The sequence below is a fragment of the Melanerpes formicivorus genome, unplaced genomic scaffold, assembly GCF_026170545.1.
Source record: "Melanerpes formicivorus ecotype bairdi unplaced genomic scaffold, bMelFor1.0.p_v2 SCAF_24, whole genome shotgun sequence".
Lineage (NCBI taxonomy): Eukaryota > Metazoa > Chordata > Aves > Piciformes > Picidae > Melanerpes > Melanerpes formicivorus.
In genome coordinates this window covers 12,762,971-12,834,074 of record NW_027142376.1, presented here as the reverse complement: position 1 = coordinate 12,834,074, position 71,104 = coordinate 12,762,971, and the positions used below count along the sequence as shown (strand labels likewise).

Sequence of the window (71,104 nt, the reverse complement as noted above, 5' to 3'; positions counted from 1 at the left end):
TACCCAGAGGTGTGAGTGATAGCTAGCTGTCTTGAGGCACAGATGTAGTTACATTGAAAGAATAACTCTACAATCAGTTGGGAAAAAATAGACTCTATTCCTCAACAAAAGATTTTTACTTAATTTCAGAGACTGTCCTGTTAAATCCTTGAACTTGTATGGATAGCATTTGTTGTGATAGTGGAGTTTCTGCTACTTCAGATGCACCAAGCTTGCCAGTCACAGGAGCAATTTCTTCCATTGCTGAGCTTCAGATTTTCCTGCCTTTGGACAAGCTCTGCACACCATGAACACTCCCTGCCCAACACAGAGGCAGATCCTGCAGCCATGATAGATAGCAGCTGTGGGACAGCTGAACTAGAACCTCAGCTGCAACAAAGAGACTCCCAGCATCCAGGAAAGACAAGGGCTGTCTCCATGAGCAGTAGAGTCACTTGGTATTTCCTCCTGCTTAGCCATTCTGTTGCTGTGGACAGCAGCATTTCAATAGAATCATAGAATCAATGAGGTTGGAAGAGACCTCAAAGATCATCAAGTCCAACCTGTCACCCAACACCTCATGACTACTAGACCATGGCACCAAATGCCACATCCAGTCCCCTTTTGGACACCTCCAGGGATGGTGATTCCACCACCTCCCTGGGCAGCACATTCCAATGGCGAATGACTCTCTCTGTGAAGAACTTTGTCCTCACCTCCAGCCTAAACTTGCCCTGGCGCAGCTTGAGACTGTGTCCTCTTGTTCTGGTGCTGATTGCCTGGGAGAAGAGATCAACCCCTTCCTGGCTACAACTACCCTTCAGGTAGTTCACAGTATCACAGTATAACCTAGGTTGGAAAGGACCTCGAGGATCACCGAGTCCAACCTATCAACACAGACCCCGTGACTAGACCATGGCACCAAGTGCCCCGGCCAATCTCCTCTTGAACGCCTCCAGGGACTATTGTAGACAGCAATAAGGTCTCCCCTGAGCCTCCTCTTCTCCAGGCTAAACAACCCCAGCTCCCTCAGCCTCTCCTCATAGGGCTTGTGCTCGAGGCCTCTCCCCAGCCTCGTGGCCCTTCTCTGGACACATTCAAGAGTCTCAATGTCCTTCTTAAATTGAGGAGCCCAGAACAGGACACAGTACTCAAGGTGTGACCTAACCAGTGCTGAGTCCTGTGGGAAATACCAGTGAGAGAAAAAGCCCTTTTCTGTCAGAAATGATGGTATCTTTTCATCCAGAAGAAAATACAAGAGATAAAACTGCAGCATACATGCTGCCGTATCTCGCAGCACTGTGAAATCATCACATAAAGACATATTTAACTTGTAATACAAATTCATTCTGTAGAGTTGCTGTCACTAGGAGCAGCCACTGACTTTGCTCTGTGGTCACTGCTGAAAATAGCAGGCAGAACAGAATTATACAATCATGATAAAATTGCACAGTAAAAAATACTGTCTGAAATCCAGACAAGCATGGTAAGGCTGGGGTAGGAAGGAAGATATGTGGAATAAAGGGTAGCATTGTGGTTTGAATGCAAATGCAAAGGTTAAGTGTAATTGGGAAGGACAGTTTGTAGCTCTGTGTCACCAGCACCCAGCAAATGAACAGAAAAACTAAGCCACAGAGAGCAAGAGAAGCAACAGTGGTATGTGGCCAAGAGAAAATCAAAAGAACTGTTAAGCAGACAATCTGCCTTGTGTTGTTTGATCCTCCCTCTTTTGAGGGAAACAGGGCTTTGGGTACATTTCATGTAAATGGCCTGCATTAGGAATAGTGTGGCCAGCAGGAGCAGGGAAGTCATTGTGCCCCTCCTGTACTCTGCTTTGGTTAGGCCACACCTTGAGTACTGTGTCCAGTTCTGGGCCCCTCAGTTTCAGAAGGACATCGAGACACTTGAACGTGTCCAGAGAAGGGCAACAAGGCTGGGGAGAGGCCTTGAGCACAGCCCTGTGAGGAGAGGCTGAGGGAGCTGGGATTGTTTAGCCTGGAGAAGAGGAGGCTCAGGGGTGACCTTATTGCTGTCTACAACTACCTGAGGGGTGGTTGTGGCCGGGAAGGGGTTGGTCTCTTCTCCCAGGCAACCAGCACCAGAACAAGAGGACACAGTCTCAAGCTGTGCCAGGGGAGGTTTAGACTCGAGGTGAGGAGGAAGTTCTTCACCGAGGGAGTCATTTGTCACTGGAACGGGTTGCCCAGGGAGGTGGTGGAGTCCCCATCCCTGGAGGCGTTCAAGAGGAGGTTGGACGTGGCACTTGGTGCCATGGTCTAGGCATGGGGTCTGTGTTGATAGGTTGGACTCGATGACCCTCGAGGTCCTTTCCAACCTAAGTTATACTGGGATACTGTGAAATACAAAGCAGCACACCACAGACATAACTGCATTCTCTGTCACTGCATTCACTAATTTATTATAGTTTCATAGTTTCATAGTTTCATTCAGGGCTGGAAGGGACCACAAGGATCATCTAGTTCCAACCCCCCTGCCATGGGCAGGGACACCCTACACTAGATCAGGCTGGACAGAGCCTCGTCCAGCCTGGTCTTAAACACCCCCAGGGACAGGGCCTCGACCACCTCCCTGGACAACCCATTCCAGGGTCTCACCACTCTCATGGTGAAGAACCTCCTCCTCACATCTAGCCTGAATCTCCCCACCTCCAGCTTCATTCCATTCCCCCTAGTCCTATCACTCCCTGAGATCCTGAGAAGTCCTTCCCCAGCCTTCCTGTAGGCCCCCTTCAGATACTGGAAGGCCACAATGAGGTCACCTGGGAGCCTTCTCTTCTGCAGACTGAACAGCCCCAACTCCTTCAGTCTGTCCTCATAGGAGAGGTGCTCCAGCCCTCTGATCATCCTTGTGGCCCTTCTCTGGACACGCTCCAGCACCTCCACATCCCTCTTGTAATAGGGGCTCCAGAACTGGACACAGTACTCCAGGTGGGGTCTCACCAGGGCTGAGTAGAGGGGGAGGATCACAAGGCTGAATCTGGCCAGTGACAGAGGCTACAAAAGTGGGGGAAAAGAAAAACAAACAACCAAAACACAAACAAACAAGCCCCCCCCTAAAAAGTATCTTTAAACTGAGTTTAATGAACTGTTCATCTTAACATTGCCTTACAAAGGTGATCCTTGTGCTAAAAAGGTCAGACTCTAAGAAGTATCTTTCCACTCTAATCTTTACTACTACTATTTTCTACCAGCTAGAATCAGCACAAACCCCAAATATTTCCTTTTTTTTCTCCAATTGAGCCCTAATGATTTATTATTAAAAGAGGACAAAACAGCAACTTCTCTCAAAAGGGGAAACAACAGCTAAAACAACCAATGTTTGCTGACTTGAAATATTGCTTTCACTGTTTTCTTCACACACACAAAGCAAAAGATTTTACTAGTAAAAGAAACCCTTCTTTATTGATGTTGATACATAAATAACTGGGACTCAACATGGCTGGAAAATGATCAGGTATTTTTGTTAATATGGTTGAAAACATCAAGGTTTTATGATTTCAAGGATTAAAAAAGCATTAAAAAGCTTGGGTTTTTTAAAAACAAGCAAACAAAAACCCACACACACACAAAAAAAAGCCTTTCTCAAGAGTAATGACTGGAAATGTTTAGGTTTGGAGCTTACTAGATACCAAGTACAACACCCACAAGACACTGTATTTCCCCATGGCAGATGTTTGTTGACCAGCAGTGCGTTACGACATAAATTGTATAGTTACAAAAAAAAAAAGAGATGTAGTTTTGTGTAAAAAGAAAACTCCAAAACATTGCACAAGCTTTTACTTACCACTAACAGGATTAGGATGAGATCAGGATTATAGCAGAGAAGTTGCACTGTGTTTCACAGGTAAACGAATGTAACTAGGAGAAGGATTATGAGAAGGATTTGGGGGGGTTGAAACCTTCAACTCCTATCAGGTAGAGTGGCATGAGCTTCAGGACATGAGATGGGACAATGAGTGTGCTGGTGGGTAGGATCCACTTTTTCACTGAGGGATAGGACAAGAGGCAACCACTGAAAAGGGGTAGATTTGACTTGCTGGAGCGTGTCCAGAGAAGGGCAACAAAGTTGGTGAGGGGCTTGGAACACAGCCCTGTGAGGAGAGGCTGAGGGAGCTGGGGTTGCTTAGCCTGGAGAAGAGGAGACTCAGGGGTGACCTTCTTGCTCTCTACAACTACCTGAAGGGAGGTTGTAGACAGGCAGAGGTTGGTCTCTTCTCCCAGGCAGCCAGCACCAGAACAAGAGGACACAGTCTCAGGCTGTGCCAGGGGATGTTTGGGCTGGAGGTTAGGAGAAAGTTTTACACAGAGAGAGTGATTGCCCATTGGAATGGGCTGCCCCAGGAGGTGGTGGAGTCACCATCACTGGAGGTGTTCAGGAGGAGACGTGATAGGGTGCTTGGTTGCATGGTTTAGTTGATTAGGTGGTGTTGGATGATAGGTTGGACATGATCATCTTGAAGGCCTCTTCCAACCTGGTCTGGTCTATTCTATTCTATTCTATTCTATTCTATTCTATTCTATTCTATTCTATTCTATTCTATTCTGATTTAACATAAGGAAGAATATTTTTATGATGAGGGTGGTGAAACACTGAAACAGGTCGCCCAGAGGAGGTTGGAAGGGGCCTTGAGCTGCCTGATCTAGTGAAAGAGGTATCTGCTAATTGCAGGGACTTTGGACTAGATGACCTTTAAAGGTCCCTTCCAACCCAAACCACTCTATGATTCTCTGACATTAGCCACAATAGAAACATATGGCTGGAGTCCACAGAAAATCACATTGACAGTGTCTCTGCCACCAGGCAGCTTTACTACACTTACTAAATTTCTACTTATGAAGGATACATATGTACCCTGTTCTTAAAGACCTTAGTAACAGACTCTGACCATACTGGCAGTCTTCCCCCTCCTCCAAGTACCTCTATCCTTCACAAAAACAATTGTCCTAACATCTACATGTCCTAATATTTACAGGCGGGGACTGGTCTCTTCTCCCAGGCAACCAGCACCAGAACAAGAGGACACAGTCTCAAGCTGCACCATGGGAGGTTTAGACTGGATGTTAGGAAGAAATTCTTCATAGAGAGAGTGATTGCCCGTTGGAATGGGCTGTCTGGGGAGGTGGTGGAGTCACTATCACTGGAGGTGTTTAGGAGGAGACTTGATGGGCTGCTTGGTGCCACGGTTTAGTGGATTAAATGGTGTTGGATGATAGGTTGGACACAATGCTCTTGAAGGTCTCTTTCAACCTAGTTTATTCTATCTAACCTAAAATATCCTGGTTGCAGCTTCTGCCCTGAATGGACACAGGAAATGAGTTATTCCCATCTTGCCAGTAGCTTCTCACATATTTGCAGACTGTTGTCATTCTCCTACTCATCTTATTCTTCCTTAATTAACCAATCTGAAATAACTATTTCCTCTAGGTCCCTTGACATTCTGGTTGCTCTCCAGGTGGTCCACATCCTTACTCACATGCGACATCCAAAACTAGCTTTGCAACTGCTAAGCAAAGCAGAATTCCTTGCCAAGTCTTGCAAACTCTAATCATAATAATCACAGCAGGACGCTTAGCTTTTTCTTTTTTCAGTAACAAGCCATGGCTGAGTCACACCAAACCTGTGACTACCCAAAGCCTGAGTTACTATTGTACAGAGCTCCTGCCTAACAGAGAAGAGATGGCTCAGAGGAGACCTTACTGCTCTCTACAGCTACCTGAAGGCAGGTTGTAGCCAGGTGGAGGTTGGTCTCTTCTTCCAGGCAACCACCAGCAGACCAAGAGGACACAGTCTCAAGCTGCACCAGGGGAGGTTTAGGCTGGATGCTAGACAGACGTTCGTCACAGCAAGAGTGATTGGCCATTGGAATGGGCTGCCCAGGGAGGTGGTGGAGTCACCATCACTGGAGGTGTTTAGGAAGAGACTGGATGGGGCACTTGGTGCCATGGTTTAGTTGATTAGATAGTGTTGGGTGATAGGTTGGACTTGATGATCTCAAAGGTCTTTTCCAATCTGGTTAATTCTATTCCATTCTATTCTAACAAGTTTTCCTTACCAGCTGATTATTGCTGCCTAGGTCTGCAGCTGTTGTGGTTGACTAGGTTCTCATTTTTTTTCACATTTCTAACTGAAGATAATCTTTTATTCTGTTCACATCCTCCAGCATGCTTACTCCTTTCCAGCCTGACACATATGTGAATTCAATAAGCATTTTCTCTTTTACAATCATTCATCCAGGTCACCAGATTCTGGTACAGTCCAATTTGATACACATTTCAGTATTCAGTATTCAGTATCACTAAGGTTGGAAGAGACCTCAAAGATCTTCAAGTCCATTTCCATTTAGTGATCTTTTGTAGTGAAGTCTAGAAGGCACTACCTTCCTGATATAGATTTGTTGTCTTGTTTTGCAGGTAGGGAAGCCTTTCTCCCTCATACAATTAGTGGGCTTCTAGAGTGATGTGGTTTATTTTGTTTGCTAGCTGCATTTCATTTCATGCTTGTGTCTTTCTGATTTTCTTCCTGCCTTCTTCCACTATATTTCTACTCTCAGCCCTAACAGCCTAACCTGTTTTCTCCTTCCCCATAGGTTTGTTTCTTCAGTTTGAGTTCATCTGTTTTCCCAAGTACAGCTGCCAAATTTACTTCACAATGTAAACATGCACTTGTACTCTTAATAATAACAAGAACTCGTGTTAATTCACACTTTTCCATTTACCTGTTGCACAAGCCTCCTCAGGGACCCCTGCCTTCCTCTTCTCCAAGTTAATTGAACACTGCATTCCTGACTTTCATGGGATTCATGTTGATCCTACTCTTCATCCCACTATTCAACAAAGCTGGTGAGAGGTTTGGAGCACAAGCCCTATAAGGAGAGGCTGAGGGAGCTGGGCTTGCTTAGCCTGCAGAAGAGGAGGCTCAGGGGAGACCTTATTGCTCTCTACAACAACCTGAAGGGAGGTTGTAGCCAGGTGGGGGTTGGTGTCTTCTCCCAGGCAACCACCACACAGTCTCAACCTGCACCAGGGGAGGTTTAGGCTGGATGTTAGGAAGAAGTTCTTCACAGAAAGAGTGATTGGCCATTGGAATGTGCTGCCCATGGAGGTGGTGGAGTCCCCATCACTGAAGGTGTTTAAGAAGAGAGTGGATGGGGCACTTGGTGCCATGGTTTAGTTGATTAGATAGTGTTGGGTGATAGGTTGGACTCTACAATCTCAAAGGTCTTTTCCAACCTGGTTAATTCTATTCTATTCTCATCCTGCTCCTGCAGATCACTATCTCACTCTGCTATTTCACGGACAGTCTCATCTAATCAGACTTTTTCAGCTAATTTCTTCTTCTGGGTTGTAACCAAAACTAGAAAAGCCTCATTGTTCTGTGTGGACTTCTCCAGAAAGCCTGGAAGGCTCACCTGTCTCCAGCTTGTGTATTCATGTATGCATATACAGCTGAGGAAAACAGAGGGTTGTGGCACAGGGACACTGCATAGCCAGTACAGCTGAATGTGTTATCAGCATGGATTCTTACAGTTAGCACATATGACCTAGGCAGGCACGGTCACAGCACCCTTGATGGAAGCAACCTCCCACCCACCTGAAAATGAGACCTAGTCTCTCCTCAGCCACTCCTCTATCCAGGAGGGAATTTCAGGTTAATCACATGAGTCATGTACTCTGGGATAGCCAAGTACGACACGATGGAAGATCTGGCTAGCAACACTGCCTGTCACAGCCTCATCTGTTGCAGATACTCATACCTCAATAAAGATGTATCTAGGCAGCCTTCTTTGCAGTTCACTTGCTTCTTAGAGCACTTAAACTTTTCTTGGCCTTGCCATAGCTGACTCTTGCTCTCAGTTACTCAACTTTCTATCGCAACCACAGTGGGTGTGGTTTGAAAATGGTGCTATAGGGGCTCTGAATGCAAACCCACTCTGAGATGTTGTAAACAGCAACTCAGGACTGCTGTTTACTTTGCTTGCATGACCTTGGTGAAGAAACCAGCAAAACTGTTCTTGCAATTCTCCTCCAATGCACCTCTTTTGTTCAAGTGCCAGGCTGTCCCCTCACAGTCATGGCCACAATGTCATAAGTTTCCCAGTCCATACACAGCCTGCTCCCAGAGCAGTATCAGACCTGGCTCATGGAAGGGGTGTGAGAAAGTTTGCCCTCCTGCACAGCAAAGCTATGAAGGGACAAAAAGCTGAGGCAGATTGTTTCTGTATTCAGGGCTGGCCTCAGGTGCAAGGACCATAACAAAACACTAGCCTTGCTTCAAGGAGAGTCTCCCATGCCACCAATATCCCTCACAGATTCAAGGACTTTGGGTATCTGTAGAAACAGCCTCCTTATGCTCATCAGAGGCAGAGACATGTTAGTTGGAAGATGCTGGGAAAATGAATGCGAAGGACCTCCAAGTAGTTGAACACTTCCTGGTCAGCTGACAGAGATTTTGAACTCTTCTCCCACATCCAGATATGCCTAGGAAAAGGTCACACTAGGAACATAACAAGCATGCTACCATTGGTCTCAGACTGCCACTCCAATTTGCAGAGGAGTACTGTGACAGCATCTACAATTAGACATAAGCTGAACAAGCTGTCTGTGGGCTGCAGTGGTCCTGTAGATCACTGCAGTACAAGTGCCCAGTAATCTGTCTCCAGACTCTACCAAAGCCTGACACGGTTATGATTTTTGCTTTCTTTACTGATATTCCTTTCTTCACTGACTTAACCAAGGCTGAAACATCCAGCTGCCAGACAGCCATGATATTGAAGTCTGGAGTCAAGCAGGAGAGGCTCAGATAATGTCAGAATTGCTCCCCCCACCCCAGCAACACCAAGAGCTCTTCTCAGAGAAACACTGAAAACAGAACTCGGGGCAGACAGGAAGTCTTACACATGCTGAGAGCTGTCTAAATCTTCTGACCTCCAACTGTATTTAGGTTTCTGCTCAGACTTAGCCATAGCTTGCTCCAATACCTGCAGCTCCAGTCCCCGAGACAGCTGACAAATATTAGGCTTCTCCCCTAAAGAAGCATGGCAGATAAACTAAGTCCTCCAGTGACAGCATGGCATAGACAGAAGCTGCCCAGGGGCATCCTATGGCAGCCTCAAAGTTCTCTTGCCATCATGAACACATTCATTTGCAGAAACTAAGTGGCTTTGTTCTGCTTCTTCCTTGTTGTCCTGAGTCTCTGGAAAACACCAAAACAAGGTGGCTCCCCTTTTCAATTCGGGCTACCTGGTATGCAAGGCTCAGATTTTCATCTGGAAGTTATGCCTAAACTAAAAGATGAAGAACACGTGGAGCAGGATGTTCTGCAGGAAGGAGAAACAAAGGGCTTCCAGAGGCTGTTTTATAATCAACTGCATGCTTGCTGAAACACAAGGATGCAACTGGCATGAGCACCTTTGCTCATGAGCTGGTTGTTGCTACCAAATCAAAATAGGCATAGTATATGATGTTACTTTCACCAAGCTGCCATTTTTATCACTTTCACATAAACAACAAGCATAAACAATCTTTTCCCCTCAGACAGTACATACTTGGCCAGGTCCATTTTGGCTATAGGTTTTGTGCAGACTGATTTTACCAAGCTGTTTATGATGCAATTTGGAGAAGCAGCTCATTAAGTGAGTCATTATAAGAAACATGGGTGCTAAACACTATTGCTCTCTTTTTGTGCTTTCTAAAGTCACATGCTGTAGCTGACAAGCAGCTACTTCTGTTTGAAAGTGGGATCACAAGCACAGTACCTCTAATAAAGAAATTCTATCTTTTGGAAGAATATTGTTATAGACAACCCCAAATGTTAAACAGTGAAGAACAATGACAGTTACTGTGAACTGGCCTCTAACCTAGATAGTCACAAAGTTATGTGAAATCTAGAGTAAACAAGATAGCTTTGACACTCAAAATTCTGTAACGGCCTCTGGAGTATTTCTCTAGCAAGGAGATTGGATTTCTTTATCACATTCCAGGACAAGGGGAATTTGTGAGATCAGCTGGATTACTTTTCTTCTCCCAGCAAAGGGAGATTGCTTTATTCTTCTGATACTAGCAGGAAAAGATACCTGCCCTGGAAAAAAAAGCATAACAAATGATGCTGTAAGGGTGACAACGAAGCAAACAGACATCTGTTGTGTCTTGCTATTTTTTTACTTGGTCACTGTGAGAGAGGGAAGTCTTGCTATTTTAACCTTATATAGGTTAGACAATGGGATGTGAAAAGAAAATTCTCTTAGAGTAGCAACACTGGGTAACCTACTTCTTATTAAGGAGAATGGCATTACACTAATTCAATAAAGAAGGCCAGATACAAGTCCCACTAAAAAGCAACAGAGAGAACTGAGACATTAAACAGTAGCATGGACCACTCCCTTAGAATCAGAGACATTTTCAGTGCTCAGAAATCCCTCTAAAATAGAAAAAAAAATGGAAACACTACTCTGAAATATTTGCTTCTCATAATGATGGTTGGAGGTGGCTCAGTTGGTAGCACATCAGACCCTTAATGGGAGGGTCATGAATTCGAGCCTGCAGTGGGCAGTAGTGTCCTCCCTACTCTAGTCATGAGGCCTGTGGTGACAGTTGGACTCAATGATCTTTGAGGTCTCTTCCAACCTTAGGAATACTGAATACTGCTGCCCGTTCATTTACACTGCAACATCAGCCAACTGATGCATGACCCTCTTCTGACAATCAGCATCACTGCAGTCATTTCTTCATGCGCAGAAATGCAGCTAGTTTAGCCACATAATCAAATCAGCTCTAAAGAATTTGACTCCTTTCTCTCTCACTAAGGGCTGCTAAGTCAAAGTGGGCTACTTCTACATCTACATTTAAATCACTCAACAAGTGTAACCAAATAGTGCTTGTGTGAGCACCGCTGCATTAAAATCACAGATATAATTGTCTGTGAGCACCTGTATGTTCCATGAGCAGGGTGTAAATCCTGCTTATGAGCTTTTAAACTTAATATTGCATTGAAATCAAGAACAAAGCAAACCAAAAAAACCAGCATCCAGAGCTATTGTTTCATGCTGACTGCAAATCCTAGAGACCATCAAGTGTTTGCCAGTGATCGTACATTTCGGCACTCATCAATATTCTCACCTTCAGTAGATAATTTTCTGAGCAATAAAAGATAAATACACTCTTCAGAGAAAAATATCAGATTGCCAAACCATTGTGACACAGCCAAACAAGTCTTAGCTGCGATTGCGTAATCTCAGCAACCGCCGTTGTTAGAATTGCAGAATGGGTTTACCCAAACAGCTAACCCATGGCACCAAGCACCCCATCAAGTCTCCTCCTGAACACCTCCAGTGATGGTGACTCCACCACCTCCTTGGGCAGCCCATTCCAATGGGCAATCACTCTTTCTGTGTAGAATTTCTTCCTAACATCCAACCTGAACCTCCCCTGGCGCAGCCTGAGACTGTGTCCTCTTGTTCTGGGACTGGCTGCCTGGGAGAAGAGACCAACCTCTGCCTGTCTACAACCTCCCTTCAGGTAGTTGTAGAGAGTGATAAGGTCACCCCTGAGTCTCCTCTTCTCCAGGCTGAGCAACCCCAGCTCCCTCAGTCTCTCCTCACAGGGCTGTGCTCCAAACCCCTCACCAACTTTGTTGCCCCTCTCTGGACACCTTCCAGCAAGTCAACCTCGGACGCGATGATCTTGAAGGTCTCTTCCAACCTGGTCTGGTTTATTCTATTCTAAATAAAGACTGTTTATTCTAAAGAAGAGAACATTGAAAGCTAAGAATAATTTCAGCTATTACCGAATTAACCTTATGATAAATCAAAGGATTTCAGAAACCCAAAGAAACAGTAATCAATCTTCTAATCACTTCTTCAACTCACTGCACCTTTCTGCTTTACTTCAATTATCGTTTGTCGCTTCTTCGATATAAATGTAGCTCTTACGCAGCTGAACAGTAACACAACCTATAGCATGAGTCGAAATGTTGCCTAAAACAAGCACATCCCCTCCCGTAGCGTTCTCCTCCCCAAAGGCGTGGCTGCACTTAAGTCTCTCGAAACACTTGGAAATGGAAATCACAAAAGGTGTTGTCCTCGTAAATCGTCTTAGGGACAAATAATTTGTAAGTTACATCCAAAGTTCCCTATTTTTCTTCCATGTCAAGCGCATACACAAAGCACGAACCTGAAAACCTAGGGCTACCACTGCTGCCGTCTCTGCTGACCCTGCTCAGCAAGCTGGCCAGTGATCTGCTTGTGGAGCCGCCGAGCCTTGTGTTGGGGTTCTGCTCCCGCTTCTGCTGTACTTGTCAGCTGTGTGCTGGCACGCAGGCTCTGCTACCCCTGCGGTGTAAGGGCCCAGCGATCAGCCTCGCGGCTGTGAAGCCGCGCTGCGGAGCGGGAGGCTGAGGAATGTCCTCGCTCAGGAGCCACGTACATGAACCGTGCTTCAGTGGCACCCATGGCCAGAGCAGTGCACTAACCCCGACAGGGCTTCACCCACGGCCTGGCCCGCAGGTAGCGGCCCTTCTGCACAGGTGAGGGGGGTCGGGGGCCCACAGAGGCGATCCCGGGAGTCTGGCTCCAACGGGGCCAACGGAGGCTGGGAGGCGGCCGGACCCCCAACGCCGCTCAGGAACTCAGATCGGCGCCCACACGCCACCGCGGCACACGCACCCCACCCAGTGCCTGCCCCTTCGGCCGCTTGGGGGCGCATGCACACCCTGCACACCCTGCACACCGCCCCCCTCCCCACCGCAGGCAGAGACGGCATCCAGGCCTTGCCCGGCCGCACGCGGCGGCGCTGTGATCGCTGGTGGCCGCCCTGCTTTATGATGTGGGGATGACGCAAAGGACGGCAGGGCGGGCGAGCAGGCGGGCGGGAGGGAGGAGCCCGTGATGGCTGGTGCCGCTGCCGTCGCACTGTCCCTCACTGCGCTGCCGGCCGCTGCCGCCCCTCCTCCGCTGCCAGCCCCTGGCCGCCGCGTCGCTGTCATGGCCGAGGAGGAGACCTCCAGCGAAGGGTGAGTAGAGCGGACCCGGGCTGACCCTCGTCTTCCCCATAGTTGTCTTCGGGAGAGGGGAGGAAGCCTGCGGGGGCGCCCCGGCCGGCTATATGCCGCCGCTGCAGGCTGTGCTTGCCCGCCTCCTCCTGCCGCTGGCGCGTCTCGCCGCGGCTCGTACCGGCGGCTTTACAGCTGGAAGACGGGCGCTGGCTGGTTCCGTGCCGCCGGGCTACAGATCGGGTTAAGTTCTTTCGTCCCCGAGCGTCCGCCGGCGTCCCCGCCCTGCAGCGCCGCCGGTCCCGGCCGACCCGCCTGCCCCCGAGCGTTCCGGAGTGGCTTCGCCTGTCCTCTCCTTGTACGGACACGCTGGCTGCCATCTTTCCCCGGCGCACGGGCCGCCTTCCCGCTATGGCTTCCCCGTGCGGTTAGAGATGCGTCCTCGCCGGAGCTGGCTCACGGGAGGTTTTGTCACCATCTCCGTGCAAGCTGTGTGCCTCTGCTCTGCTGCTTCACCTTCGGCCTACGAGCTTCGCGGTTCCTGCCCCAGCAGCTGCAATGGCGCACCTGCCTGCGTGCGTACCTACACTTTTTGCTGTCTTCATTATTTGGGCGTAAGTGTGCGCTGAGGCTGTCATCTGCCCGTCCCGTGCAGCCGCACCTGCCTGTACCTACACTTTTTTTTTGCTGTCTTCATTATTTGGGCGTAAGTGTGCGCTGAGGCTGTCATCTGCCCGTCCCCTGCCGCCAGCCTTCACGCATCTGGATGTGCTGCTGCCTCGTGCCTTTGCGACTTCACCTGCGCCTTCAGATAGCTTCTCATTCCATCCATTCCTAGATGTAGAGCAGACAGTAAGGTTTGCCAGCCTCTCTGCCATTCTATCCTTCTGTGTAATGCTCCATACAAGTAGGAGGTGAGAGAAAGTCCTTTAGCTCCTTTGGCATAAATTATCCTGCTTGTGTTCTTAACATACATCCCTAGTACTTGTTTGTAACTTCTTTCTCACACCTCGGTATCTTCATTATAGCTATTAATCACTCTTCTGCCTGACATGACATAGTTCTACACTGCATCTTTTTGTCTGTGTACATTCAAATGGTTCCATAATAACAGAGATTTTAACCAGTGGTCTACTCTTCTTGTATCCATATACTCTTTACTCCTATGTCTTTCAGTGTATGTTTTAGTTCCTGTTTTACACTTAAGCTTGAGGTTCAGACCTGCTCTTATACCCTCTCATTGCTCCCAGATATATTGTCTGTCCTCCTTTATCCCACTACAGAATTATACAGTAATCCTATCTCTGAGTCTGTTCACCAAACATATGTAGTAAGTGTTCTGATTACTTACTTCCCATTTTGTTCCATCATATTTTATGGGTCCAGTCCAAAAAAATATTCTATCAGAATATACCTAGTTGTGTGCTACTCATACATGTGCTTCTTTTCCCCCTCTGTCAGGTGTGTAAGTATACTTTGTGTGCACTGTTTCCATGCATTTTCCCCAGTTCTCCATCTTTTGAATATCAGATGTTGCCTCACATTGCTGATTTGCCCTCTAAAACTAATTTCTTGCCTTTTCTTCTCCACCTCCCTTCTCTCATAATCAAATCTTGTATTATTTTGAGAAATTACTCTTGAAATTCTTTTGTTACTTGCATGAAAATCATGCTGTACATTCATGACTTGGTCTCAATGATGATGCTTTTTGCTTGTTGTTGTGTTGTGTGTCTGTTCTGTTTCAAAACTGCATTCTCAGCCATGTTCTCTTTTTAACCCTTTTTCCAACTTTGTGCTTTGGTATTTTGAGTTATGTAGTTTGCTGCTCTGTCAGCTCAACCTGACCAGAACTGGGCTATTCATCTTTTCCAAATTGCCTGTTAAGCCTGTATCGCTGTATATACAGAGCATTCTCTTTTCAGGTTTAAACTTCTAAGGCTTCCCTTTCAAAGCACTTTGCAGTTTTGTCTGCTCTGTAACTGTGCACTCCTCCTTTCCTCAAGCTTAAAATAGCTTTTCGAAATAACCTCCCCCCATCCCTCTTCTTCAATATTATCCATTTGAAACTAGAGTCTCCTTGGTACTGTGTTCTTTCTGACCCATTCACGAAGTACATGTCATTTGTAAAGCCTCTTGTTGGTGGTTTACGTGTTTTCTAAGTAAGACTCTTAAAATAGCTTTCCCTCAGCATGTTTTGTTTGTATATTCATTTGGCGCATTAGCCTGAACTGTATTAGCTGTCTGGTTTGATCACACAGAGTGCTGAGTGCTGCTGAGATGGTGCCAAGCACTCTCAACTTCAGTTGCCTGTGAGGATTGCAGGATCAGAACACAGGGCTAGGAATCTCTGGCTAAATTTCCAGAAGTATTACATCAAGTTCCTCATCATGGTTTACTCAGCTAGCTAGCTTTAAAAGGGAGTTGGTTTTCAGGATGCTGTCAAGTGTCCACCTTCTGAACAATCAGGCCATTTGATTTGAAATCTTCCAAAGTGATGGTTTTCCTGTCCTTGTATGAGTTTGGGAAGAGGAGGTCTGTGTTCGTCAGGAAAATCTCTCGCCTCCCTCAGACTCACTGGGGAGAATGAAAGATGGCAAAATATAATAGGGAATATCTGCTTATTCCAGTGAAAGAAAAGAAAAAGATGGCCATGGCCCTGTTCCTGTATGAAGGAGAATCTCATCTAAATGCACCTGTGAGAAGCTTGGTTAAACATGATAGGGTCTTGAACAGTCATGTTCAGCTTTTTCTGACTGGCAACCATAGGCAAACATTATGTAAGAAAGGTAAAAGTAATTAATTGCAATGAGTGTATTGAAGCTGATGATCTGTTCAGCTCTTCTTACTCAGTCTGATCTCCTCTTTGAATTCCCTTGTTTATTAGATATTCTTTGACTCATGTTTAGTGCAAAGATTTAGAGAAGAGTTTTCTGTTTTGGTTTGTGTTTGTTTCTTTTTCTTTCTTTTTTTTTCCCCTCCTCAATTTTTTCATTTGCTTTACCCATTTTACATTCTTCTCCGTGTTTATGCCTGACATACTTACTATCATGGAGGGACTTTTAGGTTTCAGTTAGGCCCATTTATACATTTAGTATCACAGTATCATTCAGGGTTGGAAGGGACCACAAGGATCATCTAGTTCCAACCCCCCTGCCATGGGCAGGGACACCCCACACTAGATCAGGCTGGCCAGAGCCTCATCCAGCCTGGGCTTAAACACCTCCAGGGATGGGGCCCCGACCACCTCCCTGGACAATCCATTCCAGGGTTTCACCACTCTCATGGTGAAGAACCTCCTCCTCACATCCAGCCTGAATCTCCCCGCCTCCAGCTTCATTCCATTCCCCCTAGTCCTATCACTACCTGAGATCCTGAGAAGTCCTTCCCCAACCTTCCTGTAGGCCCCCTTCAGATACTGGAAGGCCACAATTAGGTCACCTGGGAGCCTTCTCTTCTGCAGACTGAACAACCCCAACTCCTTCAGTCTGTCCTCATAGGAGAGGTGCTCCAGCCCTCTGATCATCCTTGTGGCCCTTCTCTGGACACATTCCAGCACCTCCAGATCCCTTTTGTAATAGGGGCTCCAGAACTGGACACAGTACTCCAGGTGGGGTCTCACCAGGGCTGAGTAGAGGGGGAGGATCACCTCCCTCGACCTGCTGGCCACACTTCTCCTGATGCAGCCCAGGATCTGATGGGCTTTGCGAGCTGCAAGTGCACATTGAGAGCTCCTGTTGAGCTTTTTGTCCACCAGCACCCCCAAGTCCCTCTCCTCAGGGCTACTTTCCAGCCAGTCACTGCCCAGCCTGTATTTGTGCCTGGGATTGCCTCGACCCAGATGCAGGACCCTGCACTTGCTCTTATTGAACATCATGAGGTTGGCTTGTGCCCACCTCTCCAGCCTGTCCAGGTCCCTCTGGATGGCCTCCCTTCCCTCCAGCGTGTCTGCTGCACCACACAGCTTGGTATCATCAGCAAACTTGCTGAGGGTTTACTTAGCACTTTTTTTCCTCAGCCTAGCAGGAAGTTAGATGATGGGGATGATGGCAGGGAACTGCCAAAGGACAGTCAAGGTTTGTTCATGAGGCAACAGAGAGGCCCCCTGGGCATTGCTTCATGGCTTGAAAACAAAACAAGTAAAATTTGGGCATCCCATACATTTAATTTATAATTCAGTAAATATGTTTGTGATTGGGTTTTTTTTGAGAATTCTTTAGTTCTTCATAGATCTTTATGATTTCTAAGGAAGACTGCCTTAGGAAATATCATCTTGAGGTTTGAATGCCACAGGCTGAACATGTCTAAGCTGAGAAGCTTTTTCCTCCACTCTTTTTGTGGAGGAGGGGCCACACCAAGATGCTCTAATGAGCTGTCAAGATCATAGAATGACAGAAAGCACTGGGTTGGAAGGGACTTCTAGAGGTCGTCAAGTCCAACACCCCCACAGTAAGCAGGGATGTCCCCAGGTAGATGAGGTTGCTCAGAGCCCTACCAAGCCTGACCCTGAATATCTCCAGGGAAGGGGGCTCCACCGCCTCCCTGGGCAACTCATTCCAGTGTTCTGCTACCCTTATAGTAAAGAACTTCTTCCTGTTGTCCAAACTAAATGTAGCCTTTCTCTAGTTTAAAACCATTGCCCCTTGTCCTAGTTCCATGTGCTTTGTAAATAGTCCCTTCCAAGGTTTCTTGTGGACTGCCTTCAGGTACTGGATCTCATTCTCTGAGTGCCAGGACATCCTCCATTGCTCCTTCCCAGTGGCCTGTAGAAACACTGGTTACCACCTTTGGTGAAGCAGCTTCCAAGTGCATGGCTTCCACTGCCACCACTGGGCATGCAGGTGATCCCATGCTGTGTGTGCTTCATGCTTTGTGCAAGCAGTAGCTAAACATAATTTTTTGAAAACAGATAGTTTTAGTGTCTGGCCTGAAGGTTTCTGCTGCCTCCTGTAGGTGTTCCTCCTCAGTAATTACCTGGCCAAGACAACTGTGATGGAAATACCCCATTAAAACAAAAAAGTCTGGTTAGATGAATCAGCCATTTGGCTCAGGTCCTTGAAGAAGAAATAGAAGCAGAGAAAGGAAGAGAGCCATTATGTATTAGTTTTAAGTTTACATTTAGGATGCTACTGGTGCAGTCACAGGTTGAAGAGGCTGTTAATTGTCTGGGTCAAGTGGAAACTTGCCACATACCAAGCAAGGACTTTAGTACAAAAGCTGTCAAAGTAAGGTAAGGGTACCAGTGAGTGAGAGGGGGGTCATAGACCCAGTGGAAATTGAAGTGGAGCCATCAATCACAGGGGCAACTAGTTGTGGGGTTGCCATAGTGTTGGTGACTCTGGCTCATTGGGGAGCAAAAACTTCAGCCAGTGTTGCATGCGTTTGGATATATTCAGAGTTTTTAAAAGACTGCTGGGGGTCTGGTAGGCCCAGCTGGAGACCTATCCCTCCAAAAGGGACAGTGTCTATGCCAAGAGAATCTCTTGACTTTTCTGAACTTCCATGGAAGAATCTGAACAACTTTCCCAACTGATAAATTATGAAAGCATGTTGTTCTTCCTTGCTAATCCATGGGTTGTTAAGATTGCATGTTGAGGGAAGTTTTATTTTCACGTTTCATAACTTTTGAGTATTCACTTGCAACTCTGACATTCTTTCATGATAGGTTTTTTTGTGCATGATTTGTATTGACAGCCAGAGAGAAGAGGGCATGGGAGGAAAGGTGAGTGTCTGCGCTTGCATGGACTCTGACAGATCCATATGAGAAGTTGAATAGGAGAGGGGTCAGTGAAGCTGTGTAAGGGAATGAGGTCAGTCTGGAATAGGGTTAAGAGGGTAAAAGAAGAGGATTTTAAGTGACACCAAGAAAACATGGTAAGGAATGGCAGAAGAGGGAAGATGCTCTGAATGAGTTGTAACAAAAAACTCAGGATTGTAGGAGACAGCAGGAAGGAGGGGAAGACAGAAGTGCGAATCACAGAATCACCAAGGTTGGAAGAGACCTCAAAGATCATCAAGTCCAACCTGTCACCACAGACCTCATGACTAAACCATGGCACCAAGTGCCACATCCAATCCCCTCTTGAACACCTCCAGGGCTGGTGACTCCACCACCTCCTTGGGCAGCCCATTCCAATGGCTAACAACTCTCTCAGTGAAGAACTTTCTCCTCACCTCGAGCCTAAACTTCCCCTGGTGCAGCTTGAGACTGTGTCCTCTTGTTCTGGTGCTGGTTGCCTGGGAGAAGAGACCAACCCTTTCCTGGCTACAACCTCCCTTCAAGTAGTTGTGCATTCTGTGACAATAAAGGCAGGAGTGCTTCTTGCCATTGAGAATGTCCACTGATACTGAAGTGAGAAAGAGTATTGCAAAGAGGGGAAAAAAGAAAATTAGGTAGGTTAGTGCTAACTGTTGTAGACTTTACTTTTCACGATTATGTTTACTGAGTGTCACACTGACACTGAAGGCTTATTATTTGCATTGTACTTTTGCATAAGGTGACAGTTGATGCAATGGCTTTGTAGACCCATTTAACTTCTCACCCATTTTTAAGACTGCTTACACTTCCTTGACATCTAAAGCATTTCTTGTGTAGGCATGTACACACAGCAGTCTGTTATGAAAATGGTTGTGCACTTCCTAAGGTTTTTTTAGAGGTGGAAATGATGCTAGGTAGCCCCAAACATTGAGTACCAGTTCTTGAAGTTTGACGTAGGGAACTCTTAAGTGTTGTTATAGATGGCTGTAATAAAGGGACACAAGGTGGAAGCAGTAAATGATCTGTAGTGAAACAACCTGTTTTCTGTGTATTCACACTGGACTGCAAGTGGGGGTTTGTGTATAGCATGATTTGAGCTAAGGGAAATAATCACAGTATCACAGTATCGCTTAGGTTGGAAAGGACCTCGAGGATCATCGAGTCCAACCTGTCAACACAGACCCCATGCCTAGACCATGGCACCAAGTGCCACGTCCAATCTCCCCTTGAACGCCTCCAGGGTCGATGACTCAACCACCTCCCTGGGCAACCCGTTCCAATGCCGAATGACTCGCTTGGTGAAGAACTTCCTCCTCACCTCGAGTCTAAACCTCCCCTGGCGCAGCTTGAGACTGTGTCCCCTTGTTCTGGTGCTGGTTGCCTGGGAGAAGAGACCAACCCCTTCCTGGCTACAACCACCTTTCAGGTAGTTGTAGAGGGCAATGAGGTCACCCCTGAGCCTCCTCTTCTCCAGGCTAAACAATCCCAGCTCCCTCAGCCTCTCCTCATAGGGCTTGTGTTCAAGGCCTCAATCATGTGCTTTGGATAGGTAGAAGAAAGCTGACAAGGTTTAAGCAAGGCTGAGCTTACGCAGTATCTGAAGGGCAGCAGAAGTACATCAGTAGGTGGGTGAACAAAATGCAAGCAGTAGGAAGTTAACATCAGAAGAGCACCAAGAGGGTGCTTTTAATTTTCTTTAATTATTTATTTTCTTCAGAAATTCTTAGTGCGATGTGCTGTTTGTAAAAACACTTAGCAGCCGTTAGCAATGCCAAGTTCTATCAGACATGAGTTTACTGTGGAGGAGGCAGGGGGATGTAGCTCCTCAGTGGTACCTAACCTGTGTGTTAGACATGATCTCCATCACAGAGTTGAGTCGTTTCAGTAGGACTCTGCAGCTCTCCCATTTCCTCTGCATCTTTCTCTCTTTGCTCTTCCATACCTTATCAATAGGATTTTTTTTTCTGAAGATTGTGTTTGATTTTAGCTTTTAAATCAAAATATAAAATGATGGGTCATAAGAAGAGATGTGAGATGTAAGGAAATAGCAGCTTGCTTAGCTGGTTACTATTAGCACTTTGTGGGCCATGAAGTTTTTGAGGGAAAATGCCTGCATGCTAGATTGTGTTCTGAATTACAGAGGAACAGTTGTCACGGGCTTGGCCAATTGAATCCACTGATGAATATTCATTACTGTGTTCAGGTCATGCCAGCTTTAAAATGAAAGTGCTAGCTGGATCAAAATGTCATGGGGCTTGAAGTTCAGATTGTGAGATGAGAGGTTTCCTCTTGCTGCTTGCTGTTTCTGGTTTTGGGGTGTTGGTCTTTTCCATTAGGCTGGCTGCAGACTTGGGGGTGGTAGGGTCATGCTTTAGCTGGCTTCTGCTTGTGATTTTCTGTGAAACAGCTGTGGTAATTGTACATTGATTTGTTTTCATTAAACTCTACCTCAATCACAGGGCTTTTTGTGTTACTTTCCCTCCTGATCTTCGCGGGGCTGGGGAGGCTTGCTTGTGGGGGTGAGGAATACACATGACTGAGATGAGTTGGGGCTGTTCAGTCTGCAGAAGAGAAGGCTCCCAGGTGACCTCATTGTGGCTTTCCAGGATCTGAAGGGGGCCTACAGGAAGGCTGGGGAAGGACTTCTCAGGATCTCAGGTAGTGATAGGACTAGGGGGAATGGAATGAAGCTGGAGGTGGGGAGATTCAGGCTAGATGTGAGGAGGAGGTTCTTCACCATGAGAGTGGTGAAACCCTGGAATGGGTTGTCCAGGGAGGTGGTCGGGGCCCCATCCCTGGAGGTGTTTAAGCCCAGGCTGGATGAGGCTCTGTCCAGCCTGATCTAGTGTGGGGTGTCCCTGCCCATGGCAGGGGGGTTGGAACTAGATGATCCTTGTGGTCCTTTCCAACCCTGACTGATACTATGATACTATGAATATGAGTTCAAGTTGCTCAGGTGAATTTTAAACTTAAATATCAAGAAGAAACTGGATGAGGCACTTAGGTCTAGTTGGTTAGTTAGGGTTGGGTGATCTGTTGGACTCGATGATCTTGGAGGTCTCTTCCAACCTGGTTGGTTCTGTGATTCTGTAAAGTGGCCAGAAAACTCTCTCTGCTTGTAGATTTGCATTCATTATGTACATTCTCAAGTTAATTTTGATAGTGTTAGTCCTGTGTGGCACTATTTTTGTAGAGGCAGGAATAAAATTTGCTTCTGAAATGTTCCATAAATTCCAGTCTTGAACACTCTGAATACAGAGTTCAAGATGTGCATGAGGAATACGTTGTTTTTACCTCTGACCTAGTGTAGCAGCCTTCTGCAATAACCTGTCACAGGCTTTTTGTTGGGATAGGAATGATGTGCATTACACTTCCTAGAAATATTCTTGAGAGGTTTTCAAAACATTCTGTTTTGATGTTGCTCAAGTATCCAAGAGTTTCACAACATTTAATTGCGTGGAACTTCTTGGCTCCAAGCTCATCTAAACAGAACTTTATAGGCAGAGGTATAATGTTAGCTGGGGGTGAAGAGAATTGGTTTCCTTTTTAACTCATTCACAGCAGTTTCACACTTCTTATTTTTGTTTGGTCACCTCCTGCAAGTGGTAAATGCCTGAGACTTTTGTTAAAGGCTTCAAGTCTACTGTGTCCATACCATATTCCTAATCCTTGCTTCTGAGTCTTGTCTCTTCAGTGTGTTCCTCAAGGTCTTTCCCTGAGGATCACAACATTTTTGGTCTTCTCGTGCAATGATTATGGTGTGGAACATAAAATAGTTTTTGTTCTGAGGTTTGTTTGCAGCTGTCTAATCCAAATTGTTGTGGTGGTTACTACATCTGACTTCTACCAGAAGCTCTGCTTCTGGATCTACAGCTTTTGCAATAGTAGTTTCTCTGCACACAATTTGTGTGCTTGAGTGATTCTGACTGTATTCATTATTCTCAGAAAATTGGAGTGCTAATGAACATGCAGGGCTTTGGGGACGGGAGTGAAGGATTGCAGTTACTCCTAAAATTGGCTGTGCTCTTAAAGTTCTCATGAAACCATATCCTGAGCCTTGTTCCTGAGACATCCTAGCCTAGTTAAATCCAGGCTGACAAAGGTCCTAATTACATGTTGCTCTTTGTCACTGGCAGCTCTGACTTAAAAGCTTGCTGCCCTCTGCTTTGCCTCCGTGGTCTGTTTTTGCAGCTTCTTAGCCCCTAGGTCTGATGGTTAACTGTTTGGCTTCTTTGTAGCTGGGTCTCCATTATTAACTGGTTTTAAACAGGTTTTTTAAGGGCTGAGTCATGTCATAAAGCTGATAGAGAAAGGAGAGAGCAACCTGAAAATTCAGGCTGTGCAACACCCGGGTTACTGCTTACTAAGCCCAACAGAGAAATGAAAACACAGAAATAAAGTGCTTCTCAGGTGGGGACTGAGCCATGGACTTCTCTGGGAGTTTTCTCTGTCTCATTTGAAAAAATTGCCTTTCCTAGACTTAATAAAGACTGGAGTTGAATATTGGAATATTAACTGTGGTCAACTACTTCTGACATAGGTTTAAGTCTAATAGACATTTGTTTGCAGCATCTTGTCAGTTTCATGTGGTGTGTGTTGTTCACAGTATCACTAAGGTTGGAAGAGACCTCAAGGATCATCGAGTCCAACCTGTCACCACAGACCTCATGACTAGACCATGGCACCAAGTGCTACGTCCAATCCCCTCTTGAACACCTCCAGGTATGGGGACTCCACCACCTCCCTGGGCAGCCCATTCCAATGACAAATGACTCTCTTGGTGAAGAACTTTCTCCTCACCTCCAGCCTAAACTTCCCCTGGTGCAGCTTGAGACTGTGTCCTCTTGTTCTGGTGCTGGTTGCCTGGGAGAAGAGACCTCTTGGCTACAACCTCCCTTCAGGTAGTTGTAGACAGCAATGAGGTCACCCCTGAGCCTCCTCTTCTCCAGGCTAAACAATCCCAGCTCCCTCAGCCTCTCCTCATAGGGCTGTGCTCAAGGCCTCTCCCCAGCCTTGTTGCCCTTCTCTGGACAAGTTCAAGTGTCTCAATGTCCTTCTTAAACTGAGGGGCCCAGAACTGGACACAGGACTCAAGGTGTGGCCTAACCAATGCAGAGTACAGGGCCACAATGACCTCCCTGCTCCTGCTGGCCACACTATTCCTAATGCAGGCCAGGATGCCATTGGCCCTCTTGGCCACCTGGGCACACTTAATTGTGGTCTTTAAGAATGTTATGTATTTACTTCTCTACATTGAAACTTTTCCACCCCAGATTTCTCTCTCATAAGAAGATTTCTGCTTTAAACTACTACCAAACTTGGAAGGTGTCATTTGGGGGGGATTTAAAATTATTACAGTTTTTGAAATGCTGAAGAGACTGCTGGCTTGTCTGAAACCACATAGGAGAACTTGAACCTCTTCATGATATTAAATCAAGAAGGATTAAGTGATATCCTAATTTCAGTGGTACTACATTATGCATTTGAAATTTCTTAGCACTGTTAGTCATTGTGCTACCAAACACAAAAATGTTACCAAATTTGATTCAGAGATATGCAGTTCCAATATATAATAGTTTTTAAGCTTCCTGGAGTTGAAAATAGTTGTCTGTCCTCAAGTGTAGAGAGGGACCTGGGGGTGCTGGTCGATGGTAGGCTGAACATGAGCCTGCAGTGTGCCTAGGCAACCAAGAGTGCCAATGGCATCCTGGCCTGCATCAGGAACAGTGTGGCCAGCAGGAGCAGGGAGGTCACTCTGCCCCTGTACACTGCACTGGTTAGGCCACACCTCGAGTCCTGTGTCCAGTTCTGGGCCCCTCAGTTTAGGAAGGAGGTTGACTTGCTGGAACGAGTCCAGAGAAGGGCAACAAAGTTGATGAGGGGTTTGGAACACAGCCCTGTGAGGAGAGGCTGAGAGAGCTGGGGTTGCTTAGCCTGGAGAGGAGGAGACTCAGGGGTGACCTTATCACTCTCTACAACTACCTGAAGGGAGGTTGTAGACAGGCAGAGGTTCGTCTCTTCTCCCAGGCATTCAGCACCAGAACAAGAGGACACAGTCTCAGGCTGCGCCAGGGGAGGTTTAGGCTGGATGTTAGGAAGAAGTTCTATACAGAGAGAGTGATTGCCCATTGGGATGGGATGCCCGGGGCGGTGGTGGAGTCACCATCACTGGAGGTGTTTAGGAGGAGACTTGATGGGGTGCTTGATGCCATGGGTTATTTTATTAGGTGGGTTGGATTGGTTGATGGGTTGGGCGTGATGATCTTGAAGGTCTCTTCCAACCTGGTTCGGTTCGGTTCGGTTCTATTCTATTCTATTCTATTCTATTCTATTCTATTCTATTCTATTCTATTCTATTTACTTGAGTTCTAGAGACATGTTTTCTTGTTATTTAATGTGCTAGTTTGAAATAGGTTTATTGCATTTCTCTCCAAAGTTTTTTGGGGAGGGTGAGGGTGTTTGGGTTTGGGGTGGGTTTTTTTGTGATGGTTTTGGGGTTTTTTTTGTGGGTTTGTGTGGTTTTTTTTTGCTTGTTTGATTGGTTTTTGTTTGTTGGTTTGGTTTTTTGTTTGTTTGGATTTGTTTGTGGTTAGTTTGGTTTTTTCCTGTTGGCTTGGTTTGGGTTTGGTTTGCTGTTTTGGTTTTGTTTGGTTTGGGTTTTATGTTGTTGGGGTTTATTTTTTGTGGGTTTTTGGTTTTTTCCTCCAGAGATGTGTTAAACAACCTATACTCAAAATAAATTCCTGTAGTAAACAGAGAACAGACAGGCAGCTCCATTGCTCATGCTTTCAGTTACATTACTGTAGTCCTTCGCCCGTGGGTATTGTGTAATTGTTGTATAGCCTGAGCTCTGGTTTCCCTATTGCTAGCATTTTTAAGTCCAGGTAATCTTCATGACAGGAAAGTCTGCTCTCCACACTGCCACTGCTGCATGTTTCACCATGTGTTCTTGGTCTATATTGGGAACTTTGTTTACCTTACTAACTTCAAGATTCTTAGTGACTTCTCAGTACTGTAGAAGAATCTCTGCATGCCCTGTCTCAGTGGGTCATCAATTTTCAATGGATCATCAGGAGGCAAATGGTTCTCCTTTCATTTACTCTGATGCAGTAGAGTTCTGTTGTTTACAGTTTTCATGTTTTGCTTTTTAGCCACACAGGCTTTGTAAGTATTATTAGAACTTTATTTAGAATAAACCAAACCAGGTTGGAAGAGACCCTCAAGATCATCGCGTCCAACCCATCAACCAATCCAACCCACCCAAACAGCTAACCCATGGCACCAAGCACCCCATCAAGTCTCCTCCTGAACACCTCCAATGACGGCGACTCCACCACCTCCCCAGGCAGCCCATTCCAATGGGCAATCACTCTTTCTGTAGAGAACTTCTTCCTAACATCCAACCTGAACCTCCCCTGGCACAACCTGAGACTGTGTCCTCTTGTTTGGTACTGGCTGCCTGGGAGAAGAGATCATCATCCGCCTGTCTACAACCTCCCTTCAGGTAGTTGTAGAGAGTGATAAGGTCACCCCTGAGCCTCCTCTTCTCCAGGCTGAGCAACCCCAGCTCCCTCAGCCTCTCCTCATAGGGCTGTGTTCCAAACCCCTCACCAACTTTGTTGCTCTTCTCTGGACTCGTTCCAGCAAGTCAACCTCCTTCCTAAACTGAGGAGCATCCTTCCTAAACTGGTGTCTCTGTAGAGGTGGTGTACATGGAAAAACAGCCTCTGTTGAGTATGTCTTGGAAGCATACATTTCTATAAATCCAATGTAAGTAAAATATAAGCTTGAAAAGTGAGAGGATGTGCTACATGTATGTACATTTTTATCACTTAGATAGAATTCTAAGCGGCTTTTGCTGAGTATTTGTGGAACATCTCTGTGTGGTGGAGCTTCCTTCTTACAAAATCCACATTACAATCCAGAAATCAGATAGACTGTTCAGCTGTTTCATAGTTTCATTCAGGGCTGGAAGGGACCACACGGATCATCTAGTTCCAACCCCCCTGCCATGGGCAGGGACACCCCACACTAGATCAGCCTGGCCAGAGCCTCGTCCAGCCTGGGCTTAAACACCTCCAGGGACGGGGCCTCGACCACCTCCCTGGACAACCCATTCCAGGGTCTCATGGTGAAGAACCTCCTCCTCACATCTAGCCTGAATCTCCCCACCTCCAGCTTCATTCCATTCCCCCTAGTCCTATCACTACCTGAGATCCTGAGAAGTCCTTCCCCAGCCTTCCTGTAGGCCCCCTTCAGATCCTGGAAGGCCACAATTAGGTCACCTGGGAGCCTTCTCTTCTGCAGACTGAACAGCCCCAACTCCTTCAGTCTGTCCTCATAGGAGAGGTGCTCCAGCCCTCTGCTCATCGTTGTGGCCCTTCTCTGGACACGTTCCAGCACCTCCAGATCCCTCTTGTAATAGGGGCTCCAGAACTGGGCACAGTACTCCAGGTGGGCTCTCACCAGGGCTGAGTAGAGGGGGAGGATGTATACCTCACTGTTAGAGTAGATGCTTTCAATTCTGTAGTGTTATCTAAGCTTTCCTGAGCTTTTTTTGTGGAGCATGTAAAATTTGTAACTGGCTCCAGATCCTTCAGTTGTCATGCATGTAATCAGGTGTCACAAGCTAGATAGGATTAATCTAGCTGACAGAATGGTAGCATCCAAGTTGCCTATTTGCCGCATTCTTCATCCAGTTTGACCTAATTAGTGGAGGTGGATGGGTGGGTCGGGTTCACTGTGCCTCTGCCTCTACTTGATTCTTAGTTCTTTTGAAAGTTGCCCTTGGGCAATTTAAGCTATGCAGTAGCAGCAAGTTCTTGATTCAAATTAACATTCAAGCAGCTAGGGAGCAGTGGTATCATCCTTAGTTACATTTCACACAGTGCTCAATGATTCTTTACTCCGTGGATGTCTAAAGATAGTAATAGTTATTTGTTTTAAAATAATTTATTTAAATTGCCCTTTTTGGTTTTTTTTTTTAAAACCTTGCTTGGCCCCAGGAAACAGGATCCTTGCTGCAGTCAGCCAGTGTGTTAGGTCCTCTCCAGAGCTTGGTCCCTGCTTATAGTGGTTGCAGCTCCATGTTGTCGGACGCCTGTGCTTGTGTCCCTTTTGTTTTCATTCCTAATTACTGTGTTTGGTCGTCACTGATCATTTGACTAATCCAGCCTCACACTAATCCCTTTGACTTTCTCCATACCTAAAGCTATTCAGTGTGTGGCTTTGGGGCTTTCCCTTACCTTCTGCTCTTCTCTCCAGGAGCGATACAAGAAGTCTATAGGTCTTTTGGCACAGAGTGAGTGATTTTTTGCAGGTCAGCAGCCCTCCACATGCTGCCTCTGATCTGTCTGGCCTCTAGGCTTTATCAGGTGGCTGTGAAAAGCATAACTGACCCTAAATAGGAGACACAGGGAAGCATCCTATGGCATGCTCATGCTCTGCCCTAGTGATGACTGTTCATTTGAGCATGGATGTGCCTGTTCTGGGCCCCTCAGTTTAAGAAGGACATCGAAACACTTGAACGTGTCCAGAGAAGGGCAACAAGGCTGGGGAGAGGCCTTGAGCACAGCCCTGTGAGGAGAGGCTGAGGGAGCTGGGATTGTTTAGCCTGGAGAAGAGGAGGCTCAGGGGTGACCTCATTGCTCTCTACAACTACCTGAAGGGTGGTTGTAGCCAGGTGGGGGTTGGTCTTTTCTCTCAGGCAACCTGCACCAGAACATGGGGACACAGTCTCAAGCTGCGCCAGGGGAGGTTTAGACTCGAGGTGAGGAGAAAGTTCTTCACCGAGTGAGTTGTTCGTCACTGGAATGTGCTGCCCGGGGAGGTGGTGGAGTCACCATCCCTGGAGGCGTTCAAGAGGAGATTGGACGTGGCACTTGGTGCCATGGTCTAGGCATGGGGTCTGTGTTGATAGGTTGGACTCGATGATCCTCGAGGTAATTTCCAACCTTGGTTATACTGTGATACTGTGATATTACTGCATGGCCACAAACTCACAGATGAAATTCCCCTTGTTAATGTGTGCCCTGGTGATTTGACATGTAATGCCCATACGTTTGGTTTAAAATGGGTAGAAATTTGGCCTCCCAGTTGCCAGATTTATTTCACACTTTTTGATGTAACAAGCAGCTAAATTTAATGGATTTCTTAACTCCATGAAATACAAGATTCCTCTGCGTTTTCTTTCAGTGAAATGAAGATAGAAAGAGTGTCTGGGAAATGATGAGTGATGAGAGCAGAGCAAGGTCTGCCTGGGCTGACAGTGAGTAGTGTCCTTAGAATGTCTGCATTGCTAATGAGCATGCTGTCTTGAAAGGCCCATTGCTTCTTTTTTGACATTGCTCTGCTCTTAATTCTACATCACAGAAATAAAGGTGATAGAACATGTAAGCAAATGCCATTCTTGTGTTTGTTTAGATGGCATTGTGTCCAGTTCTGGGCTCCCCAGTTAAAGGGAGACAGGGAACTACTGGAGAGAGAATGATGGAAGGCCATGAGAATGATTAGGGGTCTGGAGCATCTCTCTTACAAGGAGAGGCTGAGAGACCTGGGGCTGTTTAGCCTGGAAAAGAGAAGAGTGAGAGGGGAGGTGACTTGATGGCGTGCTTGGTGCCATGGTTTAGTTGTTTAGGTGGGTTGGATTGGTTGATGGGTTGGATGCGATGATCTTGAAGGTCTCTTCCAACCTGGTCTGGTCTGGTCTGGTCTGGTCTGGTCTGGTCTATTCTATTCTATTCTATTCTATTCTATTCTATTCTATTCTATTCTATTCTATTCTATTCTATTCTATATATCTAAAGGGTGGAGGTCGTGAGGGTTGGGCTACTTTCAGTTGTGTCCAGTGATAGGACAAGGGGCAATAGGTACAAACTAGAACACAAGAAGTTTCTTTTTCACTTAAGGACAAACTTCTTTACTTTCAGGGTACTAGAGCCCTGGAGCAGGCTGCCCAGAGAGATTGTAGAGTTTCCTTCTTTGGAGACTTTCAAAACACTCCTGGACATGATCTTGTGCAACCTGCTCCAGGCGAAGCTGCTTTAGCAGGGGGGTTGGACTAGGTGATCTCCAGAGATCCATGCCTTCCAACCCCTGCCATTCTAAGATTCTGTGATTACATAACACATTTAGCCCAGATGCACAAAAGAAGTGATAAAGCCACACTCTAAGTTTTCCAAAGTTACGAGAGAAATTACTCAAACAGATCACATCATTGATTGCTCTCCACATGTGAAAACCATCTAGCAACATAGTAAATAATGTTTTGGAGGAGGAAGGAAAAATCAAAGGTGTAAGTCTTGAATATAGACAGCTGCATTCCTCAAAAATAATTTTCTAGAAAGGATTTTTGGGTTTTTTTTGTTTGGTTTGAGTCTTTGTTTTTCTCTTTTGTTTGTTTTGTTACAGAAAGCCTTCTTCACGTGCTCTTTTATTTCAACAAGTACAGAATGACTGAAGTACTTCAGCTTGTCGACTGTCAGGCTGTGTATATGTGGTATCACTTCTGAGTGAGGACCTCTGTATTTATAAACACTGATGAAAGTATTGATCACTTACAAAAGGAAGAGTGGGCATCAGTTACAACTTTTTCAGTCTAATACAGTGTTCAAAATATTTTTTCCCTGAGAATGCTGCTCTCTCTCTGACTGGGAAGTAAAATGCTGTGGACTGTAGGTTTCACTGTGGTCATCTCTCTACACTATCTTCATGTTGACATATTGCAGCTATATATGTCTGTAGTAAAAAGTAGTGTTTAAAGACTTTTCTTTGCTAAGTCAGTGGGTTTTTTTTCCAAGAAGAAACACTTAATATAGTTTGGGCTTGAGGTAAGTAGTCACTGGGTTTGTGCTTCTGACCTAAGGGTTATGAATGAAGATGCAGAAGGATTGTTTCAGAAGGGTGGTGACATAGCTATTCTTTAATACTTTACCAGAGTAGTTCATAACATTGGACACAATTAGTGTCCCTGGCCTGCATCAAGAACGGTGTGGCCAGCAGGATCAGGGAGGTCATTCTGCCCCTGTACACTGCACTGGTTAGGCCACACCTCGAGTACTGTGTCCAGTTCTGGGCCCCTCAGTTTAGGAAGGATGTTGACTTGCTGGAATGAGTCCAGAGAAGGGCAACAAAGTTGGTGAGGGGCTTGGAACACAAGCCCTATGAGGAGAGGCTGAGGGAGCTGGGGTTGCTCAGCCTGGAGAAGAGGAGACTCAGGGGTGACCTTATCACTCTCTACAACTACCTGAAGGGAGGTTGTAGACAGGCTGATGATGATCTCTTCTCCCAGGCAGCCAGTACCAGAACAAGAGGACACAGTCTCAGGCTGCGCCAGGGGAGGTTCAGGTTGGATGTTAGGAAGAAGTTCTATACAGAAAGAGTGATTGCCCATTGGAATGGGCTGCCCGGGGAGGTGGTGGAGTCGCCGTCACTGAAGGTGTTCAGGAGGAGACTTGATGGGGTGCTTGGTGCCATGGGTTAGCTGTTTGGGTGGGTTGGATTGGTTGATGGGTTGGACGCGATGATCTTGAAGGTCTCTTCCAACCTGGTTTGGTTTATTCTAATAAAGGTTTATTGTAATTTATTCTAGTGATATTGTGAAACTCAGATTCCACAGTTATTTACCGGTGAAATTGCTTTGGGCTGGTGCCAGCTTTAATCTCTTAAAAATCTTAAATTTGAAATAAATGTGTTGATGAATGTGGAAGCTAAAGACTCCAGTGCCCACTCCTGTAAGCTACTGAGTTCCTCAGTTTCTCAGATTGCCCGAAGAGATGATGTGGAAGGATATAAAACTGTCCTTTTCCAGTCCCTCAATACACAACTGTAATGATTCTCACAGTCTGGTAGTTTTGGAAGGTTATTTACAGACTAGTCAGATGGGTGTGTTTCTCAGAGGAGTCAATCCTACTGGGTAACAGTGGGCATGGGTGATGGGATAACTTTTTTGGTTTGGGTTTGTTGTGGTTTATTTTTTCCCTTTCTATCCCCTGCTGTGTTTCTATGAATTTGAACAGTGCTGCTTGCAAATGCACTGTGTGTCCTCAGAAAACCTTCCATGTTGTGTCATAAACTTAGGAGCTGTGCCTCTGGGGTAGCTCAGCCCCTTGAAAAGGTCAGAAGAAGGTGTGAAGAACATTGGGAGGCACAGAATAGCTGATTTGTTAGCAGTGCGTGTTGTACACTCTGCAAAGCTGAACATTAGTAACCTTACAGGCTTTTAACATTAATTGTTGTACAACAAATACTTGCAGTACTCAGTTCTGAAAATACTAACAGAAAAGCAGTTCAGTGTAGGAAAAAAGTGTTCAAGTTGATTGTCTCCATAATAAGGAATGGTCTGAGCTCCTACAGTAGCAGCCTTTGCACTGGTAGTCTGAGCCACTTCAAAAAGAGATGAGAGGGGAAAAAGAGGTTTCCATCTTGAAAATAAGGAAGAGCTGGACCCAGTTGCTGTGTCCTTTGAAGCACTGCTGTGAGGCAGCGCTGCTAGCTGAGTCATTCCTCATGCTCTCATGTTCAAGATAGTACTACCAAGATAGTAACTGACAGCTGGAAAATCAGCTTCTGTTCGTGGAAAACGCTGTTCTGTTTTCCTCAGAGACTTTATTCCAAGTTGTTAATGAAGGCCCTAGGTTTTTGCTTAACTCCAATAAACCTGTTTATTCTCCACTTTTAAAAATGTGTCTAGTGTGTGAATCAGTTCAGGTTAGGCTGAACAGTTTATAGCTTTCTTGGAAATAGGAGGTTCATGCAAGGTAATGTGTGTGCAGGCAGATTTCCAAGGGAACTTGAGTCTGGAAATCCCAACGATTGTATTACATATATCCTGCCAGGCTTGTCAGGTTGGCATAAGGGCTGATGGTCCTATAGGTTCTCAGAAGCAGCCTACTCTGACAAATGTCTGTGAGTAAACTGTGGTAAGGAACACAGAGTGGAGAAACAGCATGCTGTTCAAGGAATGCCTCTGATCAAGACACCAAGTCAGGAGAAAATGAATTTCCTCCCTTCTACTGTTCACTCCTGTCCTGAATGGTGTGTAATTTACATGGGTTCTTGTACTAAGAGCAGCAAAATAGGTGTCTTCAAAGCCTCAGATGGTGCAAAAACTTGCCATCTTGCTCAATAAGTTTGTGTTCTGCATTGCTGTTGTAGGTTAGGATGGTTATTCAGCTGGCTTCCCGCCTGGTGTCCCACGTCACTGCTTCACCTTAAAGAAGCTGAGGATAAAATGCTAAAATGTGAGTATTTGTATTTTACTAAGATGTGTAGATATAACTAGATTTTCTATAAATTTATGTTAGCTATAATCAAATCAATGAAATAAATAGGTTTAAAAGTATGTTTTTGTCGTTCCCTTATCTAAATATTTGATTGTAGGCTCTCTCCTCTGAAAGGAGCCCCTATTTAAAACAGTGATTACTGTAGACTAGGTATTTTTTCAGGCACATCTAGCAACATCTTTGTTGTTGCCTTTTTTTATTCCCCCTCCCCCCTCTTTCCTCAGGTATCACGAGGACATACAATAAACGATACGTGTATATATCTAAAGGAAATAAAATATGGACACTGACCTTCTCTCCAGACCTTTCACACAAAACTCCTCTTGTTCTGCTGCATGGGTTTGGAGGAGGTGTTGGACTGTGGGCTCTCAATCTTGAAGATCTCAGTGAGAACAGGACCGTTCATGCTTTTGACCTCTTGGGATTTGGACGTAGCAGTAGACCACAGTTTGACACTGACGCTCGGGAAGCCGAAAATCAGTTTGTGGAGTCCATAGAAGCATGGAGAAAGGAGATGGGGTTAGAAAAAATGATTTTACTGGGACACAACCTAGGTGGATTCCTGGCTGCTGCTTACTCATTAAAATACCCATCAAGGTATGTGACAACAAAGGATTGAAGGAATTCATTTTCTGTACTTGAATACTGATTTTAACATGTTTTATTTCATCAGGCTCTCTATAGATTCTACTAAGTAACTATCAATTTTCTTTAAGTCAGCACAGTCACTGAATTTTAAGACCAAACTGTTAATTTCATGCTTAGTTTCCCAGGTGAATAGAAATAAGTTGATGTGACAAACATGCTGTTCTGCGTACTTTTGTGTGCCTCCCTGGTTTTGTTCAGTTCCTCCTTGCCATATTGCAAGGTTGAAACGGCAAAGATCGTATTTTTGAGTGTGTGTTTTGTGACATCTCTGATTAAACATCGTTTCTGCCAAACTTCCTATTGTTATTGAGACTTCTGAACATAATTCCCCGAGGTAATTTATGCCTGTAGGGTAGCGGTCAGCACATGCCAGCATGATGATGTAAAAGTCAGTTTAGTGACTGATTTAAACTGTCTGTATTCCACTTCGTATTTTACTGCCAAACAACCCAGCTTCAGCTGTCCTACAGTGGGATTGCATCAGTGTTTTTTTGTGGTACATTGTGGCCATCAGCTAATCCATTTGTTTCCCCCTTAAACCAATTTTTATTCTCCTTTTTTAATTTACATGGTTATATAGCTCTGAGTCAGCTTAGGATCCCACCACCTGAGGTCATTCTGTATCCAAAAAAAAAGACATTGCTTTTGTTTTGATACACATAGTGGAGTGCTGTGAAAACCTGAAGGTCAGCTTTACTTTCCACATCATATGGCAGATTCTGTGCTACACAAAGCATACCTTATTCTTTTATATTCACAATATTTTTGCCTCCTATTTGGAGATTTTCCAAGTAAGTTCATGCACAATTTTTTTCCCCAAACACTTTGCCTTTTTCACTTCTGAGTGGATGAAGGCTGCCTCATGTGGGTGGGTCGCATATGAAAGTAGGTGTACATCTGAATCTGTTGCTGCAGTCAAGAAATGCAGTCCTCTGCTTGTAGGGATACAAACCTGGTATTCTTCTGAGCATAAAGCAAATCCTGGCTAACTGCTTTGTTTCCTGTAGGGATTATTTACAAGTCTCTTACCCCTTTTTCTGAAGTGTTCTTTTGGATGGGGATATTGTTTCTGCCCTCTGCTGATACACATCAAGAGTGGGTTTTTTTTTCCCCATGCCTCACTGTGCTTAAGTTTGGGTTAATTCATTTGAGGGTGTTTCGGTTTGCGCTCCCATATTAATGTTTCTCTGAAATTGAAGTAGCACCTCAAAATTAGCAAACTGACTGGTAGGGTCTTAAGACAGCATTGAATCAAGTGATAAATATAGCACAGCTTTCAACCAGATTATCTAACAATGCATTAGAAGCTTAAGGGATTCTGGATACATATTGTTAGGAAAGTAGATCTGTTTCTTCAAGCACAGATGAACAGTTCATTTACTATGTTGTACCAGCGTTGCTCATGGGACAGCTGAGGTTCCTAATCAAAAAGATGCCCAGTTAGAATATTCCTGGGTGGTGGTGGGTCATGGTTTTAAAATACTGCAACTACTTTTGGAATGACTCTCGTGGTCAACTTCCCATTAGCCTGGATTATGTTTTAGGCTTGATTACCAAAAAGATGAATGTCCAGTAGGAAAGAAAGTGTTGAGAAAGGAAACACAGGAAAAAAAACCCTTACTCTGTTTTTATTCATGTTTGCTGTGTTCTCTTTAGTGGCATGCTGCCCTGTTGCTTATGCTCATTTAGCCTCTAATCTCTCCTGCTTAGTTAAATTCTACTGGTGTAGTTAAATTCTACTCGTTCGTCTCTTACTATCGATGTTTGCTGCTGCGTGCAAATGGCTGAGCTGACAGCCAAGACACATCTTTGTGAGCTTAATCCTTTTCCACCCCTCATTTCAAGCACAGATTTTTTTTGTTTCCCAACTGATGATAGTCCAGAAATAGTCTTTGGAATCACTTCTCACATAGTTTTAGGGCAGTAAGAGCTCTGCTTTATTAAATATCTAATCTTGTGGCTTTGAAAGGGAATGAAGTCATGAAGAAGAAAGTCAAGATCATGAAGCTTGCATAGAAAATCACCTTAAGCATGCAAAACTGGAGTTAAGAGTAACTCTTTTTCTTCTTTTTTTTTTTCCCAGAAACTGACAGTATCTAGGGTCAATTAGAATAGGTGGACAATTCCAGTCTGCCAAAATGAAACAGATTTTTTTGCTTGAGGGGGACTCCCAGCAGGAAGCAGTTGGTAGCTGCATGTGCTGGAGACTCTGTACTGACATTTCCTGGAGTAATATATTTTATGAATTGTCTCTCTCATGTGTGTTTCATGAGCTAAACCAAATAAACTTAGAATATATCTGATAATTTTGCTCTGCCTCTCTCAGTTCAAATTTTACTATCAGAGCATGATTTTTCAGACAAATTGCATCTCTTACACTGGAGATCTTAAATGGCTTGGAAAAAAGATTTCTGGCAAGTTTACTTAAATGAAACAGGCGTAATTGTCTTCTTTTTATCCCAAATTAAAGTGCTCCTGCAAATAAAGTGGAGTGAGCATAGAGATTAGGCTGGTTTTAAAAGCAGAAACAAGATTGGCCTTTTTCTCCTATGTGTGTGACACTGGGGATCTGTTGAATGCTTTGTCACACGTGCTTCCAAGTTCATACATGTGACTAACTGCAATTCAGTCTTTCTTTAAGTAGCAATTGAAAACTGTTGATGAATCAGAAACTAGGCAATAAGCTACTTTGATAGAAGTGACTAAACCAGGTTTCATAGTCTACAGATAGCACATTTCCATGGTGCTCTAAGTAATGTGCTCTAAACCTCTGAACCTTTTCTGTCAACAGGGTAAAACATCTTATCTTAGTGGAGCCATGGGGTTTTCCAGAGAGGCCTGACAATGCTGAACATGAAAGACCAATTCCGATCTGGATCAAAGCACTAGGAGCTATATTGAGTCCATTTAATCCATTAGCTGGGCTGAGGATGGCAGGACCCTTTGGTGAGTTTTAGCTACTCTTAAATACCATTTGTTCTTGTTAAACATGGGGCAAATACACCATTCAGAAAAACTTTGTTGCAAGGCCCTATCACCCACTGAGAAAAGAGTTGGAGGAGAAAATGGAAGTGATTGAGGAAAGATGAACTCCTTGGGACGACAGGGCAAGCTCTCTTTCTATTAGAAATAGTTTCATAGTTTCATTCAGGGTTGGAAGGGACCACAAGGATCATCTAGTTCCAACCCCCCTGCCATGGGCAGGGACACCCCACACTAGATCAGGCTGGACAGAGCCTCATCCAGCCTGCTCTTAAACACCCCCAGGGACGGGGCCTCGACCACCTCCCTGGACAACCCATTCCAGGGTCTCACCACTCTCATGGTGAAGAACCTCCTCCTCACATCTAGCCTGAATCTCCCCACCTCCAGCTTCATTCCATTCCCCCTAGTCCTATCACTACCTGAGATCCTGAGAAGTCCTTCCCCAGCCTTCCTGTAGGCCCCCTTCAGATACTGGAAGGCCACAATTAGGTCACCTCGGAGCCTTCTCTTCTGCAGACTGAACAGCCCCAACTCCTTCAGTCTGTCCTCATAGGAGAGGTGCTCCAGCCCTCTGATCATCCTTGTGGTCCTTCTCTGGACACATTCCAGCACCTCCACATCCCTCTTGTAATAGGGGCTCCAGAACTGGACACAGTAATCCAGGTGGGGTCTCACCAGGGCTGAGTAGAGGGGGAGGATCACCTCCCTCGACCTGCTAGCCACACTTCTCCTGATGCAGCCCAGGATCTGATTGGCTTTGTGGGCTGCAAGTGCACATTGAGAGCTCATGTTGAGCTTTTTGTCCACCAGCACCCCCAAGTCTCTCTCCTCAGGGCTACTTTCCATCCAGTCACTGCCCAGCCTGGATTTGTGCCTGGGATTGCCTCGACCCAGATGCAGGACCCTGCCCTTGCTCTTATTGAACTTCATGAGGTTGGCTTGTGCCCACCTCTCCAGCCTGTCAAGGTCCCTCTGGATGGCCTCCCTTCCCTCCAGCGTGTCTGCTGCACCACACAGCTTGGTGTCATCAGCAAACTTGCTGAGGGTGCACTCAATGCCACTGTCCATGTCACTCACAAAGATGTTGAACAAGACAGTTTATAGCAAGCTACATTATATTATTGTAGGCTACAGTAGTGAGTCAGATGATGCAGAAGCCTGACAGAGGCACAAATGTGAAAAGGTTTTTGGTTGTTGGTTTTTTTCTTTCTAGTTGCCTCTGGTCACAAGCTTTAATTCATCTCTGCTTCTCTGACTGAGTTAGCTGTGGTTTCTTTGTGTGTGGGGGAGAACTGAACTTTCTCTCATCACCACACCTTCCAACTGCAGTTTGATGGTCAAACAGGATTTCCAAATTTGCTTAATCATAGAATGAATCAAGTTGGAAAAGACCTCAAAGATCATCAAGTCCAACCTGTCCCCCAAGACCTCATGACTACTAAACCAATCCACCAAGTGCCACATCCAATCCCCTCTTGAACACCTCCAGGGATGATGACTCCACCACCTCCCTGAGCAGCACATTCCAACAGCTAACAACTCTCTCTCTGAAGAACTTTCTCCTCACCTCGAGCCTAAACTTCCCCTGGCACAGCTTGAGACTGTGTCCTCTGATGCTACAAGGTTGTCTCTCATAAACTCATTTACCTTTGGCCTATGTTTGGAGACATGAAATTAAAACTGGATTCTTTCCATTACCCATTTTCTTACTACTCTAACAAATTTTGTGGGTCTCATTCAGGTCCTGCATCAGAGTGGCAGTCTGTCATTTCCATTTCTACATTTCTTCCACGGTACTGATGAGATGTTAGATAAACGCCATGTACCCTAGTGCTGGGAGAAGGGATGTGAGAAGGGTGTGCTCAAATCTTAAATTCCTCATATGTGTCCCTTCCCTTTGGCCACAGCAGCCCCATGCAGAGCTATAGGCTGGGGTCAGTGTGGCTGGAGAGCTCCCAAACAGAGAGGGACCTGGGAGTGCTGATTGACAGCTGCCTAAACATGAGCCAGCAGTGTGCCCAGGTGGCCAAGATGGCCAATGGCATCCTGGCCTGCATTAGGAATAGTGTGGCCAGCAGGAGCAGGGAAGTCATTGTGCCCTGTACTCTGCATTGGTTAGGCCACACCTTGAGTCCTGTGTCCAGTTCTGGGCCCCTCAGTTTAAGAAGGACATTGAGCCACTTGAACGTGTCCAGAGAAGGGCAACAAGGCTGGGGAGAGGCCTTGAGCACAGCCCTGTGAGGAGAGGCTGAGGGAGCTGGGGTTGTTTAGCCTGGAGAAGAGGAGGCTCAGGGGTGACCTCATTGCTGTCTACAACTACCTGGAAGGTGGTTGTAGCCAGGTGGGGGTTGGTCTCTTCTCCCAGGCAACCAGCACCAGAACAAGAGGACACAGTCTCAAGCTGCGCCAGGGGAAGTTTAGGGTCGAGGTGAGGAGAAAGTTCTTCACCGAGAGAGTCATTCGTCATTGGAATGTGCTGCCCAGGGAGGTGGTGGAGTCACCGTCCCTGGAGGTGTTCAAGAGGGGATTGGATGTGACACTTGGTGCCATGGTCTAACCATGAGCTCTGTGGTGACAGGTTGGACTCGATGATCCTCGAGGTCTCTTCAAACCTTAGTGATACTGTGAGACTGTGATACTTGTCTATCACTGTACTACAGGAGTATGTGGTGCAGAGGCTTAGATAAAGATATCCTGCAGGCCACTCACAAGTTACTCACCTCTTCATCACCTTTAGTAATCATTCTGAAGATAAACTACTGACATTTCTAGGTTTTTGGTTACATGTAAATCACCTTCTGTTTCTGAATGCCTTTTGCAAAATAGGTGTATTTTTCGTGTCCTGGTCCATTTGATTCTTTGCTGGGGTGTGACAACATTATCATTTCAGACAAGCAAGAGGTTTTGTACAAACTGTTTTTTGTTTTTAGGTAAAATGGTAATTCATTTAGCAGCAACCTGAAGCATACTGAGTGATAAGCACTGATTGAATGCCTTTTATCCAATAACAAATGCTTGCCTAAATCAGTCCTTGTGAAAGAATTCAAAGCTGAAGCTGTCTGCCTTAGCAAGTGAGCACAGTCAAAACCGTGCTTCAGAAATAGACCCTGCCTTGGCAAGATATCCCCAGCCTACCCTTGGTTGTAGGTTACTGTGGAACATGAGGGAGGCATGGAGCCCAGAGATAATCTTTGAGTGCTTTCCAGTTAATTGGTTTGCATGTTATCCTTCACTTAACTGGAGCCATCACCCAGGAAGCTTGTAGTAGAGGGGTTTCAGTGCTTAGATTGGATTTGTGATTTTCATTCCTAGAGCTGAATGCCTAAAAACTCCTCAGGTCAACAGTAATGTCACTGTGACCAAGCCCTTTTGTGGAACTCAGAGTCTTCAGTGCTAGTATTTCTTCTAGCATTTCCATAGACAGTATGGAAAACATCAGCCAGAGAATGGAGAGAGTCTTCAATAAACATCACAGGAATGAACACGCAGGATTTCATTCCAAATTGGTTCCAAAGTGCCTTGACTCCTTATTCTGCCCTGTAAATTGTCGTGGAAGTAGAACAGTTTTGTGATTGAACTCACCACAGACACCACCTTTTATCAAAACAGAAAGTCAATTCTAAAACTTGGGAACTTTCAGTCCCCAAGTTATTGGTAATGGTGGTGCTGTGGCCTCTGTACTGATGGCAGAATTGGTCTCTTTCTTCCAGGTATTGTTATTTCATCTTGGCTGTATTGTTTGTGTTGGCACAAACAAACAAAGAAACAACCAAAACCCCACCAAAAAAGACAGATGTCCAGCAATTGAGCTCACCATAGAGAAAATAGAAGCAGCAGAGCAAACTTTGCAAAATGTGAATTGTTTCAGGACTTAAATGGCTGATTCATAAGGGAATTCTTTTCTCTTGCACTGTATTAGCTTTCTGAATTGATTTAAAGCATATGTAAGGGGCGTGTTGCAATAGTCTAATCTTAGTTTACAAAAGCATAGATCACTGTGATAAGGGGCATATAACTAGCACCAGGCCTTTGGCCAGTGACAGGAGGAAAAGAAGTGACATCATCATAATTGCACAGATTAACAACAGTCTCAGTAGACAGTAAACCCAAGCGGTAGACAGTGAGCCTTTCTCCTCAAGGATGACTGACATTCTTAGGTTGATTAGCCTTTTTGAGGCTCTTGTCCCAGAGATCCGTCTGCTCATCAGACTTAAAGAAGTGATCACTTCCTTAAAGAAGTGATCCAGAATAGGATTTTAGCTTTAGAAACCTGAACTGGCCTGTGAGGGGATCTGCTTCTCTACTTTGCTTGTTAGGACATGGGGACCAAAGCTTTCCAAGGTTACATCTCTTGATTTATACTAGTTCTTGGGTCTTAGTCTCAAGTTGAGATTTCTGCACCGGTTTTTCGTCATAGGCTTCTTTCATCTAGGCAGTAGTTAGATGAACTAGCTTCAGAAGAACACTTACATAAAAGGAGAACACAGATGAAAAAATAAAGCCCTGCTTTTTCAACAGTTCATCTGGTTCTCAAAGATAGAATGCTTTGACCTACCCACAGCTGTCAGAGCAAGGAGAAAGACTGTTTCAGTATTGTGTGAGACTGAAATGACAGCAAATGACAGCCGGGTTCTGCACATTGGCCACAACAACCCCATGCAGTGTTACAGGCTGGGGTCAGAGTGGCTGGAGAGCAGCCAGGCAGAGAGGGACCTGGGGGTACTGGTTGATGGTAGGCTGAACATGAGCCTGCAGTGTGCCCAGGCAGCCAAGAGGGGCAATGGCATCCTGGCCTGCATCAGGAAGAGTGTGGCCAGCAGGAGCAGGGAGGTCATTCTGCCCCTGTACACTGCACTGGTTAGGCCACACCTCGAGTCCTGTGTCCAGTTCTGGGCCCCTCAGTTTAGGAAGGAGGTTGACTTGCTGGAACGAGTCCAGAGAAGGGCAACAAAGTTGGGGAGGGGTTTGGAACACAAGCCCTATGAGGAGAGGCTGAGGGAGCTGGGGTTGCTGAGCCTGGAGAGGAGGAGACTCAGGGGTGACCTTATTGCTCTCTACAACTACCTGAAGGGAGGTTGTAGACAGGCTGATGATGGTCTCTTCTCCCAGGCAGCCAGTACCAGAACAAGAGGACACAGTCTCAGGCTGCACCAGGGGAGGTTCAGGTTGGATGTTAGGAAGAAGTTCTCTACAGAAAGAGTGATTGCCCATTGGAATGGGCTGCCCGGGGAGGTGGTGGAGTCGCCGTCATTGAAGGTGTTCAGGAGGAGACTTGATGGGGTGCTTGGTGCCATGGGTTAGCTGTTTGGGTGGGTTGGATTGGTTGATGGGTTGGACACGATGATCTTGAAGGTCTCTTCCAACCTGGTTTGGTTTATTCTAATAAAGGTTTATTCTAATAAAATATCCCTCTTCAAAAGGACAATTCTGCTCGGCCCTGTTGCTGGTTCCCATTGTGTATTTCTTCTGCAACTTCAGTAGCCCCTCTCAAACATTCCCTGTATGTACTTAGCAGAGATTGAATTGCCCTTTCCTCATGCAACATAAAATCCTTCATTCCAGTTCGGTGTGATGCCATCATGTTTTCTAAATACAAGCAAGTGATGAAACTACACGTTGGTTTAGAAGTCATCAAGCTTAGCCGTGAGGTTCAAAGGTACATGGTTAAAGGGTTGTAATAGGAAATGTTAGGCAATCTGATGAAGTTGTATAAATTCCTCCTCTAATGAATCTTTCTGTGTTAACAGGATTAAGCCTTGTTCAGCGTTTGAGACCAGATTTCAAGCGAAAATACTCATCAATGTTTGATGATAACACTGTGGCTGAATATATCTATCACTGCAATGTGCAGTCACCCAGGTTAGTGTGGGCTTCCCAGTGCATGTTTTGGAGTCTGTCAGGCTGTCTTTCATTTACTGAGTGCCTGCTACTCCAGTGAATGACTCTGGCAACAGTGTGCATACTTTTGTTTGTTTGGGGTCAGTTTTGTTTTGGTGGTGGGCTTTTTTGGGGGGTTTTGTTTGTTTGTTGTTTTGTGTGTGTGTGTGTGTGTGTGAAAGGTACCATTTATTGTATTAATATAAGAGGGGGAAGAAAAAAACAACCACAAAAGAGGCATTGCACTTCTTCTGCATTCCAGAAACTAATAAACGTAAAAGTTATCCTACTGCTGTATTTCTCCTAAACTACCTATGTGTTAATAATCATAGAATCATAGAGTCAGTAAGGTTGGAAAAGACTTCAAAGATCATCAAGTCCAGCCTGTCACCCCACACCTCATGACTACTAAACCATGGCACCAAGTGCCACATCCAATCCCCTCTTGAGCACCTCCAGGTTTGGTGACTCCACCACCTCCCTGGGCAGCACATTCCAATGGCTAACAACTCTCTTTGTGAAGAGCTTTCTCCTCACCTCGAGGCTGAACTTCCCCTGGCACAGCTTGAGACTGTGTCCTCTTATTCTGGTGCTGGTTGCCTGGGAGAACTGATCAACCCCTTCCTGGCTACAACCACCCTTCAGGTAGTTGTAAAGAGCAATAAGGTCTCCCCTGAGCCTCCTTTCTCCAGGCTAAACAATCTCAGCTCCCTCAGCCTCTCCTCGTAGGGCTTGTGCTCGAGATCTCTCCCCAGCATCATTGCCCTTCTCTGGACATGTTCAAGAGTCTCAATGTCCTTCTTAAACTGAGGGGCCCAGAACTGGACACAGCACTCAAGGTGTGGTCTAACCAGTGCTGAGTATAGGGGCACAATGACTTCCCTGCTCCTGCTGGCCACACTGTTCTGATGCAGGCCAGGATGCCATAATGAGACAGTTTGGGTATTAATTTTTAATAGAAATATTGTTACAGTAGTTTAATTTGTAAATAATGGCTTTAAAAACTTTAAAAATAAGGAATTTCATCGTTTTAATGTTACCACTCAGTAGTGTGAAAACATAGAATCCTTCCATTGAAGATTACACACAAACCTTGAAAACTTAATCATACAGAAATCTCAGCCTTGTTTACTGTTGCGTTCTGTTACCAAAAGGCACAGATACTCCAGAGTGGGGTACTGGTTGATGGTAGGCTGAACATGAGCCTGCAGTGTGCCCAGGCAGCCAAGAGGGCCAGTGGCATCCTGGCCTGCATCAGGAACAGTGTGGCCAGCAGGAGCAGGGAGGTCATTCTGCCCCTGTACACTGCACTGGTTAGGCCACAGCTCGAGTACTGTGTCCAGTTCTGGGCCCCTCAGTTTAGGAAGGAGGTTGACTTGCTGGAACGAGTCCAGAGAAGAGCAACAAAGTTGGTGAGGGGTTTGGAACACAGCCCTATGAGGAGAGGCTGAGGGAGCTGGGGTTGCTTAGCCTGGAGAGGAGGAGACTCAGGGGTGACCTTATTGCTCTCTACAACTACCTGAAGGGAGGTTGCAGACAGGCAGATGTTGGTCTCATCTCCCAGGCAGCCAGCACCAGAACAAGAGGACACAGTCTCAGGCTGCGCCAGGGGAGGTTTAGGTTGGATGTTAGGAAGAAGTTCTATACAGAGTGTGATTGCCCATTGGAATGGGCTGCCTGGGGAGGTGGTGGAGTCACCATCATTGGAGGTGTTCAGGAGGAGGCTTGATGGGGTGCTTGGTGCCATGGGTTAGTTGTTTAGGTGGGTTGGATTGGTTGATGGGTTGGACGTGATGATCTTGAAGGTCTCTTCCAACCTGGTCTATTCTATTCTATTCTATTCTATTCTATTCTATTCTATTCTATTCTATTCTATTCTATTCTATTCTATTCTATTCTATTCTTTTCTATTCTTTTCTATTCTATTCAGTTTAGAGAAAAATGCACATCCTATGGAACTTTTAACTGTTTTTTGCACTTTTGCATGACTTGAAGTGGTGAAACAGCATTCAAGAACATGACCATCCCTTACGGGTGGGCGAAAAGACCAATGCTGCAACGGATTCCGCAGATGGCTGAAGACATTCCTATCACTGTGGTCTATGGAGCACGTTCCTGTATAGATGGTAATTCTGGCAGCACTATCCAGTCTCTGAGACCAAATTCCTATGTGAAGACAATCGTAAGTTGACTTTTAAAGCAGCCATTTTTTATCTTTTTTTCTATGGATTTGTTTAACTTGTGTCTGTGCTTGGGTTTTTTCATACCAGCCATGGAAATGCTAACCCTTCTGATTTAAAGCCTGAAGGTATAACTTGATTTCTATAGAGACAGTGGGAGAACACAAGTGTTACATCACAGAAAACCTAGACAAAAAGAGTATTGAGTTCCCAGAGTAAGACAGAAACACTGTAGGAATAGCATAGCATAGCAAAGCATAGCATAGAATAGAATAGAATTAATCAGGTTGGAAGAGACCTTTGAGATCATCGAGTCCAGCCTATCATCCAACACTCTTTGAGTAAGGTCGTTTTCCTGCTCTACAAAGTACTTTCCTGTACATAGTATCATAGTATCATTCAGGGTTGGAAGGGACCACAAGGATCATCTAGTTCCAACCCCCCTGCCATGGGCAGGGACACCCCACACTAGATCAGGCTGGACAGAGCCTCATCCAGCCTGCTCTTAAACACCCCCAGGGACGAGGCCTCGACCACCTCCCTGGACAACCCATCCCAGGGTTTCACCACTCTCATGGTGAAAAACCTCCTCCTCACATCCAGCCTGAATCTCCCCACCTCCAGCTTCATCCCATTCCCCCTAGTCCTATCACTACCTGAGATCCTGAGAAGTCCTTCCCCAGCCTTCCTGTAGGCCCCCTTCAGATACTGGATGGCCACAATGAGGTCACCTTGGAGCCTTCTCTTCTGCAGACTGAACAGCCCCAACTCCTTCAGTCTGTCCTCATAGGAGAGGTGCTCCAGCCCTCTGATCATCCTTAATACATGAAGGTTTTGTGGTCCTTGGTAAGTATCTGGAGTTTTGTCTGTGTTTTTATGGGGCTGAGAGAAGGTTCAGTTCTCCCCACACACACAAAGAAACCACGACTAACTCAGTCAGAAAAGCAGAGATGAATTAAAGCTATATTTACAAGCAGGATGAAATGCAGATGATTACATACACAATATACAGTATTAACAGTATGTACAGAAATATACAGCAAAGAATGTAATGCAGAACAAAACTCCTTCCTCCAGCCAGGAGGGTCCCCCATACCCCCTCTCTCCCCCCACCTCCCTTTTTTTCCTAAAAAGGGTTAGAGAGAGAGACAAAGGTAATTATTAAGGAGAAAATTCTGTTAGCTCAAAGTGTATGCAAGAATTACTCTGATCTGTTAGTTCAAGGTTAACTCCGACCAGCAGCTGTTGCTCAGAGAGGGACAGAAACAGACAGGCTGAAAAGACAGAGCAGACTGAAACTGAGACTCAAACTGAACTGAAACTTAAAGTTGCATTTTACCTATCTACCAATGAAATTCATTCAGAATATCTTTGTTTTCAAATATTCAGCCAGAGTGTTCCAGCAACTGTCCCTTTCTTAAAGGCACAGCCTAAAAAGCTCACAGTTTTAAACCACAGCAGTCCTAATACCTGCATATAAGTATGACATAGTAAGCAGACTCTCATAAAGTGCTCTAACCTGGCTGTGTGAGGCTTTTGTTTCTCCCACAAGAGAATGGTTTGAACCTGGTCCTTAGGTTCTTGTTAGTACCTTCTAAGTCAGTAAAAGATATGTAGTGTTGTCTTCCTAATACATCTGGCTTAGCATTGTGGCATTATCATTTAAAATGAGTGTGGACCTTGATGTGAATGTGCACACTGAATTTTTTTACTGATTTCTATAAAACCAATTGAATTTAAAAGTATTCTTCATCCACTGTCAAATCAGTCAGCTGTGGTAAGTGAATATTCATATAGTTACAATGCTATGAGGTGATAAAATGTTTGAACATACCAGCTGACTTCTTACTGATGCCTGGCTCTGCCTGGACAGAAGTATGCAATGTGTCCTGCTGATTGTTTACTATGAAAAGTCATTCAGATAATGTTTTATGATCTTCATATAGATATCAGAGCTGGAACTCAGAGAAGAGACGTTGAACTATGTACATGTGCTAAAGAGCACAAATACATCTATGAAGTGTTGACATGGAGACCAAAACTGTTACTTAACAGCTTAACCAGAGAGAAAGTTGTAACAAAGTCAGTGTTAAGAAGTGTACAATATATTGCTGGGATTACAAGAGGGATGTGGAGGTGCTGGAAGGTGTCCAGAGAAGGGCCACAAGGATGATCAGAGGGCTGGAGCACCTCTCCTATGAGGACAGACTGAAGGAGTTGGGGCTGTTCAGTCTGCAGAAGAGAAGGCTCCCAGGTGACCTCATTGTGGCCTTCCAGGATCTGAAGGGGGCCTACAGGAAGGCTGGGGAAGGACTGCTCAGGATATCAGGTAGTGATAGGACTAGGGGGAATGGAATGAAGCTGGAGGTGGGGAGATTCAGGCTAGATGTGAGGAGGAGGTTCTTCACCATGAGAGTGGTGAAACCCTGGAATGGGTTGTCCAGGGAGGTGGTCGAGGCCCTGTCCCTGGAGGTGTTTAAGCCCAGGCTGGATGAGGCTCTGTCCAGCCTGATCTAGTGGGGTGTCCCTGCCCATGGCAGGGGGGTTGGAACTAGATGATCCTTGTGGTCCCTTCCAACCCTGAATGAAACTATGATACCATGATACATACCATTCAGGCAGGTTTTTCTACTTGGTCAGTAATGGGACGGAGATTGGAGTCAATACAGCTGACCAATATGATTGAGTATTGTTCCTTTATTGTTCCAGTATTGTAGGACTATAGTGTGAGTAGAGCACAGTAAAATAAAGTAAGAAGAAGAACAGGAGACAGGAAAGGCAGAAGTGCACATCAAGGGAACTTCTACAACTTACATAAACTCAGAGAGCATCATTGGCATAGCTTCATTGGTTCCCTATGAGTGACCACACGTCACACTATTATAGATTATTGGTCCAACTACTAAAGACACGTGAGATTTGTTAATGCAGGTGCATGTCCTGTTGTCCCAAGATAACTTTCTGTGTTCATAGCTACCAGTCTCCTGTTTTAGTTACATGCTGCAGGCACAGCACTGATTTGCTACACTGCTAGCTGGCTCTGCACTTATGCTGAGCATGGCCTACTACCATGTCAGGCTCTAAGCCTACACTGCCAGATTGCTCACACTGCTCATCGCTGGCATTGCCACAGGTCAGTGGCTTTTAGAAGGGGCTGTGGAAAACATTATTGTATTCCAAATTAAGGTTTTTTCCAGCCAAATGAAGATTCCAAAAGGTAAATTAGAGTGGGAAAAATTGTAGAGACATTGAAAAGACAATAGGAGGGAAAGGGTTATCATGAGGCTGATACCTGGACTGGCAGTGCATCCTTGGTGAAATGCACAGAGCTTCTGGGGGTTTATTATGTGTGTTTATTTCTGATTTATTGTTTTACTTAGAGTTTGTGGTAGATTTTAGCACAGTAACATATCTGTACAATATTGGCTTCAATTAGGAAGTTTAAGTGAGTGTTTTAATGGAAGAGTAGATTAATCTTGGACTGATTATAAAATGGAAATAAAATAGGTCAAATCCCTTTGCTATGCATGATGGTGTGACCCTCTGTGGGGTTTTCCCCCTATATTTTGTATCATTTGGATTTTCCTTGTCCCTGCTTAATGCAGTTATTGTTAATTGTGAGAGTTGAAATCTGCTTCCACAAGTCACAGTATCACAGTATAACTAAGGTTGGAAGAGACCTCGAGGATCATGGAGTCCAACTTATAAACACAGACCCCATGACTAGACCATGGCACCAAGTGCCACGTCCAATCTCCTTTTGAACACCTCCAGGGATGGTGACTCCACCACCTCCCTGGGCAGCCCATTCCAATGATGAACAACTCTCTCTGTGAAGAACTTTCTCCTCACCTCAAGTCTAAACCTCCCCTGGAGCTGCTTGAGACTGTGTCCCCTTGTTCTGGGGCTGGTTGCCTGGGAGAAGAGACCAACCCCCTCCCATCTACAGCCACCTTTCAGGTAGTTGTAGAGGGCAATGAGGTCTCCCCTGAGCCTTCTCTTCTCCAGGCTAAGTCTGGAAAATCCACACCAGTTCAAGCTTCTGAGTTCTTAATCATTTGTCCTAGTGCCTTCTTTAGTCTCTTCCATATCTTTTTTTTATAGTAAGAGAACACAAGTTCTTTGAAACACTTGCAGAACTAAACAGCAGCCTGGCAGAATTACTTGAGTGGTGATGGAAATTAATCAGAATATGCTGTGTAAAGCATATTCTCAGTTTGTTTTGCAGTGACTTGTTTCAGTGGCCTTTCTTTTTCAACAAGGTGTGCAACTGAATAAATAGCAGGTTCACCCTCTTTTTTCCCATGGTAGCAAAGGTCCTTCAACATGTGAAACAAGCTTGGTTTTCCTTATAATTAGTGTCCTTTTTAGACTGTATGATACCACCTCCTGGCAGCAGTTCACAGTATCACAGTATCACAGTATCGCTTAGGTTGGAAAGGACCTCGAGGATCATCGAGTCCAACCTATCAACACAGACCCCGTGCCTAGACCATGGCACCAAGTGCCACGTCCAATCTGCCCTTGAATGCCTCCAGGGTCGATGACTCAACCACCTCCCTGGGCAACCCGTTCCAATGACGAATGACTCGCTCGGTGAAGACCTTCCTCCTCACCTCGAGTCTAAACCTCCCCTGGTGCAGCTTGAGACTGTGTCCCCTTGTTCTGGTGCTGGTTGCCTGGGAGAAGAGGCCAACCCCTTCCTGGCTACAATCACCTTCCAGGTAGTTGTAGAGAGCAATTAGGTCACCCCTGAGCCTCCTCTTCTCCAGGCTAAACAACCCCAGCTCCCTCAGCCTCTCCTCACAGGGCTGTGCTCAAGGCCTCTCCCCAGCCTTGTTGCCCTTCTCTGGACACGTTCAAGTGTCTCGATGTCCTTCTTAAACTGAGGGGCCCAGAACTGGACACAGGACTCAAGGTGTGGCCTAACCAAAGCAGAGTACAGGGGCACTATGACCTCCCTGCTCCTGCTGGCCACACTATTCCCGATGCAGGCCAGGATGCTATTGGCCCTCCTGGGCACACTGTTGGCTCATATTCAGGTGGCTGTCGATCAGCACCCCCAGGTCCCTCTCTGTTTGGGAGCTCTCCAGCCACTCCGACCCCAGCCTGTAGCTCTGCATGGGATTGCCGTAGCCAAAGTGCAGCACTCGGCACTTGGACTTGTTGAATGCCATCCCATTGGACTCTGCCCATCTGTCCAGTCGGTCGAGGTCCCTCTGCAGAGCCTTTCTACCCTCTAACTGACTAACATCTGCTCCTAACTTGGTGTCATCTGCAAACTTGCTGATGACTGACTCTACCCCTTCATCCAGATCATCGATGAATATGTTGAAGAGTGCTAACTGCATTAACACAGGGTGGCTGCAAGAGTTCCACTTTAAAATGTAGCAATGTATCAAGCAGGTGGTGTGTATAAGTTTAGTTCTTTGCATGTCCCTTTGCTTGTTTGTTAAGCTCTTATGAGTTTGACCTGTTTGTTCACCTTTTCCCCTAGGCTATCCTTGGTGCAGGTCATTATGTGTATGCTGATCAACCTGAAGACTTCAATCAGAAAGTGAAAGACACCTGTGATTCTGTGGACTGACTGACTTCTGTCCTTTAGGAAGTTACAGGCTAGATAGCATTCATAGCAATACTATTTGGGAAATCACTAAAAAATGTGGAGCTAATGGAACAGGCTCTGTTTGCACACTGTTTCTTCTAAGAAGCCATTTGCACACTTAAATCACTTAGTGCCTTATTGGGGGGTGGGGGGGGGGGTCGTGGAGTTGGGGGGTTATAGGGAGATTTGAAACAAATTTTGTACAGTTTTGTTTGAGATTGGTCTTTAGATGATTGGTTTGTCACAGATGAAATTGCATATAGCTTTTTAAACTGGAACTTTCTTCAAAATGTAATTCAATTTTGCACATGTTGAACTTCTAAAGATGTTGAATTCCCCTCTTAACAGAGAGAACTCTGTTGGTAGGCCGTATAAAATGCAGTTTGGTCTCATGAGTGTAAGCATACATATTTTTGTAGCTGATGTTTCACAGCAAGAATATGAAATTGCTCATACATTTTTATTTTTGGAATCCAGAACTCCATATCCAACATTTTAAGAGGGTTTCTCTTTTGGTTTTTTGGTCTTTTTTTTTTTCAATTGGAGTGGTAGCAGCTTATGAAGCTGATTTTAGGAGAGAGAGAGAGAGAGAGAGAGAGAGAGAGAGAGAGAGACAGGGCCAAAATAGTGAGCAGTGTCCATCAGTAAAATGTGTGTTATCTTGTAAGGAATCTGGGCTCAGTATTAGGAAATCTCTCTTCCTTCTCTTGGATTTTATCTTCATTTATCTCAAGGATCTTTTTTCCAACTGTGCAACGTTTACAGAAGGCTCAGTTTGTAAGAGTTTATGATGTCACCAGCACACATGCTCCTATAAATATTTTAAGATGTAGATTTCAGTGATTTAAAATACAGAAGATGGCTTGTTAGTTACTCCATCTGTTTTTAACACTTTACTGCAAGATACATTACTAGGCTAAACCTAACAATGGTAGGTAAGTGGACAGGATTTGATTAGGGCTGAGGAAAGACTGTGTGGAGAGTGAGCATGACACCCTGCTTCTTTGGGTAGAAAACCTAGTCTGCTTCAGGGCAGAGGAGAAGCAGAGGGAGGACATTAATGTTCTCTGGTTGGGAGCTACTGGTCAGTGTGTTTTACTTCAGATTCCTCATAGGAAGGATTATTATTGGAATGAAGAATATCACTGCAACAAATTGAAATATTCAATATGTGATTACATAAGGAATCTCCAAATCATATCATCTCAATCTCAGACATAATCCAGTCTCTTATTTAAGTTGTAGTTTGCTATAAGATCTTCACATGCCTAGTAAATTATGTTAAGCAAAAGACTGTGTCACTTTAAAGCCAAATGATGTGGTGGTTTGTTTTTTTTTAACAAGTTTACATAAAACTATTGATCTGCTTTTTACTATTAAATGGACTACTGAAGAGTTCTTGATAGTTGTATAGGCAAAGAATTGGAATTAATGATAGCACCTTCTTAAAGCTCAAGTGGAATTCTGTGCTTTTTTTCTTTTCCCCTCAAATTAAGAAATTGTTGCACATCTTTTTATGATGTGGAAGAGAAGACAACCAAAATACTCAGGGAAGACTCTGATTCGTGTTCCCAGCTGAACATGATCCCTTTCACAGTATCACAGTATCACAGTATCACTTAGGTTGGAAAGGACCTCGAGGATCATCAAGTCCAACCTATCAACACAGACCCCATGACTAGACCATGGCACCAAGTGCCACGTCCAATCTCCCCTTGAACGCCTCCAGGGTCGATGACTCCACCACCTCCCTGGGCAGCCCGTTCCAATGATGAACGACTCGCTCGGTGAAGAGCTTCCTCCTCGCCTTGAGTCTAAACCTCCCCTGGCGCAGCTTGAGACTGTGTCCTCTTGTTCTGGTGCTGGTTGCCTGGGAGAAGAGGCCAACCCCTTCCTGGCTACAACCACCTTTCAGGTAGTTGTAGAGGGCAATGAGGTCGCCCCTGAGCCTCCTCTTCTCCAGGCTAAACAATCCCAGCTCCCTCAGCCTCTCCTCACAGGGCTGTGCTCAAGGCCTCTCCCCAGCCTTGTTGCCCTTCTCTGGACATGTTCAAGTGTCTCAATGTCCTTCTTTCTGAAAGAGATAATTGTGTGTTAGCGTGCTATGTAAGCATCAAGCAGTCTTTCTGACTGCCTTGACTCGGTAGCACTTTCATGAAAGTCAACTATTGAATTAGATGATTATTTTTTTTATTTTCAATTAGCTGATGCCAGAAATTTTTCACCAAAATGTTGAGTTGATTGCTGATGTGGAAAACCACAGCGTCAATTACAGGTTTTAACATAAAACTGTCAGTCATGCCGCCATTTGGGTGGACGCCTTCAGTATGTTTTTTTTTCCCCATGCTTTTCAGGGCCTTGAATTTGTATTTACCGAGGTCAACAGCTGTTCCAGTTGTGTGTAAAAAAAAACCCTAATGCAAAAAATACATTCTGAGTTTCCTCCTCCACATACAAAAGGTGAACCAAGCTGTTGATAACTGGCAGATAGCACTTGCTGATGGGAATTCTGAATTCCACCTCAAAAGAGGGAAGCAGGGATATAAATTGCACCCTGAATGTGAATATTGTTTTAAATATCCTTTGCTGGGTTTTTTTTTGAGTTTATTGTACTAATAAGGCTTTTTTGCTTACATTTTGCACAATAAAATTAATCTTAAATGTTATGTTTGATTAATGTTAAGACATTATATTGCTGTTGTGATGATGATGTGTGTTTAAGCCCTGGAAATCAAAAGAAATCAGTAAGTTAAGCTAAACTATCCAGAAGAAAAATAGGTTAATGCTTGTTTTCAGGCATCTCAAGGTTCTCAGGTTTTCTTGTATTTTACTGAACTGGTAAACATTTGCCAACAAGTAACTGCAGGCTCAGAATGCTGATTGTATGTACTAAGAAAATGTGTGTTGATTGTCTTCCAGGCAGTATCAGATACTGCTGTGAAGGTCAAGATGGAATTCTGAATACCCTGCTGCGTGCAACATAACCCAATAAAGTTATTTTAATAAACATGGTAGAGGTGCTGGACAAAAAATGAATGTCACATACTGAAAAGACTTGGGAAGTAGACCTTTTGTGAGCAATTACTCCAGTAACGGGCTGTGTTTCTCCAAAGGCTCTGTCTCAGTGTGATGCCTGGTTGCTGGGATGTACCACCGTGAGCGCTGAACACTGACGGTGCTATTTTTGTTACAGCACTATAAATTAAGACAAGAATCGCAGGCATGATGACACCCAAAGATCTGTTCTAGCGTCAAAATGAAGACAGCAGTGTACCAGAGGCTGGGACATAACAAAAAGAATCCAAAACATTAATAAATATGCAAGATTAACTATCTGAATCTCCAGGACGTGCTCTTCTTCTTCCGGAGGCTGTTGTGATAAAATTTGATTAAAGTAACTTAGTAATACTTCGTTTGCATGGCTGAGTTTTTGTCTTCTTACTTACTGAACCCCACCAGATTAAATTTTAGTTCTGAAAAACTGATTTTCAGAGAAGTAATTTATTGATGACTGTAATAAAGCATTCACAACCATCAGGAGAAAGTCCTTGTTTTGCATTTGATTGTGAACTGGAGATGGAGAATGAGAAGTCATAGGCATTGAGCGTAGAAAAAGGGTCCAAAGAGGAAAAAATGCTGTGATCTGGTTTCACTCTGTTGAAACTAATGCTGCCCTTTCTTTTTACACCTTTAGCTTTTTTTTAAGGTTGCCACAACTGTTTGTGCTGATGGGACAGCCTCTGTCTGAAATGCTCTCTGCGGTCCGTTGTGGCTCCTCAAGCACCCATCCCTTCCAGGTCACAGTTATTCAGCTTTTTGATCAAGACAAGGTTAAATACACTAAAACCATCTGGAATCAATGTATCACAGTATCACTTAGGTTGGAAAGGACCTCGAGGATCATCGAGTCCAACCTATCAACACAGACCCCATGACTAGACCATGGCACCAAGTGCCACGTCCAATCTCCCCTTGAACGCCTCCGGGGTCCATGACTCAACCACCTCCCTGGGCAACCCGTTCCAATGACAAATGACTCGCTCGGTGAAGAACTTCCTCCTCACCTCGAGTCTAAACCTCCCCTGGTGCAGCTTGAGACTGTGTCCCCTTGTTCTGGTGCTGGTTGCCTGGGAGAAGAGACCAACCCCTTCCTGGCTACAACCACCCTTCAGGTAGTTGTAGAGGGCAATGAGGTCACCCCTGAGCCTCCTCTTCTCCAGGCTAAACAATCCCAGCTCCCTCAGCCTCTCCTCATAGGGCTGTGTTCAAGGCCTCTCCCCAGCCTTGTTGCCCTTCTCTGGACACGCTCAAGTGTTTCAATGTCTTTCTTAAACTGAGGGGCCCAGAACTGGACACAGGACTCAAGGTGCGGCCTAACCAAAGCAGAGTACAGGGGCACTATGACCTCCCTGCTCCTGCTGGCCACACTATTCCTAATGCAGGCCAGGATGCTATTGGCCATCTTGGCCACCTGGGCACACTGCTGGCTCATGGGCCAGACATATTCAGGAATGCCTGTTTTGCTAGTGTTCATTAAAATGCGAGCCTCTGGAAGCTTATGGCTGATGGTCGAGGCCCCGTCCCTGGACGTGTTTAAGAGCAGGCTGGATGAGGCTCTGGGCAGCCTGCTCTAGTGTGGGGTGTCCCTGCCCATGGCAGGGGGGTTGGAACTAGATGATCCTTGTGGTCCCTTCCAACCCTTAATGGTACTGTGATACTATGATGGTTAACTACTGTTTAGATGAATGGTTTCTTGAGGGTCCTCCACCGTGTCATTTGGTTGGGTTCTTTTACACTGGACAGTTCACCATCAGCCTATCTCGCAACGTTTAAGCATGGCACTGCACCACAGTTGCCAGAAACTTTCTCCTGGGAATCATGTTTTTTGTAGAAAATCCGAGTGAAAATTGTCCAGGAGTGAGTCAGTAAAGGTGACTGGAGAGAGAGAGATGTTTAGTGGGGCCTGGTGAGAGCAAAGCAGGATGCAAGTGTGTGCAGTAACTGCTTTCTGGTGTTAGTGGTAAGAGAGGAAAAGGGATAGAAACTTCAGGGGTTTGGGCAGGTGATGGATGAACCAGTTGGCAGAGCAGAGGCACATAACCAGAATGACTGCATGTACCACACCACAAAGAGCCATAAGAGCCAAGAAGGAATGAGGCAGCTGAAAACAGCAAAATGCGCCTGAAGAATGGGGCAAGGTGAGTGTTTACCTCAAGACTGGTTCAGCTTTTGGTGAGGATAAGGAAAATGCTGAGAGAAAGGTTCAGGGGACCTAGGGTATGGAGAAAGGGAGGACTGGCAAACAAGGAGAGAAAAAAACATCAAGGTTAGTGGAGTTATCACAGTATCACAGCATCACAGTATCACTTAGGTTGGAAAGGACCTCGAGGATCATCGAGTCCAACCTATCAACACGGACCCCATGACTAGACCATGGCACCAAGTGCCACGTCCAATCTCCTCCTGAACGCCTCCAGGGTCGATGACTCAACCACCTCCCTGGGCAACCCGTTCCAATGACGAATGACTCGCTCGGTGAAGAACTTCCTCCTCACCTCGAGTCTAAACCTCCCCTGGCGCAGCTTGAGACTGTGTCCCCTTGTTCTGATGCTGGTTGCCTGGGAGAAGAGGCCAACCCCTTCCTGGCTACAACCACCTTTCAGGTAGTTATAGAGGGCAATGAGGTCACCCCTGAGCCTCCTCTTCTCCAGGCTAAACAATCCCAGCTCCCTCAGCCTCTCCTCATAGGGCTTGTGTTCAAGGCCTCTCCCCAGCCTTGTTGCCCTTCTCTGGACACGCTCAAGTGTTTCAATGTCCTTCTTAAACTGAGGGGCCCAGAACTGGACACAGGACTCAAGGTGTGGCCTAACCAGAGCAGAGTACAGGGGCACTATGACCTCCCTGCTCCTGCTGGCCACACTATTCCTAATGCAGGCCAGGATGCCATTGGCCCTCCTGGCCACCTGGGCACACTGCTGGCTCATATTCAGGTGGCTGTCGATCAGCACACCCAGGTCCCTCTCTGTTTGGGAGCTCTCCACCCACTCTGACCCCAGCCTATAGCTCTGCATGGGATTGCCGTAGCCAAAGTGCAGCACTCGGCACTTGGACTTGTTGAATTCTGGGCTAGAGTAGAAGTCTGCTGCCAAGGGAGCACCTGCAAGGAGATGAGAAAGCCCCAGGCTGCCAGCATCTCTAATCCAGTGAAGCTGTGAACTGAAGTATCTTCTGGTATAGTTAATTCTTCATTGCCTTTGTAAAACACTGCATCTTTCTCTTAACAATGCCTCTCTATCTGGGTGCGGGTACCAGACAGCAAGATAGCATTTCTACCTCCAAGTTTTAATTGGGCTAATTAAGGCTGCTCCACAGTATCACAGTGTACCACGTATGGAGGATGCCTGCAGCACCAGCTAGGGGGAAGTCTGGCTGGAGAGCTTGGATCTGCACTGTGTGGGGCACTGTAAAGTTTTGGTACCCCTGGTTTGACTGAAGCATGTCTTCTGAATGCAAGTGCTATTTCACAAGCCAAATGGTGGTTGCCTCAAACTGGTACTTGGATGAGAAAAATTTAAAGAATGGCTGTTTCCTGCAGGGCTTGGGAAAACCTGAGAAACTATATTCTCCCAAGTCAAACATTAGCTGATGGCAATGCATGAGGTAGAGGGGACAGTGGACTACCTGAGGTAAGATGAAAAATCAAAGTGTACAACAGCAATTGCCACTAATGAATCTGTATTTTACCACAGGAGTGGAGGCTCTTGGCTCCATTCCAGTTTGCCTCATTCTGTTTTGATCACAGGAATACTCTGCCTTAAGATTTGGGCATGGTCAAGTCGAATGCAAAACCGTAAATACACAGAAATATTTGTTGCACATATTTTCAGAGTGAGTGACTCAAGTAGCAGGGATGTCTGTGCTGAAATTCAGACTCTTTTGGATGGTACATAGTTTGCAAAAGCAGTGAGCACAATGAAGGAGGTGAGAACGCTGGAAGTTAGCTGTTTACTGGTGGTTCATGCTCCACTTGTGAGAGGAAACTAGCAAGGTGAAACTGCGAAGCTGTGAGGCGGAGTGTGACCCTAAATATATGCTAAGAAGTATTAGAATAAACTTTATTAGAATAAACCAAACCAGGTTGGAAGAGACCTTCAAGATCATCGTGTCCAACCCATCAACCAATCCAACCCACCCAAACAGCTAACTCATGGCACCAAGCACCCCATCAAGTCTCCTTCTGAACACCTTCAATGACGGCGACTCCACCACCTCCCCGGGCAACCCATTCCATAGCGCAATCACTCTTTCTGTATAGAACTTCTTCCTAACATCCAACCTGAACCTCCCCTGGTGCAGCCTGAAACTGTGTCCTCTTGTTCTGGTACTGGCTGCCTGGGAGAAGAGACCATCATCAGCCTGTCTACAACCTCCCTTCAGGTAGTTGTAGAGAGTGATAAGGTCACCCCTGAGTCTCCTCTTCTCCAGGCTAAGCAGCCCCAGCTCCCTCAGCCTCTCCTCATAGGAGATGTGCTTTGGAAATGAACTACTGTAAAAGCTGCATCTCTGTGTGTTTACAGATCTGTTCCTGCACTCTTGAACTCCCCCTCTTGATATGTAAATGGCTGGAGCTGTGTGTGGAGCAAGATGAGGCTATCACTTCCTTTGTATCTTCGTGATATTTAAATGCTTGCCTGATACCCAGCGGCCTTTCTGCTTTGCCTTTATTTAAAGACAGTTGCATTCACTCAGTGCTTGAACTTAAAATGGAGGCTAAACAGCTCAGTGGATGCAAATCCCCCAGATAGATCCCCTCTGAAAAGGGGATTATTGCTCACATTTACCCAAGGTTCATGTTCTCCTCAGCCCCTGCCAGGAACAGGATTCCCGTCTCTCAGCTTGTCCACGTGGAAGCTGAACGCTTGTGTTTGACCAGGCGCTGGCGGTCAGTTTTGCCTCATGAGTACCCCCAGTAGATGCTTTGATAGGTACAGGGTTAAGGAAAACAACCATTCTACAAAACACTCTGCTTAGCAAGGGTGTGTGGGTGGAAGGAAGACTCTGGTAATGGAGTCAGGCATGGGAGAAAAGGACCAGCACATGATGCCTCCTAAGAACAATGGGATGGTGAGCTTCATCCAGCCCTTGGCTCTGTCTTGTTTCCAGGCTTGCAGGGCCTGAGCACTGTGCTGCTGTCACCATTTAATTCCCTGTATCCAGCTGTCCAATCTGCAGGCTGAAACTTTTAAGCCTCTTGGGCATCTTAAACGTACCTGTCCAAGCAATCCACTGGCAGTTAGCCTGCTCACAGCTGGAGCCCTCAGGAGTACTTGGCTGTTTCTACAACAAAACTTCACACAGTAATTGTGGGTGTAGGTATGGCACAGAGAAAGTTGAAGGGAAAACCTGCCAGGTGGCTTATTCCCAACACTGACTCCTACCCAGTTTTCATCCCCTCTCCGTGCCCTGCAGGAGACCTGGTGTACAGCGGTTGGGAATACCTCATTCTGGACACAAATTCTCTCCTCCTGGACACAAATTCTCTCCTCCTGGAGATCTGCCACGCTTCAGCCCCATGCTGGTGGGTAATTTTCTCTTCTGCACAGGCAGGATCAGGCCATTCTGGGACATTCTGTCTCACCTTGAAGCAGCTTCAAGGGTGTATGGCACCTACTGTGGTTCCTGACATCAAATGCCCACCCATGAATTAGGGTCATGCCACATTCATAGGAAAAAAGATGTCAGGTGTGCCACAGAGGCACTTTGTCACCAGAATGTTGCATAAACTATCTGATAATTTTTAAACACTGGCAGATTTCAGCAGTAGTTTGGGGGACAACAATGAGTAACCACACAACAGTGTTTGCCTACCGCAGAACGAGTACAGATTTGTTTCCAAAAGGGATCTAAAACCAGTTTTTACTTAAATGCTAAAGGGTTAATGAGAAGCTGAGCTACCATTTCCCCTGGTGCTATCTTGAATGGATCCAAACCCTCATAGAGTCACGTCTTTAATTACTAGACAAACGATTACAGCAGCATTTTCCCTGTCTCCTTCAGTGTGATCTAGCTCCCAGCTGGGGCTGTGCATCCCCACCACGGCCATATCCCTGCTGGCCACACGGAGGGACTCTGCAGTGCTGCATCGTCGTTTTATTTATCCTAATGCCTTTTCACAAGGCAGAAATGAAACCCACGAAGAAAAACTAGACTTTGGAAAGAGGAGGGGGGAAGCACAAATGCACCTCCTCTGTTATTACAGCCTGCCCCCAGAATGAGAATAAATGGTGATAAGAGGAAAAATATGTGCAATGGAATTATTAAATAAGGGATAACTTTTAAAGTGGCTCCAGTCTGGCTTCTAATTTTGTTCCTGTAATTTGATTGTGGGTTTAAATGGGACTGCTTAGACATTAGCTACTTGATCTGCAAGCACCAGCAGGTAAGCAGTGCAGAAGTATGCACTGGGGCACGGCCTGCCTATGGCAACAGAAGCTCCGAGACTGCCAGCCCCTGAGAACGAAGGCTGCTGCCACCTGTGGCTGGCGAGAGCGGGGAGAAACTCCCTTTGTTCCAAGGAGTCTGTCACCAGCAGGTCCCCAGGGGCAGCTGGGATCCCCCAGCCTGTGTTAACCTCTATACACCCTGCTTGCTCCGGGAGATGCAGCAAAATCAGTGGCAGCTGTACCGCGGCTTAGCCTGGTCTCCACAGAACGAGAGAGTGGTGGTGAATGGTGTCACATCCAGCTGGTGGCCAGTCAGTAGTGGAGTCCCCCAGGGATCAGTGCTGGGCCCCATCCTCTTTAACATCTTTATTGATGATCTGGATGAGGGCATTGAGTCCATCATCAGTAAATTTGCTGATGACACCAAGCTGGGGACAGGAGTTGATCTGCTGGAGGGTAGAGAGGCTCTGCAGAGGGACCTCGACAGGCTGGACAGATGGCAGAGTCCAACGGCATGAGATTGAACACATCCAAGTGCCGGGTTCTGCACATTGGCCACAACAACCCCATGCAGTGCTACAGGCTGGGGTCAGAGTGGCTGGAGAGCAGCCAGGCAGAGAGGGACCTGGGGGTGCTGGTTGATGGTAGGATGAACATGAGCCTGCAGTGTGCCCAGGCAGCCAAGAGGGCCAATGGCATCCTGGCCTGGATCAGGAACAGTGTGGCCAGCAGGAGCAGGGAGGTCATTCTGCCCCTGGACACTGCACTGGTTAGGCCACACCTCGAGTCCTGTGTCCAGTTCTGGGCCCCTCAGTTTAGGAAGGAGGTTGACTTGCTGGAATGAGTCCAGAGAAGGGCAACAAAGTTGGTGAGGGGCTTGGAACACAGCCCTGTGAGGAGAGGCTGAGGGAGCTGGGGCTGCTTAGCCTGGAGAGGAGGAGACTCAGGGGTGACCTTATTGCTCTCTACAACTACCTGAAGGGGGGTTGTAAACAGGCAGAGGTTGGTCTCTTCTCCCAGGCAGCCAGCACCAGAACAAGAGGACACAGTCTCAGGCTGCGCCAGGGGAAGTTCAGGCTGGAGGTCAGGAGGAAGTTTTACACAGAGAGAGTGATTGCCCATTGGAATGGGCTGCCCGGGGAGGTGGTGGAGTCACCATCACTGGAGGTGTTCAGGAGGAGACTTGACAGGGTGCTTGGTTCCATGGGTTAGTTGATTAGGTGGTGTTGGATGATAGGTTGGACACGATGATCTTGAAGGTCTCTTCCAACCTGGTTTATTCTATTCTATTTATTCTATTCTATTCTATTCAACGTTTTGTGGGGGCCCCTGTGTGCTTGCATGGGGCTGACTGTGCAAAGCAAGCAGGATTCATTAGTGAGATAATATTGAACCATTCATTTGTAGGTGCTGTAACTGGTACAGGCAGCTTGGGTGGAGGAGTACAAGAGTATCCCCAGCCCCGTTGTAGCGTGCTGCCACTGCCTGTCACTGTGAGGACTGATGACACAGGAAGTGTTGGCTGAGGTTTGTGCATCTCTGACAGGGACACACACCACTGTCCCTAAGGGATGGATCACCTATGTGGCTGTGAGAACCCAACACCCAAAGCCTGCTGCCCCAGGGAGGGGGGCAAAGCAGCCAAAGGCTGTGTGCACTCTGCAAAAACAGGTTGTCCCCAAAGTAACAGAAATGAGTTGTCTGAGCTACATGTTTAATTAGAAGGATGGGGATTTTTCTGAGCAAGGCACCTGAGTAGCATCAGGTATTGATAAGTGGGGACAGGGGAGTAGGAGGAGCCCCTCTGGCCATTCCCAGCCAAGCCAGTCCCTCGCTGAGGCAAGTAGGCATGTAACAGCTTCTACTGAGGGGAAGGGACAGTTCAGCAGGCATTGCTGATGGAGTTGGTGGTAGTAGGAGCTGGGACAAGGTGAGGCAGATGTAGGCTGGTGACTGTGGGAGCTGGGTCAAGGCAAAGATGGTGACCAGCCCATGGTGGAAACCAGGATTTGGCCATACCACCATAGGAGAATAAGGCTGGCAGGGATACCAAAGGGTGCTGGGACAATCCTGTGAGGATGGCAGCTCACCCCACAGTTGTGGGGATTATTACCAAGCCCATGTGGGTGTTGAGCTGCTGGATGTGGCTGCTGGATACCTGCCTTCCCCGTCCATATGCGGATGGTGTGATAAGAGACAATTCCACTGCTCATGCCCACACCCTCCTCTGCACCCATTCTTCTGGTCAGAGGTGGGAGCTGGTGACAGACTGCATGAGAGCTGATGTGTCTGCCCCAAAATCGCCTCTTACAAAAAAAAGGAAGTGATTCATGATTCAAAGGGGAAAATCGAAATGCCACCAAGTGCTGAGCATCAGTCAGCAGGGCACACAGGTGTAAGTAAAGGAGAGGCTCTTGCTCTCTGCCTCCTCACTCCAATGTGCTGCTAGACATCTACTGACACCATCTAGGAAGAGGGAGTTGTGCTGAGTGGGGAAAGAGAAATACCTCAGGCTAAAGCAACATCATTTCTTATGATGGGAAGGAGAAGTGACCTTGCTGCAGCCAGGAGTGCTATTAATGCACAGATTCATGGTGGCTAGCAGTGTCATCACACATGAAGCCGTGTTTTGTATACCCAGCACCTGTATTTGTCACCATGCAAGCCAGCTCTAGCTAAACAAAAACATTCTAGTGCCCAGGTAGCATTCATAAGGATTGCATGGGAGATGTCTGTGGCATCCCATCAGTGCTTGCACTAACCATTTCAGAGCCAGTAACGTTGTGTCCCTGTCCTGCTGCAATCCCTGCTCTCTATTGTCTGTCACCTCCAAACCAACCCAGACACTGTGGCTACGTCATGTGTCTCTGTTGCCCCTGAGGGAGCCAAGATTGGGGCAGGAGCAACCTGGAAGCCTAGCACTTGCTGCAATACTGAATTTCTGTCCAAAGGAGACATTTGAGCACCTTTTAGGCTGAGATGCTCAAAGACACTCAGCTGCTTGGCAGATCCCCCCAGCACGTGTGTGCTGCTTCTGTCAACAGGATATTAAAAAGAAGAGGTCATAAAAGCAAGGTATGATACGAGATGAGGCTTAGCTGGCAGTGCTGACATTTATCTCCTCTCCACAGCTCATGTTCAGCATGCAGGAAACATCTGTAGCCCACACTGCCCCCTACTCACACCTCCTGGGGCTGCCATGCTTCCACCTTTAGCTGGCCGTATTTTATGAGTGTGTGGAGGGACAAGTTAAGATAGCTTGCTGGATGGCACCTGATCCCAGCCATCAGGCACACAGGTGCCTGAGATTTCTCTGTCATGGCTGACCCCTCTAATAGTTGTTTATTCATATTCCCTGCCACCCAAGTAATTTTTCCTTCTTTCTCCTCGCTTCTGGTTTTACAGTCACCGGATAGACAGCCTCACAGGCTATTTTTAGGTCTCTAAATTACTTTTCAGTTCTATTCTAAATTTATCTCCCAGTAATCTGAAGTCTTGACACAGCAGCAGTGGGAATCATGTCTGCAAAAGAAGAAGGAAAAAGGTTAAAGCCTGCCTTACTGGGCTGGACCACTTTGCTGCTTTTACCTTTCCCACTGCCACTACATGTCCCCTGGCTGTCCCATCGAGCCTCTGCCAGGGGTGAAGGGTGATTATTCCTACCCAAACCGTGGCAGTGGGCCAGTGGTATCCTGGTAAGGGAAGGGTGTAGAGGAACCCAGGGGCAGAGGGAGATGGAGGCAGCCCCCCAGTTTCCATATTAACTGGGTGTAAACCAGAGATGCAAGTAGACAGCTGGTTTTACGTCTGCAGTGCATTGAACCCCCTGTGGGGGAACCTGCCTATGGAGGGGGGGGAAGGGGAGGAAAGAAAGAAGAGAAGGGTGAAGTCCCTGGTGCCCACTCTGCACTTGCTGCAAGTTGCTCTTATGAAAGGCTAGAAACTAGAAAAACTTTCGAGTTTTTAGGGCTGGGAGCCCTTCAAGCTGCTGCTGTCTCCTCCCTGCAGCACCTGAAGGATAAATCTTTCCTTCCTGCTTCTAAATGTTTCACCTCTTCCAACCAGCCAACCAACCACCCCTCAAATCCTTGGTAACTGTTTCTTTCAAAATTCACGTGCAACTGATTCTATCTCCTGGCCTCAGAGAGAGGAAACCTCAGGCTGTAGGTGCAAAGCTGCATTCCCATTACTGTGAGCCACAGGGCCGTGAGGGCTAAATGCTCTTAAAAATAGATCTTTTCCTCCCCTCTTGTTCCTTGCAGCCATCTTCCAACCAAACCAGCAGGACAGCACACTAGGCTGGGGTGATGGTGGGAAGGGGAGAGAAGGAGAAAAGGAAGGAAGGGAAGAGAAGGAGAAAAGGAGGGAAGGGGAGAGAAGGAGAAAAGGAGGGAAGGGGAGAGAAGGAGAAAAGGAAGGAGGGGGAGAGAAGGAGAAAAGGAAGGAAGGGGAGAGAAGGAGAAAAGGAGGGAAGGGGAGAGGAGGAGAAAAGAAAAGAAAAGAAGGGGAGAGAAGGAGAAAAGGAAGGAAGGGGAGAGGAGGAGAAAAGGAAGGAAGGGGAGAGAAGGAGAAAAGGAAGGAAGGGGAAAGAAGGAGAAAAGGAGGGAAGGGGAGAGAAGGAGAAAAGGAGGGAAGGGGAGAGAAGGAGAAAAGGAGGGAAGGGGAGAGAAGGAGAAAAGGAGGGAAGGGGAGAGAAGGAGAAAAGGAGGGAAGGGGAGAGAAGGAGAAAAGGAGGGAAGGGGAGAGAAGGAGAAAAGGAGGGAAGGGGAGAGAAGGAGAAAAGGAAGGAAGGGGAGAGAAGGAGAAAAGGAGGGAAGGGGAGAGAAGGAGAAAAGGAGGGAAGGGGAGAGAAGGAGAAAAGGAGGGAAGGGGAGAGAAGGAGAAAAGGAGGGAAGGGGAGAGAAGGAGAAAAGGAGGGAAGGGGAGAGAAGGAGAAAAGGAGGGAAGGGGAGAGAAGGAGAAAAGGAAGGAAGGGGAGAGAAGGAGAAAAGGAGGGAAGGGGAGAGGAGGAGAAAAGGAAGGAAGGGGAGAGAAGGAGAAAAGGAGGGAAGGGGAGAGGAGGAGAAAAGGAAGGAAGGGGAGAGGAGGAGAAAAGGAAGGAAGGGGAGAGAAGGAGAAAAGGAGGGAAGGGGAGAGAAGGAGAAAAGGAAGGAAGGGGAGAGAAGGAGAAAAGGAGGGAAGGGGAGAGGAGGAGAAAAGGAAGGAAGGGGTTAACCCTCTTCCCATGGTGAAGCACTGAGGCTGCCTGCCAGTTTTCAGAAAAGCTGCAAGTCATTCTGCCAGGACAGGAGGAGGTTTAGAAGTCTCTGGGATGCTCTCACAAAAGTGCTACAGCAGGAGCCCAGTCAAGCTGGAATGGTAGGTGGGGCTGGAGGTGGGGAGGGACTTACCCAAGCTGGGGAGAGGGGAAAGAAACCCCAAGCAGGTGCAACCTGGCAGGACTGGAAAAAAGACTCTTGTCTTCAGGTTTCCTTCCTCACCTCCCCCTCTTTGTCCTTCACCCTTTACATATCCCAGCCCAGTGTCCAGGGCACTGTCCACTGTGCCATGAAATCTGGGGAGTGAGATGGTGCCACAAGCCCAAGGCAGGAGTGGAAGCAGCCACCACAGCCCTTGCTGCCAGGTGCATGGAAAATATCGGAGCTTTCAAACATTGTCCCATGTGAGGAAAGCTCTGCTGGAAGTGCACCAAGCACTGCCTGCCTGTCCTGAAGGGAATCTCAGGGGGTGTATCAGGCCCTTTTCTCCCCTAGTCCCAAAGAGTCCTGGGGCATCCCATGCCAGCTTTCACAGATAAACATCCTGGAGTTGATGGGACATAAGGGGCACTCTTCTATCAACACTTGTTCCCTGGGAGGAAAAATGTTTTCTTGGAAAAATGACAGCCTGTGGTGCATGCTAGGTGGAGGGAAAGTAAGTAACCCACCAAGGTAAAGCCACCAGTGTGATTTCCTGGCTTGTGTTTTCACATTTAGAGCATTTTACACCCAGCACAATGCGGGCTTTTGAGGCAAGCTTTGATCAATTAAGATTAGCTGTCATCTCGCATTTATTACCATCATTTATGAATTCTCCTCCTTGCCAACAGGCAGAAGGAGAAGATGGTGCCCGAAACAGATAATTGACAGAGAAGCTTCTCAGGGCCCTGATTTCTATCCCCCACTCAGCTCTGGCTCAACTCTGCCGCATGAGTCAGCTCTGGAGCGCTCTGAAAAGCCACTGCTGTTTCGGCACCGCTGTTAACCCGCATACATATTCTCCTGCCAGCACTTTGCTTGAACTGGAGAACCATCAGCAAGGGCTGCGTGCCAGATGGGGTGTCACTGCCCCTAACCTATACTGGTCTCAAAGGCACCAAGCTTCTGCTGTATAGGGTATTGCTAGAGAAATGGGACTGGGCTAGACCACCAGGCTGACCTGGCACAGGGGTTTCTGGCTATGACTGCTCAGGGTAGGACTGCAGAAGATGCCTCATGCTATGAATGGGTGGGAAGGAGGCTCAAATATTTGTTTTCTTTTTACCCCAGCCTGCCACAGGAGAGTAACTCTTCCAGGCACCCAGCACACAGGGCTGGGTGGCACTTCTGTGCAACTGAAAACAAAATGGCCAAACTGAGAGAAAGCGTGGGGAATAGTTCAAACCCGTGTACTGAAACGGGCAGTCCTAAAGACCTTGTGCCCCTGGGAGTCCATCAAAACCTCCTTGGTCTTTTTACCCATTTAGTCCCTGCCTTGCTTGGGCAATTACATAACAAAATGACCTTGAAAAAGAAAAATTATCTGCTCCAGGACGCTGGTTCAGATGATGAGAGCTTGTGTAACGCTGGTTCTGACAGGCTGTCACTCAAAAAATGCATGATTCTCATTGAAGGGAGATTAAAAACAAAACCAAACCAAGCCCACAACTTCTTCCCTCTGCACCACAGCTCTGTTTCTGAGGCACATTATTATCAGTGCATGTTGGGCAGAGGAGTTATATATATGTGTTTTTTACATTGCATGATGTCTACCTATTACTTCTTCATAGACCTGGAGTGAAGATGAAATAGCTCATTACTCATCAGCATACCATGAATCAAATTAACAGTCAAGGGGGAGAAAGGAAGCTATTTGGTTCCCATCTTTCCATGCAAAAGCACCAAGGAGCGAATGAGTCTCCCCAGCTTGTGCAGAGCACCTTCCCAGCGTGAGGTGCTCCACAGTAATCTGCACACTAAACCCTAAGCCCTTCTGCATGGTTAACAATTGGAGAACCAGCTGAAAGCAGCAGAAAACTCACAGTTTGATTCAGTACCTATGGGGAAGGTTAGGGTCACTCCTTAAGGTTACTGGAAAACAGGTCTTGCAAAGCTCACAGGGGCAGTACTGGTCAGGCTGAAGATCCAAAGAGCTAACCATATCTGTTGACCCACTGCCGGCTACTTGCCACCTGTTTGCAAGGGGCTGTTGCAGTCCACCTGAGCAGAATCTCATCACTGAAGAATTAACAAAGGGATGAGAGGCAAACAGGACCCAGCCTGGATGCCACAGGCCAAAGAATACTTGGTACTGCTCCTGTATGCATCCTTTTTGCTTGGAAGGGGGGTCACCACAAATCTCATCCCAAAGGGCTGTGAAGGCAGTGGGACAAACCCCTGAGGTCACATCCTCACAGTGGAGCTATATACATCAGTTTCTTCCTGAAGGCCCTCAGCTCTGAATGACTGCAGGAAGTCTTTTGCTGAGAAAATTCAAACCAAACTTGTGTATTTTGCATGATGAGGATGCTGCTAAGAATTATGACATTACTTTGCACTTGGAGAAGGTTGAGGCTGGTGCAGATGCAGTGGATTTCTGGCAGAACTACAGCACTTCGTCTTTTGAGTAGAGGATGAATTTTCAAATAATTTGCAAATAAATTGGATAATTTGCTTGAGTTCGAAGTACTTTGGAAAATACATCCTTTGACAAATTTAGCAGCAGTCTTCAGACCTCTGCCTGCTCGTGAATGCACCAGAGGAAATGTGGAGGTGTTTCTCCAGCCTGCCCTTAGGGGCAGAGTGTTTCACACAGGTTTTAGGACTGTAGGTGAGGCCCTTTGCCACCACTGATCACTGAAGCTTTGTCAGCCTTTGGAAAAGGAAAAGACAATGGCAGTCCTGTCTGTTCAGAGACTGCCCCATCTCCGCATAAATGGAGCTCCCTCCTGGGAACATGCGGGCCATGAGTCGGCGCAATTCATCCATCTCTTCAGAGAGGAGGAAGGTGGAAGCACATACCGGCTCAGAAACGGGTATTTGCTGGGGCAGGAATGAACTTGGTGTAACTGAAATCCTGGGGGGCTGACACACCGTTTGGAAAAGCCTAAAGGCTGTGAAGGGAGCAGGACAACGGAGTGTGTGCAGGCACCCACACCCGTGCATGGGACTTGTGCGTGCAAAAGGTGCGGGGAAAGGATGTGGGCAGGAGGACGACTCAGGGCACGTGAGGTGCACAAGCAGCAGAGGCAGTGGGGAGGTCTGCAGGGCAGGCAGTGACTCACTTCAGCAGCTCTGTTTCACACAACCAGCTTAGTTTCTCTGCACCCCTGCATGAAAGCCAGAGCTTACCAAATGAGCATGCTCAAAGACCACAAATGTAAATAAACTTGGTATTCTCCAAGTTTAAGCAGTTACATTTCCTTTGTGTTCTCCTGCATTTGATGATCACTGTACCACTGTGACATTTTCAACCTGGGCAAAAGAGGAATCTTTTCAAACTGATACATACATGCAAATAATAAATGCAACCGTGGAAGTCTGGTTTAAAACATGAAAAAAAGAGTACCCAAACTGCACATGCTGCCATTTGCCTCTCCCCAGCCCCTGGCATCATAATCTGAGGAAGTGAAAATTTGGAAAGTCCAGTTAAGGCATCTCCAAATCCCTGACTCTGCCCAGAAAAGACTTTAAAATGGGAGAAGAGAAGAGAAGAGAAGAGAAGAGAAGAGAAAGAGAAGAGAAGAGAAGAGGAAGAGAAGAGAAGAGAAGAGAAGAGAAGAGAAGAGAAGAGAAGAGAAGAGAAGAGAAGAGAAGAGAAGAGAAGAGAAGAGAAGAGAAGAGAAGAGAAGAGAAGAGAAGAGAAGAGAAGAGAAGAGAAGAGAAGAGAAGAGAAGAGAAGAGAAGAGAAGAGACGAGACGAGACGAGACCAGGTTGGAAGAGAACTTTGAGATCATCACATCCAACCTATCAACTAATCCATCCCACCTAATCAACTAAACAATGCAACCAAGCACGCTATCAAGTCTCCTCCTGAACACCTCCAGTGATGATGACTCCATCACCTCCCTGAGCAGCCCATTCCAATGGCAACTCACTCTTTCCATGAAGAATTTCTTCCTAACATCCAGCCTAAACCTCCCCTGGCACAGCTTGAGACTGTGTCCTCTTGTTCTGGTGCTGGTTGCCTGGGAGAAGAGACCAACCCCCACCTGGCTACAACCTCCCTTCAGGTAGTTGTAGACAACAATAAGGTCTCCCCTGAGTCTCCCCTTCTCCAAGTTAAGCAACCCCAGCTCCCTCAGCCTCTCCTCACAGGGCTGTGTTCCAAACCCCTCCCCAGCTTTTGTTACCCTTCTCTGGACACCTTCCAGCAACTCAACATCTTATATTTTGTAAGCCAGGCTCATCTAGTGCTGGCTTGAAAACTCAGCTGAGTTGTGATAATTATGTGATTACTTCACAGTGTCACTAAGGGGCAGAGTTAAGATTTGTCTCAGCCTACCTAATGTTCAACTCCTTACTCTGAATAAATTTGGGTTTTTTCTTAAATTCAACAATCACTTGTGTTTTCAGGATGTGCAGCATTTTGTTTTGGCAGAATCAAAACATGCCATGGATGTATTTTTCCTTAAATATGGAATATTTGTAATAAATGTACTCCTCAGTGCCTTAGTTTTCCCTTGTAGGGGGGTATGGAAACAAGGAAGCCTAACACTTCCTCAGGGGAGTGTGGGTTGGGGTGTTAATTAAGATCTGTACAGAATTTTCACACCTCATGAGGTTTCTTTAGTGCAAATTCCCTTCTGCCCAAGGGCAGTGCCTGGCTGCAAAGCAGCCCCAAAGCTCTCGCTATTCTTCCTCTTAGTCATGGTTCTCCATCCCTGGAAACATTCAAGGTCAGGTTTGATGGGGCCCTGAGCAACCTGATCTAGTTAAAGCTGTTCCTGCTCAGTGTGAGAGGATTATGTTTGATGACCTAGAAAGGTCTCTTCCAACCTAAAGCATTCTATGATTCTATGATTTTCCAGAGAAACTCAGGTATGAGTGGATGGACTGAAGAGGTGCTGGCAGATAGACCTCTGTCCTTGTGCCTCTTACCTGTGGGTGGATGTACAAATGCACACTTATTTGTTGCCTGAAAATTTAATTTGGAAAGCCTTTCTACCCTTCCCATCTCCCACCAATTTCCCTCCCATGTGGTATCTCTCTGTGTGCCCCTTGTGACTGCTGCTGTTATGTAAGCACACAGAAAGACACCACATGGGAGGAAAAATGATATGAGCTTCCTGCAGACTATCTAGATTTGAAAGTGAATCCTGTATGGGGAACCAGTCTCCCTCCATCCTTCATAGCAATTGGTGTGAAACTGGTTTCAGCCCAGAAATACACTCTGCTCCCTCACACACACAGTCCTTGCTTCCACCTGTAAGGGATGAGACTGGTCACTGTGCTGTGTTCATGGCTGTCCCTCAGCCCTGTAGGGGTGTGGGGAGCCAGACACAGCCCCATAGCCAGCTACACAATTTGCCACTCCTCTCTGGATTGCTGCCACTGCAGAATGCAGCACATCCCACTGCACCCAGTCCAGTTAATTTCCTTTAAGATAAGAAGTCACCCAGTTTCTCTTGGGTGGTCTTTCCCCTCTGGGCTTGGGGGGAAAGGTCCTGAGGCTGCACCTGGGTGGGGAAGGTGAGCAGCGCAGGGCTGGGGCAAGGAAACAGAACATCACTTCCCTGCTCTTTGTGTGTTGGAGCTGACCTCCCAAGAAAGCAAAGTGCTGACCACAGATCTCTTCCTCCTCCTCCAGGAGTAATGTACATGTGCTTTGTCCATAAATATATTATTTTGTGTTCCTGCCAGCCCAGACTAATAGGGCTAATGTTTCCTGAGGAGCAGCCCAAAGCTACATTAGCCGCAGATGTTTGATTGATTTAAAACAAAGAGCCCAACCGCCAAACTGCTCCATATGGTTTCTCTTCCTGTCACTTTGCCTGCAGGGTTATCTCTGAAATGCAATTAAGGTGCTTAAAAGTACATTTTCAGTAAGATGCAGAATTGATGAGGGTGAGTTTGCTGATGGGTGCTTCCAAACCGTTCGAGCAAGA

The 71,104-nt window shown here is 46.2% G+C and overlaps 1 protein-coding gene across 5 annotated transcripts; it reads left to right on the top strand.

Annotated features, from left to right (window-relative positions):
• The first annotated feature begins 12,854 nt into the window (after nt 1-12,854).
• ABHD5 (abhydrolase domain containing 5, lysophosphatidic acid acyltransferase) lies at nt 12,855-50,462 on the top strand. Of its 5 annotated transcripts, none has more exons than XM_068152938.1 (7): nt 12,855-13,005; nt 32,894-32,979; nt 33,246-33,618; nt 36,461-36,615; nt 42,402-42,513; nt 44,527-44,713; nt 50,209-50,462. In XM_068152938.1, exons 1-7 carry the CDS (start codon nt 12,881-12,883, stop codon nt 50,296-50,298), a joined length of 1,128 nt encoding a protein of 375 aa, XP_068009039.1. In that variant the 5' UTR covers nt 12,855-12,880; the 3' UTR covers nt 50,299-50,462. The 5 variants fall into 5 exon arrangements, with proteins under 5 accessions (XP_068009039.1, XP_068009042.1, XP_068009041.1 ...); XM_068152941.1 differs by lacking the exon at nt 12,855-13,005 and adding an exon at nt 13,528-13,559; XM_068152940.1 differs by lacking the exon at nt 12,855-13,005 and adding an exon at nt 13,864-13,898.
• The last annotated feature ends 20,642 nt before the right edge of the window (nt 50,463-71,104 follow it).

Coding starts and splice junctions, on each gene's coding strand:
- ABHD5 (XM_068152938.1), top strand. CDS start 12,881: ATGGCTGGTGCCGCTGCCGTCGCACTGTCCCTCACTGCGCTGCCGGCC. Junction 13,006..32,893: donor GAGGAGACCTCCAGCGAAGG/GTGAGTAGAGCG, acceptor TTGCTGTTGTAG/GTTAGGATGGTTATTCAGCT. Junction 42,514..44,526: donor TGCAATGTGCAGTCACCCAG/GTTAGTGTGGGC, acceptor CATGACTTGAAG/TGGTGAAACAGCATTCAAGA.